Raw genomic sequence first — 72,089 nt, 5'->3', positions numbered from 1 at the left:
AGATCAGGGGTGCTGAAGAAAGAGACTTAAGCCTTCATTTTGGCTGCCCAAGAACAATCCCTGCAGTCCAATTCTATGAAAGCAAAAATTCAGCATGTTAGTAACAACTGCAAATGCCGCTTATACAATGAGAAAGATGAAACAGTGGATCATTTTATTAGTGGTGTAGCAAAATCTCACAAACTCATTATCTACAATGTCATAATTGAGTTGTCAAAATCATACATTTGAAGCTTTGCCAGAAGTTTGGGTTTGAATGTAGTAAAAATGACTGCGAACACCAAATTGACAAAGATTTTGAAAATAAACAGGTCAAGCTCTTGTGGGACTTTTGAATCCAAACAGACAGACATCTGGCTCACAAGACACCTGACATCACTATTGTTGAATAGAAAAAAGCCTGGTTCATTGATATTGCAATACCAGGTGATGCACAAAGAGTTCCCTAAATACATGAAAAATTTGAATGTATCAGACTTTGGGGGAAAAAAAACCCACCTTACTCGGAACTACCTATATACTCAGACATTATCCTAACAGCTCTTAGGTCCTTAGTTGGGACTTAAATTGTTAGGTTTTTAGCAGTCCCAAACTGAATTGAGTTGAAAATTGTATCAAGAATAACAAGAACAACAACAACCCAAGGTAGGGGTGGAGAGGTGGCAGTTGTGATTAGAGAAGGTCTACAGCCGAGAGAGTCCACTGTGCCTCAGATAGCCGGTTGTGAATCCCTCCTTGTGAAGTGGGGCCATAGGAATCAGATGGGTTTGTTGATCACGTACCTGGCTCCTTGCTGCGTGACTACAGCCCTACCTGAGCTACTGGAGGTGCTTGCTGGAGTGGCGGTTGAGATTCCCAGACTTTTGGTCATGGGGGATTTCAACTTGCCATCGGCCGGCTTGTCATCAACGGTGGTCCAGGAGTTCCAGGCTTCCATTACGGCCTTGGACCTGATTCAAGTAACTGATGGCCCTACACACATTGAAGGAGCCACACTGGACTTGATTTTTATCTCTGGACAGTGGATTAATGATCTGGTATTAGGAGATTTAGTGACGGAACCTGTGTCATGGTCAGATCATTTTCTCCTTCGCCTGGACTTTCAGACCACCGCTCACCACCGCAGGGAGAGGGAACCAATGCGTTGGTTCCATCCCAGGCACCTGATGGACCCCGAGAGGTTCCTGACGGAGCTTGGGCCATTCCCTGAGGATCTTGCCCATGGCACGGCTGAAGAACTAGTTATGGCCTGGGAACAGGCCATGGCTGGGGCTTTGGACCGTGTCGTGCCTTTGCGGCCTCTGACCCAGTGCAGATCTCAATTGGCCCCTTGGTTCTCTGAGGAGCTGAGAGAGATGAAACGCCGGAGAAGACGCCTAGAGAGTACCTGGAGGTCCAGCCATTCCGAGGCTGATCGGACACTAGTTAGGTCTTTTTCGAAGACCTACCTAGTGGCACTGAGGGAGGCGAAACGTTCTTACGTTTCCACCCTCATTGCGTCAGCAGATAACTGCCCGGCCGCCCTGTTTCGGGTGACCCGCTCTCTCCTTCATCAGGAGGGGCGGGATGACCCCTTGCAGGGACGTGCCGAGGAGTTTAGTGGTTATCTATACGATAAAATCGTTCAGCTTCGGGATAGTTTGGACCAAAATTGCGATGATCCAAGTGAGATGACGGAGACGTGTCTTGTTGATGTTGTTTGGGATGAGTTTGATTCTGTGGCTCTCAAGGACGTGGACAGGCTACTGGGGAGGTTACATGCCACTACATGTTTTTTTTTTTTATTGAAAGAGTTTTAAAAAAACAAAAAACATTTTTCCCCCTTTTTTCCCCCTCCCTCCCAAAAAAAAAAAAAACACCCCCCTCCCTCCCCCACCCCCCGGCTTCCCGGGTCAATCACAAGGTAAAGTTATACATAAACCAAACATAGAATAAAATTTTCCCTTCCAATCCAAATAACCACATCCAAAGCTTTTCGTCTCCCAACCCCCTCCCCATTACATAAAATAACTTTCTAATTATTCAAAGGCAATCTGATATTTCTTAATCTGATATCTGTTTTGTAGATAATCAATCCATTTTTTCCATTCAATTAAATATCTTTCCTGCGTATTGTCTTTTAAAACGCTGAGATTTTAGCCATCTCAGCCAAATTAATAACTTTCAATATCCATTCTTCTATTGTAGGTATCTCTTCTTTCTTCCAGTATTGTCCAATCAACAGTCTTGCTGCTGTTATTAAGTTCAGAATCAATTTAGTCTCAATCCCTGTACAATCCGTTATAATTCCCAAAAGGAAAAATTGTGGCAGGAACTTTATCTTCTTCTTCAGTACATTTTGAATAATCCACCAAATTCTTATCCAAAAGACCTTAATTTTCTTGCAAGTCCACCAAATATGAAAATATGTAGCATCATCACAATCACACCTCCAACATTTCGCTTGGATATTAGGATACATACATGATAATTTTTTGGGATCTAAGTGCCATCTATAAAACATCTTATAAAAATTTTCCTTAAATTCTGTGCTTGTGTAAACTTAACATTTCTAACCCAAATTTTCTCCCATGTTTCCAACATTATTGGTTCCTGAATATTCTGTGCCCATTTTATCATACAATCCTTTACCAAATCCTTTTCGAATCTATTTCAAGCAACACATTATACAATCTCTTTATATGCTCCTGGGTCTGATTTCTAATTTGCTTTATTAAATTTTCCTCCTTTGCATTATACCAATTTTTTGATCTTCTTTCCATCTAGCACTTATTTGCCCATATTGAAACCAAGTATAATTCCTCCCTTCTTCATTTAATACCTGTAATGATTTTAATTGCAATCTACCTCCTTCAGCATACAAAAGTTCTTTATATGTAATCATTTCCTGTTTCTGTTCTATATTTATATTCTCTATTGCATGTCTAGGGCTCACCCATATAGGAATCTTGTAATCTAATTTATAGGAATATTTTTCCAGACCATAAAGAGCACTTCTCAACACATGATTCTTAAAAGCCCTATCCACTTTTTCCATAAAATAAATCGCATGCCATCCATATAACAAGTCATAACCTTCTATATTCAAAATTCTTTCCTCTGTTAAGTTAAACCAGTCACTTATTACTGAAAGGGTTACTGCTTCATAATATAGTTTAAAGTTAGGCATTCTTAAACCACCTCTTTCCCGTGAGTCCTGTATTATTTTCATTTTAACCCTCGCCTTTTTACCCTGCCATATAAATTTATTAATCCCACTCTGCCAATCTTCCAAATTTTTATCCTTTTTAATTATAGGTATCATCTGGAACAGAAACAAAATCTAGGTAACACATTCATTTTAATAGCCGCAATCCTTCCCAATAGGGATAACTGCAATTTCTTCCAGCCACTCATATCATTCTGAACTTTTTGCCATAGCAAGTCATAATTATTCTTATAAAGTTTCTTGTTCAATGAGCTAATATAGACCCCTAAATATTTAACCTTTTTTACTACCTCAAATCCTGTCATTTCCTCTAGTTTTTGTTTCTGTTGTATAGACATATTTTTAATTATCACTTTTGTTTTATTCTGATTTATTTTAAATCCTGATACCTTTCCATATTTATCAATTACTTCCAACAAAATCTACTTGAATTTATAGGATTCATTAACGTAACCACTACATCATCTGCAAAAGCTCTAACTTTGTACTCATATTGTCTAATCTTAATTCCCTCTATTTTCATTAATTCTCGTATTTTATCTAATAATGGTTCCAGAGTCAAAACAAACAATAATGGTGATAAGGGACATCCCTGTCTTGTTCCTTTCGCAATCTTAATAACTTCTGTCAAACTACCATTTACTATAATCTGTGCTGTTTGCTCTCCATAAATCGCTTTAATTATTCTAATAAAACAGTCTCCAAATTGCATTTTCTCTATTAATTTAAATAAAAAATCCCAATGCAATCGATCAAAGGCTTTCTCTGCATCCAAAAAAATAAGTGCCGCTGAAGTATTCTTCTTTTCCAAATATTCCAATATATTAATAATCTGTCTAACATTATTCCTCATCTGCCTCCCTTTTATAAAACCAGATTGATCAGTATGAATTCTTTGTTGTAAAACTAACATTAATCTATTTGCTATTATTTTTACAAAAATCTTATAATCATTATTTAAAAGTGAAATCGGCCTGTAGTTACCAGGTTTAGAGCAGTCTTGCTCCTCTTTCGGTATCAGTGAAATAAAAGATGTTTTCCATGACGGGGGTATTCCCACTCCTAATTGTATCTGATTAAATAATTCTTTAAGTGGGCCTAATATTTCATCCTGTGTTTTTTTATAATAAGTTGCTGTAAGACCATCTGTACCAGGGGTTTTCCCCATTTTTAATTGTTTAATTGCCTCCACTATTTCTCCAGTAGCTATCGGCCGATTCAGCTCCTCCCTCTGTTCTAATGTTAGAATATTCACCTTATAATCTTTCAAATAATCATAAATGTCCCTATCCAATATTTTGTCTTTTGCATATAGTGCAATATAAAATTCTGAGAATGCCTTTTTAATTTTATCCTGTTGGTATATCTCTTTACCTTTATATTCTATTTTTTGTATGACACGTGCTTTCTGTTTCTTCCTTAAATTATATGCCAACCATCTCCCAGGTTTATTTGCATTACAAAAGGTATTATGTTTAGCATATTGTATATTCGTTGCCACCTGGTCTGCCATTAACATATTAAATTGACTCTGTAATATTTTTATAGCCTCTTTAAGTTTATGATCTTGTGGGTTTTGAATTAATAACTGTTGCTTCCTTTGAATTTCTTCTTCCAAATATCTACGCTGCCTTTGTTTATTATTCCTTTGCCTGTTATCCAAGTAAATCAATATCCCTCTAATAAATGCTTTGCTCGCTTCCCACACAGGTGTCCCTTTGTACATATTAAAATCAAAAAATTCTTTTAACTGTTTCTTACAATAAGTTACATTATCCTCATATCTAAACAGATTTTCATTCAACCTCCATGTTCTACCACCTTTTTTCCCTTGTAATAATTCCATCCATACTGGGCTATGGTCAGTTAAACACCTCGGAAATATCTTCGTTTTCTTCACCCTAGAAAGCAAGTCATTAGAAATTAAAATAAAATCAATGCGTGAAAAAGATTGATGCCTATCAGAAAAAAAAGTAAAATCTCTCTCATCTGGATTCCGTAACCTCCATATATCTCTAAACTCAAAGTCTTCCATCATTTCAAAAAAGGATTTTGGTAATTTTGCATGTATAGGTATCTTCTTGGAGGAGGTTCTCTTATCCCTTCTTGTATCAATTACTCCATTCCAGTCTCCTAATAAAATAAACGAACTATAATCCCAGAGGGTCAACCTCTCATGTAACATTTTGTAAAACTTTTCTTGTTGCTGATTAGGTGCATAAATACCTATCAACAAAGTCTTTTTTGCATCTATCACCAGTTCAATAGCAATAAATCTTCCTTGAATATCTGCCTCAATTAGCTTAGCTGGTATATCCTTCCTGATATATACAACAATTCCATGCTTCTTTTCCAAAGCTGATGCAACAAAATGGTTACCCAATTTTGAATTAATTAAATATTTTTGGTCTGATAATTTTATATGTGTCTCTTGCAAACAAATCACATCATTTTTAAATTGTTTCAAGTAGTGAAATATTTTCCTTCTTTTCTGAGCTGAATTCAAGCCATTAACATTCCATGACAAGATTCTATTTGCCATTACTGGCCTCCTGAAGCTTTGAAGCAGACAACGGAAGCTCCTCCTCCGGTATCTTCCGTCTAGCTCCTCCCACAGCTTCCATAATGGGATCCTGACTTTTACTTTGAGACTGTTGCTCTTCTTACGCTTAAGGGCTCCTCTTGTCACCCTTTGCTCTTGTGGTTCCTCTAATACTGGCAGCAATAAAGGCTCTTGGATCACCACGCCTTCTTGAGTCTCTTGAAGTTTTTCTATCACTTCTATTTCGACTTTCAAAACTGTAGAAAGAAAATCCTTTGCCTTTAAAACAGTGTCAATTCTATATCTCCTTCCTTGATAGAATAGTGTCAGTCCAACTGGCACCTCCCATCTGAATTGAATCTGATGTTTTTTAAGTTCTTGTGTAAAAAGCAAATTCCTTCCTGTCTCTTAACATCTTTGAAGGAATCTCTTTCAACACCTTCAACTCCTGTTCTCCAATTTTAAAGTTGTCTGATATGAAACTTGCAGAATTTGATTTCTCATAGTCCTTTTCACAAAATAAACCACAATGTCCCGAGGAAGCTTTCTCAGTCTTGCAATCCAAGAATTAACTCTATATATTTTATCAATTTGGTAAGCTACCTCTTGGGGTCCACTTCAATAAATTCAGCCAATGCTTCTGATATAATTTTTCTTAAGTCTTCCACGCTCTTCTTGCATACCACGAATTCTAAGAGCTCCTTCCATAAGTTTATATTGTAATATCACAACCTGATCTTCATTTTGATCCACTTTTTTCTGAACACCTTTCATTTCGTCTTCTAAATGCTTATTTGACTGAGAGATCTGTTGCATTTCCACTTCCAATCCTTCAATTTTTTTACTCAGTCCTTGAACTGCCATAAGAATATCTTCTCTTATTTTTGCATTAAAATTCTCCATCATCTCTTTCTGCCTATCTTCAGAAAGTTTTAATTGTTCTTTCAATATTTCCTCAAGACTTGGTTCAGATCCCCTTCTTCCAGAAGGCTTTAAAGGTTTAGCTGCCATTCTGTCTTCAAAAGAATCAGGAATTCAGACTTAATAACTCTCCTTCCCTCCTTTCAGTATAAAAAAACTCCGTTTGTAACAATCCACAAGTAACGCTGCTTCATCGTACTAAAAAATTTTTACTTTCACTTTTAGACGCCATTTTAAAAGTCAATTAATCAAAGACAAAGAAAGGTTTCAAGTTTCAAAAGGAGTCGGTACTTGCCGTGCTGATTCTGCATCAAAGATCGAACGCTTGTGAAATTCCCGTCTGCTTGGAATATCAATCAATTTAATAAGTCCTCTAGAGCAGAAGCGACATTCCTCTCCTTTTTCCTGATAAAAACAGGAGCGTGCTGAAGTTGGAGGGAGTGGAATTCGGTGGGGTCATAAATCCAGGAAAATTCGCTCTTGAGAGCAAACCCCCTGTCAGACCTGCCACTCTTCCACAACTCTGATAACCTCTTTCACCCAGAGATTATGCTAAGCTCAGTGAACAGTGATTTATTTTCTGTTTCACTGACTTTTACAATCTTCTAACACAGAGTGCTCTGTTAGAGCACCCAGCAGGAGGGTGACGTCACTGGAGCCTCCATGCCACTACATGTTTACTGGACCCGTGTCCCTCCTGGCTGGTGCTGGCCACTCAGGAGGTGACACGAGGCTGGCTGTGGGGAATTATAAATGCTTCATTGTTGGAAGGGGTTTTCCCCGCCACCTTGAAAGAGGCAGTGGTGAGACCCCTCCTCAAGAAGCCTTCCCTGGACCCAGCTATTTTGGGAAATTATCGTCCAGTCTCCAACCTTTGCTTTGTGGCGAAGGTTGTAGAGAGTGTGGTGGCATGGCAGTTCCCTGGTACCTGGATGAAGCTGTCTATCTAGACCCGTTCCAGTCCAGCTTCCGGTCCGGATATAGTACGGAGACAGCTTTGGTCGCGTTGGTGGATGACTTCTGGAGGGCCAGGGATAGGGGTTGTTCCTCTGCCCTGGTCCTATTAGATCTCTCAGCGGCTTTTGATACCATCGACCATGGTATCTTACTGCACCGGTTGGAGAGCTTGGGAGTGGGAGGCACCGTTTATTGGTGGTTCTCCTCCTATCTCTCTGACCAGTCGCAGACGTGTTGACAGGAGGGCAGAGATCAACCGCGAGGCGCCTTACTTGTGGGGTGCCTCAGGGGTCGATCCTCTTGCCTCTCCTGTTCAACATCTATATGAAGCCGTTGGGCGAGGTCATCAGTAGCTTTGGGGTGAGTTACCAGCTGTACGCTGACGATACGCAGTGTACTTTTCCACCCCGGGCCACCCCAACGAAGCTGTCGAAGTACTGTCCTGGTGCCTGGAAGCCGTACGGGTCTGGATGGGGAGAAACAGACTCAAGCTCAATCCCTCCAAGACGGAGTGGCTGTGGATGCCGGCACCCCGGTACAGTCAGCTGCAACCGCAGCTGACTGTTGGGGGCGAGTAATTGGCCCCAACGGAAAGGGTGCACAACTTGGGTGTTCTCCTGGATGGATGGCTGTCGTTTGAAGATCATCTAGTGGCCATCTCCAGGAGAGCTTTTTACCAGGTGCGCTTGGTCCGCCAGTTGCACCCCTTCCTTGACCGGGATGCCTTATGCACGGTCACTCATGCTCTTGTCACTTCTCATTTGGATTATTGCAATGCTCCCAACATGGGGCTACCCTTGAAGTGCACTCGGAGGCTTCAGTTAGTTCAGAATGCAGCTGCGCGGGTGATCGAGGGAGCCACACGCTGCTCCCGTGTAACACCGCTCCTGCGCAGTCTGCACTGGCTACCTGTGGTCTTTCGGGTGCGCTTTAAGGTTTTGGTTACCACCTTTAAAGCGCTCCATGGCTTAGGACCCGGGTACTTACGGGACCGCCTGCTGTTACCTTATGCCTCCCACCGACCCGTATGCTCACACAGAGAGGGCCTTCTCAGGGTGCCGTCCGCCAAGCAATGTCGGCTGGCGGCCCCCAGGGGAAGGGCCTTCTCTGTTGGAGCACCTACCCTCTGGAACGAACTTCCCCCTGGTTTGCGTCAACTACCTGATCTTCGGACCTTTCGCTGTGAATTGAAAACGCATTTATTTATTCAAGCGGGACTGGCCTAAATCTTTTAAACTTTTTTAAATTCTAAATAATTTTAATTGGGGTATTATTTATGAATTTTATGGGTTTTAAATTTGATGGTTTTAAATTTTCGGCCATTTATGGAATATGTTATTTTAAGTCTCTGTTTTAATTTGTATATTGTATTGTTTTATAATCTGGCTATACACCACCCTGAGTCCTTCGGGAGAAGGGCGGTATAAAAATCTAAATAAATAAATAAATAAATAAATAAATAAATAAATAAATAAATAAATAAACAATATAGTATAATATACTTAACAGCTCTTAGGTCCTTGGTTAGGACTTGAACTAAGTTAAGTTTTTATCAGTCCCAGACTGTAAATGGAACTGAAGATTAAATAATAATAATAATAATAATAATAATAATAATAATAATGATGATGATGATGATGATGATGATGATGATGATGATGATAATGATAATAAACCCCCCACTGGGTGCCGCCTTGATGTGGCGGGGGGCTTAACTGCTCCAGTGAAGCTGAGAGCTATGCTGGCGGTAGTGTAAACTACCAGCAGGTCCAACCATGCCAGAGAGGTTTAGGCTGAGGAGCAGAACTAAGTGCACCCAACAACCCATGCAATGATTCATGGTGAAACACAACCAAATGAAGCCTATACCGGCTCGATCGTCACCCAGGTTAACAAGGACTGCATCAGATGTTGGGGAACCTGGGCATCTGTCGACAAGTGGGCTACAGGCCATGGGTCCCATAGCTGAGCAACCAGGGCATGGGCCTGTAGAGCTACTGGAAGCAGAACAACCTCAGAAGCAGCAGAGATACACCATGTCAGAGAACCGCAATGTAATGAAATGCTCCTACAAAGCAGAACCAGAAAAATGAGGCTATCAAAAAAGGATGTACAAATTATGAAAACAAGAATACCCAGATTCAAGGATAACTGTATTACGATTAGCTGATCAGCGAAGATTCATCACTCGGAACAAAGTGCTCAGTGAAGTCAAACTGGAAGAAATATGGAAAAATTGTGAAATGGGAACACAGACTGAACAGCAGACTGTTGAAGTAGCAGCAGAAACTACTCCAATAACATCTGGAGCAACTGAACAGCCTGAATTCGAAGAAAATGCAGATATTTTGCAAGAACAGGATCAGCAAGGGCCTGAAGCCATCATTGAAACACCAGGAGTACTCAATGCCAGGCAGCAAGAACTGAAAGTTAAAATGTTGGCACATGCTGCAACAAATGCAGAAAGAAGAAGGCTTCCAACATTGAAAACTGTGCCTAGAAAACATTGGGCGCCATTGGTGATAGATGCGAACTATGCACTTGCAGCAGTCCAGATAACATCAATTGAACAAACAAATCAGCTTGCCTACAGTGCAGCAGCTATAGTAACGGAAGAACTGGGGATTCAACAGCTGCAGCCCCCTAAAAAATTGACTGGGAAACTGCAGTGGAAAATCAGGTTGGAGTTGAAAATCAAGAGCCTGCGAGCAGATGCAAGCAACTTGAAGAATTGGCAGGAGAAAAAGCTGAAGAATAGTAAGATCAAGAAACATCTGATAAAAAAATACGGGCTCAGCATAAGAAAAATTGACGAAGCACTGGAAATTGTGAAGCAGCAGATAACAGCAACAGCAAGAAAGCCAGAGTCATCCAGTACAAACAAAATCAATTGTTCCAATCAGACCAAAGTCAGTTCTATCAGAGTCTGAACCAGATGGGGGATATGAAAATTGAAAAACCTGAGAAAACGGCAACTACCCAGTTTTGTAAAGTCCTGTGGGAGACTGAGAAAGATTATAACAAAAATGCTGGGTGGATCAGAGACTTGGAAACGAAATTCTCCAAGAACAAAATGGACCAACTGAAAATAACTACTGAAATGATAAGCAACAGAGTGAAGAAAATCAAGAACTGGACATTGCCTGGCAAAGATCAGTTGCATGGCTTTTGGCTCAAATACCTGACCAGCCTACACAGAAAAATGGCCGAACAATTCAGACAGGAAACATCAATGAATGGTTAACAGCTGGGAAAACTTATTTGATACAGAAGGATCCAGCAAAAGGGGCAACACCTGCAAATTACAGGCCAATAACGTGTCTGCCAACCATGTTCAAGCTGTTGACCAGCATCATAGCTGATAGGATCCAGGACCACCTAGAAGCAAATAACATCTTGCCAGTAGAGCAGAAAGGAAACAAACGAGGAAGCAGAGGAACAAAAGATCAGCTCCTGATTGACAAAATGATTCTAGAAAACTGCAAAAGCCAAAAAACAAATCTGCATACAACTTGGATTGACTACAAGAAAGCATTTGATTCACTACCACACAGTTGAATCATCAAGTGCCTGGACGTTATCGGAATATGTAAGTGCATCGGTAATTTCATTGCAAATATGATGAAGCACTGGAAAACTGAACAGTTTATTGGAAATGAAAACTACGGACTGGTCAACATCAGAAGAGGGATTTTCCAGGGTGATTCTTTGTCACCTCTGCTGTTCATCATTGTTATGATCCCCCTGTCAACAATTTTACAGAAAACTAACCTGGGTTATCAAATTGCTAAAAATTCACAGAAAATCTCTCACCTGCTGTACATGGATGACCTGAAGCTATATGGAAAATCAGAAATTGAAATCCAGTCACTGACCAATACAGTTCGAGTTTTCAGCACTGACATCAGCATGGAGTTCGGCCTGGAGAAATGTGCCACAGTGGCACTGAAGAAAGGGAAGATCGTAGAAAGTGATGGAATTGAAATGCCCAATGGACAAACCATCAAGTGCAACCGACCCAAAGCCTACAAATACCTGGGCATACTGCAGCTGGACAATATCAAGCATGTGCAAGTGAAAAATGTGGTCAGCAAAGAATACACGCAAAGGGTCAGGAAACTTCTAAAAAGTAAACTGAATGGCAGTAACACTATCAAGGCTATAAACAGCTGGGCCATACCCGTTATCAGATTATACTGCTGGAATTGTAAACTGGACATAGGCAGAACTGGACAGCCTGGATAGGAAAACAAGAAAACTGATGACCATAGACTATGCGCTGCACCCACGTAGTGACGTTGACAGGCTATATTTGCCCAGAAAGGTAGAGGGCAGAGGACTTTTGCAAGTGAAGCAGACAGTTGAAGAAGAGAAACATGCTCTGGCAGATTATGTGAAAGACAGTGTTGAACCAGCTTTGATAGAGGTCAACAAGAGGAAGCTGCTAAAAGTACGGCAAACCAAGTATCAATATAGGAAAACACTGATGCAAGCTTGAGCTGACAGCTGGTATAACAAAGCACTGCATGGACAGTTCCTTGAAAAGATCCAAGGAAAAATAGATGAGGAAAAGACCTGGTTATGGCTGACCATTGAAGAAAGAAACAGAAGGCCTAATTCTTGCGGCCCAAGAACAAGCCATTAGAACAAATGTAATCAAAGCCAGAATAGAAAAATCTGCTGATGATCCCAAATGCAGACTCTGCAAAGAAGCAGATGAAACCATTGATCACATACTGAGCTGTTATAAGACAATAGCTCAGACCGACTACAAACAACGTCACAACACAGTTGCTCAGATGGTCCACTGGAACTTGTGTCACAACTACCATCTGCTGTAGCAAAGAATTGGTAGGATCATAAGCCTGCAAAAGTGATTGAAAATGAGCATGCAAAACTACTGTGGGATTTCCGAATACAGACTGATAAAGTTTTGGAACACAATACCCTGGATATCACGATTGTGGAAAAGAAAAAAGTGTGGATAGTCGACATTGCTATACCTGGTGACAGCAGAATTGATGAGAAACAACTTGAAAAAGTCACCAGATATCAAGATTTGAGAATCGAATTACAGAGACTCTGGCATAAACCAGTGCAGGTAGTTCCAGTGATATTCGGCACACTGGGAGCTGTGCCTAAAGACCTAGGCAAGCACTTAAAAGCAATTGGCGCTGACAAGATCACCATTGGTCAGCTGCAGAAGGCCACCTTACTGGGATCTGCTCACATAATTTACCGATACATCACGCAGTCCTAAACACTTGGGAAGTGTTTGACTAGTGATCTGTGATATGAAATCCAGCATAGTTAACTCATTTGCTGTGTATTCTGTCATTTTATGTAAATAAAATAATAATAATAAGCTATCTTAGTATAATATTTGTCAGAAGAATAATTTTGGGTTTCAACTTGAGCTAGGGTTGCGCAAGAATAAATAAAAATGACATGCAGACAGCTGTGAGGAAAGGAAAAATATTTATTTCCAAAAGCAAAGAAGTTTGGGGGCAACTGCAGATAAATGAGATACAGTGACATTGTTTTATAGGGGAGCTTGTCCTGGGTGTGGAAGTGTGCACATGCTGATTTTAGGGTAACACTTGAGAGGTGTAGAAAGTGTGTGTAGGTACACATCATCTATGATGTTTATTTTTGTGAATATGCAATTCTACCGGGAGATCATTTCAATTAACTCTATTTGTTTTTACAGACCTTCTCCTTTGATATGTTGTTTAGACTGGTTCTCTAAACTGGAGAGATTATAAATAATCTAGGAACCTGGAACTGGATAATAAACATTCATTATGGTTTTGTTGCATGTAAGTAATAAGATTACCTAAAGTTGTATTATCATAATATTTATGCCCTTTTTGAATAGTCAGTTTTCCTTTAGAGCAGCTGTCTAAGTATTAGCCACTTTATGGAAATATTCAATCCCTTTCTTGTTTTCTAAGACCCTGCTACTATCAGTCTGATTACAATAAACAACAAAACAAAACCAAAAAAACAACAACAACCCTACCAGCTCTTATATAATGTAAGGTGTCCTTTATTAACAAAACTTAATAAGTGTGTTGTAATTGATAGGACTGCAGTGAAGTGCAGTTTGATACATTTCAGACCAAATATAAGCCAAACTTCCTATAAATACTTCTAATTGTTATCTTGATTTAGGAATATTCCTCTTGTGTAAACATTTTAAATACTAAAGCCCTTTCATTCCAATAGCCCTTGCTATTGTGGTAAAGGAATTAAATAGGAAGCAAGAGACAAATGAGGAAAATTTTGCTTCTTGTTATAAAACATTATTATATTATTTACTGATACCTACAAACTGCATCAGTATATACTATCAATTATTCTTCCATACTACTATTTTTGATACTAATAAAATAGTACTTTAGATGTATGTAAACAAACATAAAAATATAAAGGAGACCCACTAATAATTGTGTTCAATTCACATGAAATTAAGTCAAGATGAAATATCTGGAATCCAAAGTCTATGGAAGAATCATTATTTAATATCTACTGTTATTTATCTTCATATTTCATTATTTTCAGCATGGAGAAATGCAGTATATTGATTATGGTTAAACAACTTTTTGTCTATTGTGGTGTTTGCTGCTATGTCATCACATCACAGCAATTACACGGCGGTATTTCCCAGGAGAGTTTCTCACCTGCTTGTTATATGAAATCAATAATGTCTCAACAGGAATTGGAAAGACATTTTAATGTCTGCTGAAGAACATGAGACCTCCAGTGTATCTGACCATTTTGAGGATTGCTCTGAAAAGCAAAAGCAAACACTTCGTAGTGAAAATGTCATATTATTTTCTAACATAATTTTTTATTGAGAAGATAAGAGTCTCCATTGATAGGGCTAATTCAGAATAACCTTTCTAAATGTGGTGCCTTCCACATAAGTTATAACTACAAATAACACAAGAGCTACCTGACATGTTTTTTTTTCTCTTTCATATAAAAAGTTATCTCAATTTTCCCCATTTTCCCCCGATGTGCATGCTTTTGGTGGGGCTGTTAAATGAATCTTGAATATTCTCTGCACGGGCACCCAATCTGGAAATTTTCTTAGCAGTAAAATATTCTAGGAGATTTGCTTAAGAGCTTAATTATTTATATAGATAAACTTGTCCTGCCGAAAATGGTTTTTTGTTCTTCAAGAAAATCTTGTGAGTATACTTAAATCAATTTTAGGTTGCCTTTTTTGATCTAGTGTTGCTCTGTGGAAAAAGTCTTTTTGGATTCTAATTAAGGCTCTGAAGCTTTATTCGTTATATTAAGGTTCTTAAATCTTTGAAATATGTTACGTATTTCAAGACTTATGAAACAAGGGTGTTAGATTCGGGCAATAACGAGGCAGGAGACCAGGGTAGTGACAACAGCTCTTTACTATAGGGTGAACCCAGCAACCGGGCTGGGGAAAAACCTCTCCTTATATACAGTTTAACCGGCGGCTTCAACCAATCAGCAACGTGCTTGTTTCCCGCCAAAATATTTAAAGATACATTACACTCCTTCCCTCCCAGAAAACACTTTACCTATATATTTACATTATATTTACATATTACTTTTCAACGTAATCACGTAATTAGACTGGGCGTCTCCTGACTCTTTCGGACCTGCGCAGTACAGTCTCTGGGAGCGGGTTGAGTTGACCGGAGGGGCTGTTTGCTCCTCTCGGCTCCTCCTCTAGGCCATCCGGCCCTGGATTACTTGCCGAGTCGTCCCTGCCGTTTTCTACAGGAACCTGTGGGCGTCGCTGGACCTCCGGGAATTCAGTTAAGTCTTGCGACTTTCCCGGGTTTGAGTCAGCTGTTGGTTCAAACATGGAATAGTCAGGGCCTGTTTCGTCTGACTCAGGTTGTCCGGCTAATCGTTTCCTCAATTGGTCTATATGTCGCCTCCACACTCGGCCATCCGTTAACTCTACCAAGTAGGATTTGGGACCTGTTATGTTTAGAATTTTTCCTGCTACCCAGGTCGGGCCCTCACCATAGTTGTGTGCCCATACCCGGTCGCCTATCCCCATTCCTCTTGTCTTTTCGAGTCCCCCCTTGTATCCCTCCGGTGTATAGTTGGGATTTAATCGGTCTAGTGGGCACCTGAGTTTTCGGCCCATTAGTAATTCGGCAGGGCTTCTGCCGGTGGTGGCACAGGGGGTTCGGTGTTGGACGGCTAGGAAAATATCTATTTTTGATTGCCAGTCGCCTGGCTTTAGTCTGGACAATGCCTCTTTCGCGCTTCGGACGAAACGCTCTGCAAGGCCATTCGTCGCAGGGTGGAAAGGCGCCGAGAGGGCATGTCGGATGCCCTCTTCTGCCAAGTATTCCTCAAACTGTGTTGCCGTGAATTGCGGGCCGTTATCGGAAACCAATGTGTCTGGCAACCCATGTGTTGCAAATAGGTGCCGTAGGACTGAGATCACGGCTTCGGCTGTCATGGATCTCATGAGAATGATTTCCAGCCATTTGGAGTAGGCATCGACTACTACCAGGAAGGTTTGGCCGTGGAAGGGGCCGGCAAAGTCAATGTGGATTCTCGACCAGGGCCCTTGGGGTCTTTCCCATTCCCGAACCGGGGCCGTTGGGGGTAGAGGTCTGGACTCTTGGCAGGCCTGGCATTTCCCTACCCTTTCAGCAATTTCTGAGTCCATTAAGGGCCACCACACATAGCTTCTCGCTAGACCCTTCATCCTAACGATCCCTGGGTGACCCTCGTGCAGGAGATCCAACACCCTTTTTCTTAATTTCTCTGGGATCACCACTCTATCCCCCCATAGCAGGCACCCCCCTTGAGCCGACAGTTCCCCACGTTTTTTTACAAATTCTTTAAAACGCTCGCCCGGCGCAGCGGGCCACCCTCTTTGTACCCAACCGAGTACAGTCCTCAAAATAATGTCCCGGTATGATGCCCGAGCCACCTCCTTAGATGTGACTGGGCCAGAGTCTAAAGAGTCAATTAGCAGGATGGGCGTCCCCGGAGTGGGGTCTTCGATCGCCCCTGGTAGTGGGCATCTGCTTAATGCGTCCGCATGCCCCAACTCTTTTCCGGGTCGATGCTGCAGCTTGTAGGAATAAGCGGCTAAGAAGATAGTCCATCGGGTCAATCGTGGCGAAAGTGCCACAGGCGTTGGGCGGTCGCCAGCCAGTATCCCTAACAGCGGTCTATGGTCAGTAACAATTTCAAAGTCTCTACCAAAAACGTATTCGTGAAACTTTTTTACCCCTGACACAATGGCTAGCGCTTCCTTATCCAACTGGCTATAGTTCCTCTCTGTCGAGGACATCGTTCTGGAGTAGAAGGCTATTGGGGCTTCTGTGCCGTTTGGAAGTCTGTGGCTGAGCACAGCCCTCACCCCGTAAGGGGAGGCATCGCAAACCAGTAATAATGGCAATGAGCTATGATACTGAATCAGTAAGCTATCGCTCGAGAGTAGGTTTTTTACTGCTTCGAAAGCCCTAGCTTCCGACTTTCCCCAAGACCAAACAGTATTCTTTCCCAGAAGCTTATGCAGCGGCTCAGCAACGGTTGCCTTGTTTTTTAAAAAGACCGCGTAAAAATTCACTAGCCCCAGGAATGCCTGTAGCTCTGTTTTATTTTTGGGCGCTGGAGCCTTTCTTATTGCCTTGACCTTGCTTTCAGTGGGGTGAATTCCCTTCTTGTCTATTCTGTAGCCCAAGAACTCTACGGATTCTACCCCTATCTGGCATTTGTTCACTTTAACCTTTAGACCGGCTGACCGGAAAATGCCCAGAACTTTTCTCAAACGCTCCCCCAATTCTTCTAAATTTTCGGCTGATATCAATACATCATCGAAGTAGGGGACTACCCCTGGGAGCCCTTGCAGAAGTCGTTCCATTAAATTTTGGAATAGCCCCGGTGCCACACTCACCCCAAATTGTAATCGGGTACACTTGAAAGCACCTCTGTGAGTCACAATCGTTTGGGCTTCGGCTGTGGTGGCGTCTACGGGCAGTTGTTGATAGGCTTGAGCCAAGTCTAACTTTGCAAAGACTTGCCCTTGCCCCAGCGAGTGCAGCAAGTGTTGCACCATGGGAACCGGGTAAGCGCTTTTCTGTAAGGCTTTGTTTAACGTCGCCTTGTAGTCAGCGCAGATTCTAACTGACCCATCTGGTTTCACTGGGGTGACGATTGGCGTCTCCCACTTTGCGTGATCGACTGGCACCAGAATCCCCTGATTTATGAGCTTGTCTATCTCCTTGTCAATCTTAGGTTTAAGGGCAAAAGGGACTCTCCTTGCCTTTAACCTAATGGGGGCTACCTGGGGGTCTAAGTTGAAGGAAATAGGGGTCCCCTTGTACTTGCCCAGGCAGTCCTTGAAGACATCTTCAAACTCGTTCATGAGTGTGTCTTTTAGGTTACAGTCACTTCTGTAGATGCCAGTCACTCCCATGCCCAATGCACGGAACCAGTCTAGTCCCAACAGACTTGGCAGGGTCCCTTCGACTATCGTGATGGGCAGGGTCTTCTTGTGTGGTCCGTACTCGACGCGGACGGAGGTGGTCCCTCGAACAGGGATGCGATTCCCTTGGTAGTCGTGCACTCGTAGCCGTTGTGTTTGCAGTTTGCGTTTGGCGGTTTTCGGCAAAGCTTTTGCAAAAGTGTCCCAGGACATGATTGTGATCGCTGACCCTGTGTCCACTTCTAGTCGGCACGGCACTCCTTCGATCTTCGGTCTGGTGAAGATTTTCTTCTCCACCGGGTTGCTGCGGCCTATTACACGGTCGTTCGATTTGAATTCGCGCCCTTTCTGTTTTGACCAATCGCGGGTCGCCTTGCCGATCCTGCGCTCTGATTGGTCGATTTGAATTTTCGGCGGGAAGGTTGGGGTGCTCGACAGACTTGAGCCAGGTGCCCCTTCTTCTCGCACCGCCGACATGTAGCGTCCTTGAACTTGCATCGTTGGCGCTGGTGTTGCCCTCCGCAACTTCCGCATTCATCCCGGTCTTCTTTGCCCCTTCTCTCGGTGAGGCAAACTCCCTCCTCATCCTCGCCGTCTGATTCGGTCTGGATTTCTTCGTTGTGCACCGGGGTTTCTTTTGCACTCGCCGTTGGCGTGAGTGGCTTTTGTAGGGTTTCCGCCGCTTGGGTGGACATCTCATGAGCTCTGGCTTCGTCCAGAGCGTTTGCCAGCGTTAGGTTGCTTTTTGATAGCAGCCGCCTCTGCAAACGCATGTCTCTGACCCCACGGATGAGTTGCTCTAGAAGCTCCTCATCCAAATCTCGGTACCCACAGTCTTTGGAGGCTTTCCTCAGGGCGGCCATGTACTCGCTGATGGATTCGCCCTCTTGCTGTCTGCGCTCTCCAAATTCAAAACGCCGTACGTACTTGGATGGTGTTGGCGCGAAATGGTTCTTTAGAAGATTTTGCAGAGTTTGCCACGATACCGATTGTACCGGCGTTGGCTCTGCCAGGGCTTCCGTGATGTCGATGACCTCGGGACCACAGTGGCTCAGAAAATATGCCCTTTTGCGGTTGTCTGGAACTCCTTGCAGCTCATTTGCCTCCAGGAAGCTCTCGAAACGGGTCATGTACGTTCCCCATTTCTCCCTGGATGGGTCAAACGGCGCGGGCGGAGTGTAGCTGGCCATCGCTGTGATTCTGCCCTGATCTTTGCTGGGTTCGGTTCTTTCGTGTGTTCAGCTCGTTCCTGGTGCTCTTAACCTCGAGATCCCACCTTCGTCGCCAGTGTTAGATTCGGGCAATAACGAGGCAGGAGACCAGGGTAGTGACAACAGCTCTTTACTATAGGGTGAACCCAGCAACCGGGCTGGGGAAAAACCTCTCCTTATATACAGTTTAACCGGCGGCTTCAACCAATCAGCAACGTGCTTGTTTCCCGCCAAAATATTTAAAGATACATTACAAAGGGATTCTATTGCCTTAAACATTCTGAAATTATGAATAAAAAAGTCAGAATAGAATTTTTCTATTGTTAATCAATGAAAAAAGGCAATGAAAAAAATGAGCCTCCATTACCAACCAGTATGTCATAATAGTCATTGCTTCCTCTTATAATCTTGGAACAAAATAAAATATGTATCAAATCCTTAATTCATTTCCTGCACATTGTCACATCAAACATAAATTATTCTCCTGATGCTTATTGCATCTGAATTATCTAACTCCCAAGCTGACAAGAATGATTTCTCCCAGACACCATTTTCCTCATCATTTTTGATCAGATGTAAGACTCTACAAAAGCTTCCTTAGTGAATATACAAATATGATTAGTAACAATGCCATTTGAATGTCAGGCACACAATGGATCATTTTGTGAAAATGTAATTTTAGAAAGTCATGAAGGACATTTCAACTTTAGGACATTTAATTGTAAACTAGTTAAACTGACAAACTGTATTAAAAGCCTAATTTCTTTATCTGAATGGTTTAAAGATCTATTATTTATGTCTTTATGGTTTGTAAAAGCCCATTAAAAACTGTGGCTGATGTAGCATTTGTTTGTTTGCTTGTTTAGGTTTAGGAATAACTTTATATGAACTATTGGAAGTAAAATCCAATCCAGTTCCAATCGGGAAAAAGACACAGGAGCCAATGAATTTGGAGGCAGGCTGCAGAAACAGAGGTCTCCATTTATTTAGGACTCAGAAGCAATGTGACTCAGCATTGGTTCTGTGACAGCTGACAGCCTGGCAAGGGTGAACAATAAACTTAAAGAAACAAGGTCCATCCCACCACTAAAAGAACCTAATGGCAAAGAATGTACTGATGAAACAGTTAAAGCAAACCTCTTTAACACATTCTTTGGCTCAATCTTTGTAAACAGCGATGGCTCATATCCAACATTCCTCAATCGTACCAAAAATGATAACAACGACTTAACTCTTACAGACTTCATAGAAGATAATGTTGAAAAAGCTCTTCGCAACCTGAAACCATCATTATCAATTGGTCCTGATGGGCTATGTGCATACTTTTTAAAAAAACTTTCAATAAATATAGCAGAACACCTAAGCATAATCTTTAATAAAGCTTTCACGACTAGTTCCCTTCCAAAACTCTGGTCTTTAACCACAGTCATCCCTATCTTCAAAAAAGGAGACCCCAGCCTAGTTGAAAATTACAGACTTATCTCTCTATGTTGTGTCTCATGTAAAGTAATGGAATCTATCATAAACCAATCCATTACACTCCACCTTGAAACTAATAACCTACTCTCTAATAAACAATTTGGTTTCAGAAAAAAATTATCTTGTAACTTACAACTACTCCACTGCAAAAACATATGGACTACCAACCTTGATCAAGGAAAAGCAATAGATACAATCTACATAGACTTCTGCAAAGCTTTTAACTCAGTAGTACATGACAAACTTCTCTTAAAACTAAAATCCTATGGCATTTCAGGACCTCTCCACAATTGGATAAATGCCTTCCTATCAAAAGACAACAAGTAGTCAAAATTGGCAACACTCTATCAAATCCTGTCCCTGTCAAAAGTGGCATTCCGCAAGGTAGCGTTCTTGGACCAACGCTCTTCATACTATACATAAATTATCTCTGTGACCTTATTTCAAGTTATTGTGTTCTCTTTGCTGACGACGTCAAACTATTCAATACCACTAATAATACTTCTACCCTTCAAAATGACCTTGACTTTGTTTCCGATTGGTCTAAAACTTGGCAACTTCAAATATCAACCAGCAAATGTTCAGTCTTACATATTGGTAAAAAGAACCCTAATATCAAGTACAAGCTTGATGGACATTACCTTACTGATGACCCCCTCCCTGTCAAAGACCTTGGAGTTTTCATATCAAATGACCTAAGTGCCAAAGCCCACTGCAACTACATAGCAAAAAAAGCTCTAAGAGTTGTAAACTTAATTTTACGTAGTTACTTTTCCAAAAACTCTACACTACTAACCAGAGCATACAAAACATTTGCCAGACCTATTCTTGAATACAGCTCATCTGTCTGGAACCCATACCACATCTCTGACATTAATACTATCGAACACGTCCAGAAATATTTTACTAGAAGAGTTCTTCGCTCCTCCGAAAACAACAAAATACCTTATACCACCAGACTTGAAATCCTGGGTTTAGAAAACTTAGAACTCCGCCGACTCCAACATGATTTGTGTTTAACACACAGAATCATCTATTGTAATATCCTTCCTGTAAAAGACTACTTCAGCTTCAATTGCAACAATACAAGAGCAAACAATAGATTCAAACTTAATGTCAACCGCTTCAAACTTGATTGCAGAAAATATGACTTTTGTAACAGAGTTGTTAACGCTTGGAACTCACTATCTGACTCTATAGTCTCTACTCAAAACCCCAAAATCTTCAACCAAAAACTGTCTACTATTGACCTCACCCCATTCCTAAGAGGACTATAAGGGACGTGCATAAAAGCACAAAAGTGCCTACCGTTCCTGTCCTATTGTTCTCTTCATTATAGTATTATATGCATACTTTTACTTATATATACTTTTTCTCTCATGATGGGTTATTGTTTATGTTGATGATTGTATATACTGTTGTGACAAAATAAAAAAAATAAAAAAGGGAAGTAGAGCAGTGATGGGATTCAAGTAATTTAACAACCGGTTCTCTGCCCTAATGATTTCTTTCAACAACCAGTTTGCCAAACTGCTCAGAAAGTTAACAACCGGTTCTCCCAAAGTGGTGCGAACTGGCTGAATCCCACCACTGAAGTAGAGTGATTTTTATACCCTTTTTTGATCTTTGAGATTGAGATACCTAGTGGGGTTATTTGATTTGTTTACATTCTGTATTCTAATTGTCCCTATTTGGTTTCCTGGGTGGTGGTCAGGGTCAAGGCTAGCCTTGTGGAAAGGTGGGGAATGTAAATTCTATGTAGCTTTGTGTCTGCTGATTTAATCCTTAATCCTGTCAATTCAGCCTGTTTCAGCCTTCTAATTGGGGTTACTTGAGGCCATTCTGGGATTGTTTTAGTTTCTATGGATGGTTTTTCTTTGCCTTCTCTGGGAACATAGAAATAAAGAAGGGGGTGTCTTATGATTTTTCCTACAGAACTAAGATTTATAATTCAGTTATTGATCTGTTTGATTTTAAGCTGTACATTTTTCACAGTTACATAAAGTCAAGCTTGCAGAATAGGGATTTTTCCTATTCTACAAGTTGGATAACGTGCTATTTGGAGCTTTGGTGTATACTGCCCTTGCTGTATTTTCTTGTATCTTTTCCTTTGTAGAGACCCCAGAATCCATTTAAAGCTTATGCAATATTCATACATCTGCCTAAAGTGGGGCAGATTTTTAAAACTAATCTAATCCAGTGCCAAGCAGACCAAGGACTTTCAGATCAGGAAGCAATAATATTTCAATTCATCCATAATAATTTTGAAATATCAACATAAATATTAACATCTCATCATGACAATAATAAAGACTTGAATTGAACCAAACAGAAAAGCAGAGCTGGAAGAAAGGTCTTGGAGGTCTGCTAGTTCAAGAAGATCTTACCATTCCAGACAAGTGATTGTCCAGTTGTTTCTTAAAAGCTTTCAGTGATGGAGAACACAGAACTTCTGAAGGCAAGCTATTCTACTGGTTAATTGTTCTCACTGTTCGGAAATTTCTTCTTGCTTTTCTCCTAGATTAGTTTCTGTTCATTGTTTATGCTTTTGCTTTCTGATGCTTTGGAAAATAGGTTGACCTTCTCTTTTTTGTGGCAATCCCTGAAATATTGGATCACTAATATCATGTCACCCCTAGTCCTTCTTTTCATTCAATAGATATATCCAATTCCTTCAACCGTTCTTCATATTTTAGCCTCCAGCTAATCATCCTTGTTGCTCTTTTTTGCACTCTTTTCAGAGTGTCTATATCTTTTTTATAACATGGGTGATCAAAACTCTAAGTATGGTTCCACTAAGTCTTTATAAAGTGGTGCTAATACTTCAGGTGCTTTTGATTTTATCCCTCTGTAAATGCAACCTAGCATTAGCTCTCTCTCTCTCTTTTTTGCTGCCACCCCAAAAATGCTTTGATAGTGAATCATCCACTATGGTTGGTTGATTATGATACAACTCTGGATTGTGACTTTCTAGGAGCTGATAATGGTACAGCTGGGTTTGTTTGGATGATAACCTACTCAGATGGTGATATTGATAAATGAAGCATTGTTTCAGAGGCAATTTTCTTGGCTAGGATAAGTGAAAAGGACTATTGTTCCAATGATAGTTTACGCAGATACTGATGCTGGTAAAAGGTTTCATTCAAAGGGTTCCTCAGATGATGATAAAGCATTGCTAGGATACAAAGGAATAGACAACACGTTCTATATATCCTTTCAAGCTTTGGCTTATTTTTCTAGTGAAGTGCCTCTTTCTTAATCACACATGATCTTGACAAACCTGATTTCTTCCAGCTAATATAGATTCAAATATGCCACTTATTCATTAAAAGGAATAGAAGAGCTGATCCAAACCAGCTATTTCTAAATGATACCCTGTCAATCCTAAAAAAAGGAATGGGATGTACTAAATAGTGTTCTCAGTGGAGTCATTCATCTGTAAGCTCCAATGAAAGTGCAAGACTTTTTCATATTATGGTGTTTGGCATTCCAGTCATTTACCAGCTGGAATGCCAAATTACACAATCATACTTTCATTTTAACTAATCATAACCAATAAAAGTAAATAAAAAAGGATTTCTGATGGTTTTAACATAAACACAGCTAAGAAAAAACTCAGACCTTTGAAAAAGGGCAAAAACATTGTTTATTAATGCAGAAACTTTGTCTATTTGAGTTCTTACAGTTCAGAGGAAATATGCCACTTGAAATTACATTTGCTGTGCCCTTGCGCTATTTACAAATGTCTATTTTATGTCGTTCAAGAACATAATGCGGCTGCGTGGGTGATAGAGGGAGCCCCTCGTGGCTCCCGTGTGACACCTATCCTGCGCAGACTGCACTGGCTACCTGTGGCCTTCCGGGTGCGCTTCAAGGTTTTGGTAACCACCTTTAAAGCGCTCCATGGCATAGGGCCGGGTTACTTACTGGACCGCCTACTGCTACCGAATACCTCTCACCAACCCGTGCGCTCTCACAGAGAGGGACTCCTCAGGGTGCCGTCAGCTAGGCAGTGTCGTCTGGCGACACCCAGGGGAAGGGCCTTCTCTGTGGGGGCTCCCACCCTCTGGAACGAACTCCCCCCAGGACTCCGTCAACTTCCGGACCTCCGAACCTTCCGTCGCGAGCTTAAAACACATTTATTCATCCGCGCAGGACTGGATTAGATTTTAAATTTATATTGGTTTTTAACGGGTTTTATTATTTATACTGCTTTTTAATAATTCGGCCTTTTAGAATAAGTTTTTTAATTGTTATTTTAATTTGTATTTATATGTTTTTACTTGCCTGTGAACCGCCCTGAGTCCTTCGGGAGATAGGGCGGTATATAAATGTGATTAATAAATAAATAAATAAATAAATATGAAAATGTTAATGACACTTGATGGATCTCAATTAACTTATTTCATTTCTTTCTGAAGTTCCTTAAAACCCCACAACCTGAAACTGGGTCACAGATGATTATGAATGCATTTGCTGTCATCTGAACTGTTAGAACAAATGGTGAAATAAATAAAATGATGACAGGAATTTATTTTAATATGAGAATAAAAGCAAATTCTTTTCCAATAATGGACACTAAAATGGCAGGATGCTACTATGACAATGGAAGATGCATTAGCTTATTGACAATCCTTCCATTAAAATTGGTTATGACAGTTTTGTATCAACAAGGCAGAACAAATATCCACATGTAGCATGGCTGTAGAGAGAAGAGATAGCAAGAGAATGTATTTGAAGTTCTAGGTTGTCACAAACTATGGAGAAACACATTTTAATAAGATTTCATTTCTTATTCTATAGCAGCTCTTAAAATAAATCAGAACTCCAGCATGTGCATACTCAGGAAGATTGCTTTTCCTCCTCCCTTTATTGAAAAAAAAAGATATATTTATCTATGAAACTATACTGGAAAAAAAACAGAACATGCTTTGATTACACATTATGTCCAATGTATCATTCATAGATTTGCTATTGAAGGTTGTTTCTTAGCTATTGTTTTAAAATCTGAAATATAGATTCACTATAAGATTACCAACATGTCTTCTGCATCTCTCTATAAGTTGCACTGCATTTAGTTTTGAAGCAAAGTGGAGGTTGATTAGATGAACCCGTGAAATGTGGACTGACTGATTTCATATGGGGCAAATAGTTATGTGAAGTAGAATGGAAAAAAGAGAGTAATGATTAATAAGTAAAGATAATAAGTAATAAGTAAAGGTATTGAAGCTATAGGAATCTTGGGGGCAAGTGATCACGCAATATTGGAATTCAACATTATGCAAACACAGGTAGTAGAACAAAGTCAAACTAGAGTCTTGGACTTCAAGAGAGCTAATTTCAACAAACTCAGAGAGTGCTTGAGAAGGATTCCATGGATGAGAATCCTCAAGGGGAAAACAACTCAAGAAGCTTGGGAAATTTTGAAAAGTGAGATTATAAATGCCCAGTCTAGCACAATACCAATGAAGAAGAAAAATAATAGATCTCAAAAGAAACCAGCATGGATGCATAAAGAACTATCTGACAAATTGAAAGACAAAAAGGACAAGCATAAAAAGTGGAAAGAGGGGCAAATAACTAAGGCAGAATATCAGCAAATAGCCTGAGCCTGTAAAGATGAAGTGAGGAAAGCTAAGGCTCACAACGAACGAAGGCTAGCAACAAAAGTAAAAAATAACAAAAAAAGCTTCTTCCAACATGTTAAAAACAAGAAAAAATCAAGGAAACAATTGGTCCATTGCTGGGAGAAAGTGGCAAGAAGGTGACAAGCAACAGGGAGAAAGCAGATCTACTTAACTCATTTTTTTGCATCTGTCTTTACACAAAAGGAAAAAACAATCCAACCTATCAAAAACAGCACCACAAAAAAACAGATTAGGAACACAAGTTAAAATAGGGGGAAAAAAGGTAAGTGAACATCTGTCTACCCTAGATGAGTTCAAATCACCAGGACCGGATGGATTATACCCCAGGGTTCTGAAGGAACTGGCAGACGAAATCTCAGAACCACTGAACTATATCAAAGATCCTGGAGCACAGGGGAACTGCCAGAGGACTGGAAAAGAGCTGATGTAGTTCCCATCTTCAAGAAACTACAGAGCTATCAGCCTGACCTCAATACCAGGGAAGATTCTGGAAAAGATAATCAAGCAACGAATCACCGAATACCTAGAAGCAAACAAAGTAATAACCAAAAGCCAACATGGGTTTGCCAAAAACAGATCATGCCAGACTAATCTTATTGCATTCTTTGGCAAAGTGACAAAATTAGTGGACCAGAGGAATGCTGTTGATACAATTTACTTGGACTTCAGTAAAGCATTCGATAAAGTAGACTATAACCTACTACTAGATAAAGTAGAAAAATGTGGGTTAGACAGCATCACCACCAGATGGATTCGTAACTGGCTGACCAACCACACTCAACGTGTAGTCCTCAATAGAACTACATTCACATGGAGGGAAGTATGCAGTGGAGTACCCCAAGGCTCTGTTTTAGGCCCAGTATTCTTCAACATCTTCATCAATGACTTGGACGAGGGGATAGATGGGGAACTCATCAAATTTGCTGATGACATCAAGCTGGCAGGAATAGCCAACACTCCAGAAGATAGGCTCAAGATACAAAAAGATCTTGACAGACTAGATAATTGGGCGCTATCTAACAAAATGAAATTCAACAGTGAAAAAAGTAAGGTTCTACATTTAGGCCAAAAAAACAAAATGCACAGGTACCGTATATGTGGTACCTTGCTCAATAGAAGTAACTGTGAGAGGGATCTTGGAGTCCTAGTGGACAACCATTTAGATATGAGCCAGCAGTGTGCAGCAGCTGCCAAAAAAGCCAACACAGTTCTCGGCTGCATAAACAGAGGGATAGACTCAAGATCACGTGAAGTGTTAATACCACTTTATAATGCCTTGGTAAGGCCACACTTGGAATATTGCATTCAGTTTTGGTCGCCACGATGTAAAAAAGATGTTGAGACTCTAGAAAGAGTGCAGAGAAGAGCAACAAAGATGAACAAAAATGATGACTGGAGGCTAAAACATATGAAGAACGGTTGCAGGAACTCGGTATGCCTAGTTTAATGAAAAGAAGGACTAGGGGAGACATGATAGCAGTGTTTCAATATCTCAGGGGTTGTCACAAAGAAGAGGGAGTCAAACTATTCTCCAAAGCACCTGAGGGTAGAACAAGAAGCAGTGGGTGGAAACTAATCAAGGAGAGAAGCAACTTAGAACTAAGGAGAAATTTCCTGACAGTTAGAACAAGTGGAACAACTTGCCTGCAGAAGTTGTGAATGCTCCAACACTGGAAATTTTTAAGAAAATGTTGGATGACCATTTGTCTGAAATCGGGTAGGGTTTCCTGCCTGGGCAGGGGGTTGGACTAGAAGACCTCCAAGGTCCCTTCCAACTCTGTTGTTGTTGTTGTTGTTGTTGTTGTTGTTATTATTATTAAGAACTGGAAAGGGATTTGAAAGGATCTAGTGGTAGAGTGCATACGTGAGGCAGGACAGTTTAGGAAGACAGTTAAGGGAGGAATTAAACTTTCTTGTAACACAAATAATGAAAGGAATGTTTCATTGATAATTACATCATTATAATTATTAGTACTTCTCGAATGCATGAAATTGCCAAGGAAGATCTTTAAATGTCTCTCCGTATGCATGTCATTATTTTGTTTACAAGCACAAGAAGCTTAGCTGTTTCCTTTCTTTTAAAAAGCTTATTGGTATAATGAAATTAAGTGACAGGTTTCTAAAATCATGTTCCTTGACTACTTTGTTAAGTACCTTCTTCTCATCTTCTTTACCTGGGGAAATTTACCATGTTTTTGACCTTTTATGCATTCTTTGTTTAAATTTAGGGTAAAGCACACCAACATCAATATCCTCAGATACATTCATTTCAATGTAGGTAGCAGGTTAATTCTGATGACATCCTGTAATAACTAGAAAATCCCAGAACAAGCAAAGAATGTTTGGAGTCCTGGAATATTCAAATGCCAAAGTGTGTCAAGGTCTACAGTTCTTACAAGTTGTGAATTGATATTTTATTAAGAAACTTTAACCCTTGCTAAATAATAACCAAATATATTGAAGTTGGAGAAAATTGTTTTGAGAGATTAACATCAGGAAAATATACTTGTAATATTCACATTTAACAAATATACTTTTATTTTTTTCTTACAGTTCTTCTGAAACAAGATTTCATATGTATTTTCATATGAAGTTCATGTCTCTAGATAATCTTTCACAACATTCTGCTGTATATATAAATGATTTGAATGATAAATTAAAGCTCAGAGAAAATTTCTATAACTATTCCTCAGTTTTATTTTCTGGAATTGGCTAAATAATATATACATAGTAATGCTACTCTTCCAAGTCCAGTTCAGCTAGTTTCCAAATAGAAAATCATGTTTGATGGGCTATATTTTCTGAGATATTCAAAAGACATAGAGGTTAGATTTATTTTTTATTTTTTATTTTATTTTATTTTGTCACAGCAATATACACAAGCAGCAACATAAAATAACTACATATCATATAAGCATATATATGAGTAAAAAGTATGCAATAACTATATTAATTTGATATAATGAAAGGAAACAATAGGACAGGAAAAGTAGGCACTTTTGTGCTCTTATGCATGCCCCTTTAGTCCTCTTAGGAATGGGGTGAGGTCAATAGTAGACAGTTTTTGGTTAAAGCTTTTGGGATTTTGAGAAGAGACCGCAGAGTCAGGTAGTGTGTTCCAAGTGTTAATAACTCTGTTGCAGAAGTCATATTTTCTGCAATCAAAATTGAAGTGGTTAACATTAAGTTTGAATCTATTGTTTGCTCTTGTATTATTGCGATTGAAGCGGAAGTAGTCTATTTACTCTATTTACTCTATTCCTCTCATCAAAAGTCAATTTATAATGATCAAGACAGTTTCTGATCTCAAAGTTGACCTAATAGGGAAAAAATATAATTTTATAATCATATGTAGATAATAATTTGTATTCAAATTTTCTTTAACTGGTTAGTATTTTGATTAGGAAGATTTTTCCCCCTTCTATTCAAGTCATGTCTAATTCAGCAAGGTTTTTCAGATCTGGTTTGCTATTGCCTCCATCCTAGGGTTGAGAGAAAGTGACTAGCCCAAGATCACCAAATGGCTTTTGGCCTAAGGAGGGACTAGAATTCACTAAACTGGCTTTCAGGAAGAATATATTACAATAGCAAACAATCTAGGATGTTAATATCTATTGGATTTAGGTTTCTTCAGGAATAGAATGACTGCCACTCTTCCTTTAAAGAGGCTAATGTAATTTGTTTCTTCAATCAGGAATTTACAATTTCTTGAACAAGCTCAATGTATTTTCCTTATTGAATGAAACAAGCTCTGAAAGGCAATAATGAGGCATGCAGATGATAATCTGTTTGGACTTTCTTGTCTATCCATATCCTCAGCTTCATCAGTTGACTATTGCTAGTAATGAAAATGATATTAAATGTAGAGCCCAAGTTAGAAAAAATAAGAATTTAACTGTTCTGGATTAGTCACCATATCTTTTTGAAGTTCCACATCTTTGGCCCAAACTGCCACTAGTTGTGAATGATGTGGGAAATTTCTGACAGAGAAGATAAAGTAATGGTAATGAATAAAAAATTAAGACCACAGAAAGTTCTATAAAGTATAGAACTATATAAAGTATTTGAAATAGGTGCTTTATAAAGCATATTAGCATGAAAAAAGCTTCTTCCTGGAGCATTAAATCTTTCAAATCATTTGGAAGGCTCAGGTTAACTACTAAAAGCTCCAATTGTGTATGTATAGAAAATAGTTGTACAGAATCACTGGGACTTCTAGAAAAATCAGTTGAAGACTGCCTTTTTAAAAGCACTGTTTCTTAAACATTGCAACTTTTAAAGGTACGGACACAGCTGAAGTCTTCCAAAAGACATAGCTTCTTTGAGGAGGATTGTTGTATTTTCTTAGTTTGTGACGCATCTTATTATAGTTCCTACAAAAAAGCATCTTGGATAAAATTACTATTAAATCAATGTAATTCATGGACTGAAAAATATTTGGCCTGGCAAATTTCTGTGACAGAGTAGAAAGTTCTTTTTCTAATCCTCATGATTTCCATTCATTCAAGGATATTGTGGAAGTGATTCTTGAGTCTGGAAGAGGTGGGGAAGAAAGTAAAATACCCAGAGAAACTCCATCTTGATTATACCAGGTATACATTGAGGGGAAGACTTATTTTATAATTTACTTATTTTAGTTTTTAGAATCCTGTTACATTTCCCTATTAGCAATAAGGACTATTCCAGAAATCCAAGTTGTTCTTCCTTTCGGAATTTGACAGCTTTGCAAACCTTGACATAAACATACAGTGCCAATGTGATATCCCAATGACCAGAGTAAAACTCATAGACTAGATTTGTGTACTATCACATTACATACTCAAAAATGGCTTGGTCTGAGAAGTCATACTGAAAATGGTTATAATTAGCAATTATAGAGATGTCATAAATTTACATTTTGATTAATAGCAAATTACTAATATGGCATTTCAGTGCATTCCACTTAATATTCCTATTTTCCAAAGGCACTCATATTAAACTACAGATAATAGCTCAACAATGGCAACTCTTTGCATTATCAGAGTCGCACACATAAGAACACATGCTTACTGTATTTTTGTGGTATCAGTGACAAATGATTTGTTACAAAATAATGGGTTAGTAACCACAGCATTTCAATTCAAGCACAATGTTGGTATTTTGAATTACAGTAATGGATAATGACTAGTGAAGATGCGGGGAAACCTCCATTTAACAAACTTATTTTAATGTATTTTAATTCATAGGATATAGATATTAATCCACATCCTTCAATTACTTGCTGTTGACATTAAATATACAAAACAGTTTCTATTTAAGTGTGTATATACACTACATAGTAAATGCACACACATACACACAGAGACAAAAATTAACTGAAGACACTTGACCCAAATTTAATACTGAATTGGGCACAGTGATGTATCATGGAAAAGATTTTAAAAAGTAGGGTATCAGTATCAGTCTTAATACCAATTGTAGACGGGCAATATTACTGATGTTTATATAAGTAACTATTATTATGAGAACTTCAAAATAAAATAACACAATATGCAAAAACATATGGGCTACTAATCTTGATCAAGGCAAAGCAATAGATGTAATCTACATAGACTTCTGCAAAGCTTTTGACTCAGTAGTACATGATAAACTTCTCCTAAAACTAAAATCCTACAGCATTTCAGGACCTCTTCACAATTGGATAACTGCTTTCCTATCAAACAGACAAGAAGTGGTCAAAATTGGCAATGCTCTATCAAATCCTGTTCCTGTCAAAAGTGGCATTCCTCAGGGCAGTGTTCTTGGACCAACGCTCTTCATACTATATATAAATGATCTAGGTGACCATATCTCAAGTTACTGTGTTCTCTTTGCTGACGATGTCAAACTATTTAACACCGCCAACAATGCATCTACCATTCAAAAAGACCTTGACTTTGTATCCGAATGGTCTAAAACTTGGCAACTCCAAATCTCAACCAGCAAATGCTTAGTCTTACATATTGGAAAAAAGAACCCAAACAATCTGACATTAATACAATTGAACGCGTCCAGAAATATTTTACAAGAAGAGATCTCTGCTCCTCTGAAAACAACAAAATACCGTATACCACCAGACTTGAAATCCTAGGATTAGAAAACTTAGAACTCTGCCGACTCTGACAAGACCTGTGTTTAACACACAGAATCATCTATTGCAATGTCTTTCCTGTTAAAGATTACTTAAGCTTCAATCACAATAATACAAGAGCAAACAATAGATTCAAACTTAATGTTATCCGCTTCAATCTTGATTGCAGAAAATATGACTTTTGTAACAGAGTTGTTAACTCTTGGAACACACTATCTGACTCTGTGGTCTCTTCTCAAATTCCCAAAAGCTTTAACCAAAAACTGTCTACCATTGACCTCACCCTATTCCTAAGAGGACTATAAAAAGTGCCTACCGTTCCTGTCCGATTGTTTCCTTTCATTATATATACGCTTATATGTTGTATAGTTGTTTCATGCTTATGCTTATATATACTATTGTGACAAAATAATAAAAAAAAACAATGGAAAAAAGCTAGACTCCTTTATATCAGGGGTTTCCCAGGGGTGGGTTCTAAATTTTTTTACTACCGGTTCTGTGGGCGTGGGTTATTTTGTGGGCGTGGCTTGGTGGTCATGTGACAGTGGGAGTGGCTTGGTCATGTGACTGGTTAGGCGTGGTTTGGTGGTCATGTGACTGGGTGGGCATAGCTGGGTAATCATGTGACTGGGTGGGTGTGGCCAACTTGATGTCACTCACGTCAAAGGTTAATGTCACTCATGTCAATTTCCCCGTCTATTTATTTACTACAACTGAACATCCAAAATATACTATTAAATCCTATGTATATATGCCATATGTGTACACACATATTACATAGTATAGCGTGTACAGGCACACAAAAAGATACATTATCTACTATATATATACTGTATGTACATACACACACACACACACACATACACACACCCCTTTTCTAAAACTATACACATTCAACCTCACTTACTACATTTGGAAAAACACATCTAGAGTCCACTTTCTGCCACACATTTAACTATAACTTCTGTACATTTAGAACATTACACACACTTCAGATGTTCTTTCCTAACTTGCACATGACTGTTAGAGCCAGGAGAGATCATGGATTGAGTAAAATGTGGTGAAACTGAATTAACAACACTCTTGCTTAGCAGCAAAAATTTTGGGCTCAATTCTGGTCATAAGACAAGGACTATCTCTGCCTTCCTCTGCAAGGATATTTTCTTTTTCTTAATTATGTCTTTCACCATTTTGCAATTATACTTTTAAAGATTTTTTTTAAAACTTGCATCATACTTGCTTTGCTCTAAGACACATACTGTATATTTTTTGATGTGGCTGGCTTACAGAGCTTAGTAGGCAGCAAAAGATCAGCACCAAACTACCCAATAACCGTATAAAGGTAGAGAAGAAATAATAGGGTTTTGAGTCTTTTAGAACACGGGTCTCCAAACTTGGCAACTTTAAGACTTGTGGACTTCAACTCCCAGAATTCTGGGAGTTGAAGTCCACAAGCCTTAAAGTTGCCAAGGTTGGAGACCCCTGTTTTAGAACATCTTCTTGGGATCAGATTGGTGGAGTCTTATATGTAGTTGCATTATGTATTTGTATAAGAGTATTTATGTGTAGGTCCATTTATATGTCTCCTTGTGTTTAGGTTTAAATTTCAAAGATAACTTTTTTAAAAATAGGAAAGAGTAGTGTGACTAGGGATACATGGTCAGTTTTTCTAGAGAGAAGATTGAAATCAGCATCTGCAGCAGAGATATGCAGTGTGGCTTGTTGTAAATAGTGCTATTGTATATCAATACTGTATCTACATACAACCCCCCCCCCCATAGAAACATTTAAGAAATGAATAACTGGGTGTTTATTATGTAAAATATAAATCTGGGGATCCATCTAGATATTCTTAATGCTCAAATTATAATTGCACTCCAGTATATAGCATTTTAAGAAATTCCTATAGCCAGTAATATAGCATGTTGACCAAAATTAGAGAGTCATGGTTTGGAAAGCAAATCTTTCAGAGTGGCTGCTATGGATCCAGCTAATGCAGATTATAATTTACTGCAAATCAATAAGTAGACATACTGTGTCAATGGATTACTTGAACAAAATAAAATAATGTTGTTGTTTTGATAAATATTTTTTAAATGGAAAATCTCTACAAAAGCTAAAAATTAGAATAACGAAATCGATTCTGCTAAGATTTTTATATGCTACAATTATTTAAATTTATGGTGAAATAGTGAGACAACCGAATCATTTTTTGCAAATCATTTTGCAAAATTCTCCGGAAAGGTGGGACCAGCAGTCAGAAATGGTTTAACTCAGTGGTGGGATTCAGCCAGTTCGCACCACTTCTGGAGAACCGGTTGTTAACTTTCTGAGCAGTTTGGCAAACTGGTTGTTGGAAGAAATCATTAGGGCAGAGAACCGGTTGTTAAATTGCTTGAATCCCACCACTGGTTTAACTCCATCTGTTATCCTATAGGACTGAGTCTGAAAGCTGTTAAGCTCCTCCTCTTCCTCTTCCTCTTGCTTCCCAGATTTTTGACTCAGTCTGACTGGACAGATGTGGGTTTTTTTTGAGCTGATCCATTCTGACTTCTTGATCCTGCTTCTACGATAGCCTTCTTACCATCCAGGCTGGCTTCCAGTCTTCTGGTTGAGCCAGCTTTTTGCCAGTATGAAGGGCACTCCAGCCCAACCCCACTGAAGGCTGCTCTGCAGCAATCCTTCATGGAGGGCTCTCAATTTGACCGGTGGAGCCCCTGCCATCCAGCATGAGGGGCTACTTTGTCTGATCCCACTGAAGGCCATTTGATGGCAAATTCATTGCAGACGGCTCCCAGCTCTGCTGGTTGAGTTTCCTGCTAGTCCAGCATGAACAGCACTTCAGCCGGAGCCCACTGAAGGCCGTTTGGCAGTGCAGATCTGTCAGCTGGCAGATCATCAGAGTGGCATTCCTGGGCATTGCCTACACACCTGGCCCTGATTGGGGGGTTTGGAGGCTTCCATATCCCCCTCCTTGTCCTCAGAAGAGCGGCAATAGGCAGTGGCACTCAAGGGCTTGGCCCAATGGCATTAGCCAGCCTGGGGCAGCGTGGCTTCCTTTACATTTAGCCACCTGTCATCCAGCCAGTACGAAGAGCCCAGCGAGGTTGGGTAAGACTGCACATCTCCCAAGGTGCGCCAGGGATTGACAAGCCTCTTACCATGTGGAAAGGCTTTCTGGCGGTCTTAACCTACCCCCTTAAGTTGTTGGAATGGAATTTTGCAGTGCGGGGGTTGGATCCACCAGGCCTCTGGCATTAGTTACTCACCTATTCAGTTGCCAGGTGCTACATTAGAGGCCTAGTTCTCTAGGCTTCTGTAGTTTTCAAAATGGCCACCGCTCCATCGAATCTGCTTTCCAAACGAGGCCTACAAAGCCCTCTTGGGACTGAGCAGGTAAAGGTGGGGCCCTCGCAACTGAGGCAACAAGAGACGGGAAGGACTACCCAATCCCCCACCTCCAAGCCTCCCAAAAAGGCCTCGAAGGCTTCAGAAAAGGAGGCTAGCAAGAGGCACAGGACGATTGAAAAGGCCATTGAAAAGGCCCTTAAGGAGGCTAACAAGAGGGATCAAGGCCCTTCCAGGCCAGGGCAGGCTATCCATTTGGTCCTCCCTGCTTTACATGAGGCAGTGCCTCTTCCTCCAGCCCAAGTACCCACAACAGCCTGGTCCCCGGACGGAGAAGGAGTCTCGGCTTCCATGCCTCCTGTTAATAGCAAATTGCTATTTGGACATCTAACAGAGTCAGATATAAGGGGTTCCCCCTGGGCTCAATCAAGCAGGCCAGGGGTGTGCCAGGCCGAGGCTACCTTTATGCCCCTGGCACCAGGCCTTTGGCCAGAACAGCAGGATGACCCACAGATTACTGCTAGTATGGCAGCCATCATTTCTAATGCAGTTCAGTGGGTCATTGCCAGATGACTGCAAGAAAGGGCTGGCTTTCCAGAGCTCAGGAATATCACTCTAAAATGTTAGGAGACCTCGGTCATCAGGATCAGGCCTATTCTGCAGTATCCCTCTGTCAGGACTCTCTTGCGGGGGAGGATATGCTACAGGATCAGCACTTGTCTGACGATGAAGGCCTGATCCCTGACCAACCTTCCTTCATGGGACTATTCAAGGCTCAGCCATTCTGATCACTACTCCACAAGGCCAAGACCACCACACGATTGGGCATGGCCAGGCCTCTCCCAGACCCCACACAGGGCAATTCGGACCCTTTGGTTCCCTTGTTTGAGGAGCTGGCCTTTGAGGCAGAGGAGGTGCCCGCCCCCAGATTATTCAGGGATGTGGTGCCAGCAACAAACTGTTCAGCAAATCCCTGGACCCTCTTCTTGTGGAATCCAGGGTTAAGCGTAAGGTCTTCCCCAGCATGTCCCATTGGGCAGACCCCAGACTGACTCCTTATTTTTGTCTCTTTTGGGGTTTGGATGTCAGCTTTGCAGGCCCACGTCGCAGAGATTTTTCCCCCAGGCAAGGGAGACCCCTTGGGGATAGACAGGGTGGTCAGGGACAGAGAGGGCCTCCCAAATGGCCCTTTCATGGCAGGAGGGGCCATGCTTTCCAGCACTCCCACTGACTGTATGTCCATCCCTCCCATTGGGGGATGTCTGGCTCTTTTCGCCAGCCAATGGGAAGACACCACCACAGACGCTTGGGTCAGGGATATGGTCAGGTCAACCTTCTCCCTGGAATTCTCTCCATCCTGAGTCAGTTCGTCCGTTGCCCTCTATCATAGGACCAGATGATTTTCCCTCCAGGCAAGGGAGACCCCAGGATAAACAGGGTGGTCAGGGACAGAGAGGGCCTCCCAAATGGCCCTTTCATGGCAGGAGGGGCCATGCTTTCCAGCACTCCCACTGACTGTATGTCCATCCCTCCCATTGGGGGATGTCTGGCTCTTTTCGCCAGCCAATGGGAAGACACCACCACAGACGCTTGGGTCAGGGATATGGTCAGGTCAACCTTCTCCCTGGAATTCTCTCCATCCTGAGTCAGTTCGTCCGTTGCCCTCTATCATAGGACCAGATGATTTTCCCTCCAGGCAAGGGAGACCCCAGGATAAACAGGGTGGTCAGGGACAGAGAGGGCCTCCCAAATGGCCCTTTCATGGCAGGAGGGGCCATCCCTTCCAGCAGTCCCACTGACTGAATATCCATCCCTCCCATTGGGGACCATCTGGCTCTTTTCGCCAGCCAGTGGGAAGTCACCACCACAGACGCTTGGGTCAGGGAGACGGTCAGGTCAACCTTCTCCCTGGAATTCCCTCCACCCCCTGAGTCAGTTCGTCTATTGCCCTCTATCATGGGACCAGACGAAAAGGGTCCTTGTGGAATCAGCCATAAAATACCTTTTGCACATTCAGGCCGTACAGCTGGTTCCACAGGAGCAGCTTGGACAGGGCTTTTATTCTCGCCTGTTTGTGATTCAGAAATCCTCAGGGGGATGGATTCTTTATCTCAAGTCTCTAAACCATCGGATTGTTTACCAACGGTTCAAGATGCAGTCTCTCCAGACCATCTTGGAGAGTGTCAGGGAGGGTGACTTCCTCACGTCAGTGGACCTGATGGAGGCTTACCTCCATGTCCCCATCCTTCCGACCAACAGACAATTTCTCCAATTCTGTCAGACAGGGAGGCATTATCAGTATTGTGTCTTGCCATTTGGTCTCTCTTTGGTTCCCAGAGTATTTACCAAATTGATGGCTGCACTAGCAGGCCACTTCAAACACTGCTGATAAGGATCCAATTCTATTTACATAATTTCCTCATCCATTCCAGTTCATAATCTCTGGCTTGAAAGGACCTGAATACCACACTTCAGGTTTTACGGAGACCACAGGTTTTCAATCAACACGGCCAAGAGTCAGCTTATTCCTACAACTTGCATACAACATTTAGAGGCCATCATTGATATGGTCAAGAACGAAGTATATCTTTCTCAGGAGTGTCTTTCCAGCCTGAAGGACCTGGTCAGGAGGGTCAGGGCAGGGAGGTCTGTGTCCCTGCTTCTGCTCCCCCAGCTCTTGGGAAAGATGGTGTCTTGCATTGGCATCATGCCTTAGGCATGACTCCATTGCAGAGCTCTGCAGTGGTTTCTTCTTCCATATCAGTGGACATGCCAGAGTACCACCTTGTCCAGGGTCCAGGTTTTCCCCAAGGCTCCACCTCTCCCTCAGGTGATGGACCTACCAGGCCGTCACCAGGGAGCAGGGGTTCAGAGAACTGCACCACATTGTCCTGACAATGGACCAGCCTTTATGGCTGGGGAGCTCATCTTGCATCGGACATGGCCCAGGGTCAGTGGATCCAGGAGGACCTGGGCCACAACATCAATTGGTTTGAGTTCCAGGACCATCTTGCTCTGACAACGGACACCAGCCTTTACGGCTGGGGAGCTCACCTTGCATCGGACATGGCCCAATTGGTTGGAGCTCCAGGCAATTGGTTGGAGCTCCAGGCAATCCACCTAGCCCTCAGGTCATTTCAGGACATGGTGGAGGATTAAGACATTCTGATTCTGACAGACAATGTGGCCACCAAGGTGCACATCAACTGCCTTGGAGGGACCCACTCTCAGCACTTCATGCAGGAAGCTGAGCAGTTGGGCCTCTGGGTGGAGACACATCTGCGCCCAGAGAAACATATTTCGGGGGGTGGCAAACATGTAGGCAGACTGGCTCAGCTGGGCTTCAGTTGACCACACAGAGTAGCACCTGCATCCGGTCCTGTTTCGGGAACTGATGGACTGCTTTGGCATCCCGACAATCAACCTGTTTGCCACCCAGGATAACCACCAGATTCTGCGGTTCTTTGCAAGATTTCCATTGCCAGGAGCGGAGGGAGTGGACGTCCTATGCAGCCCATGGCCCCTGGGGCTACTCGACACCTTCCCCCTCCCTTTGATCCCTAAGGTCATCAGAAAACTGCAGGAGGAGAAGGCGGAGCTGCTCCTGCTGGCTCCTCATTGGCCCAGGAAGTTCTGTTTCATGGATCTGGTGGCCCTTTTGGTGGCTCGGCCCTGGAGGCTCCCTGAGGAAAGGATCTCCCTCAGCCAGGGGACACTGGTCCATCCAGACACTCAGTGGTTCCAGCTGACCACCTGGCTCTTGAGTGGAGCCTGTTGAGGAGGGACAAACTGTCTTCCAGGGTCATCAACATGATTCAGGCTTCACGACGGGGTTCTACCAATTGCATCTATAACACTACTTGGCGGCCATTCAGCGGCTGGTGTGCCAAGCATTTATTTATTTTTTATTGAATTTTTATAGCATGACCTGGCCCCTATGGCGGTGTCCACATTTCACATCTTGGACTTCCAGCCTTGAGGACAGTTTGGCACCGAACACTCTTTGAAGACAGGTAGCAGCCCTTTTGTCGTGTCCCACTCCTCCGCTGACGGCCAGGTCAGGGAAGTCCATATCAGGCGTGCCTCTGCAGCTCTGCCAAAGTCCTAGCAAAGTTCTCAAGGCAGGCAGGAGACCAGGAAGTGACTTCAGCACTTTGCCTGACTTCAGCACTTTGCCTGACTCAGAGAATGCCAGAAAGTAGATCTTTTATATAGGCCATGGGGTGTGGCTCCATGACTCAGCACTTATCCAGCCTGCCCCTCCCTTCCTTTTGCTGATGCCGCCTATCAATTCTCTTGAAGCCAGGATCTCTCCAGGCTCCAGCTGTTGGCAATTCACATTCCTCAGGCTCACATGCTGTGGGGGAGGGGGAGGGGTCTAGTTGCTCCATTTGCCTGGGCATGGAGCCAGGGCTGGGGGCTGGAGGCACGTCAGGCCCTTTGTCTTGCTCGGCCTGTCTGGGCATGGTGCCAGGGCTGGGGCCTGGAGGCATGCCAGGACATTCCTCAGCGTTCGGCAGGAGATAAGAGGGACCCGGCTGCGGGGAAAGCGAGCGAGACACAACACCTTTCTTCCATTCTATCGTGTGGGTCCACGAGCTCCCTCTCTCAGCTCCCACTAATTCAGCAGTTCCTTAGAGTGGCCACTAACTTTTGCCCTCCCGTGGTCCACCATTATCCCACTTGGGATCTTACAAAGGTCTTAAATTCCCTTACCAGGGGTCCCTTCGAACCCCTGAGGGAGGTCAGCTTCCAATTTCTATCATATAAGGTGGCATTTCTGGTGGCCATAACTTCGGCACACCAAATTTCAGAGTTAGCAGCCCTCTCAATTAGGCACAACCTGTGTGTCTTCCATGCCAAAAGGGTCATCTTGCATCTGGACCATACATTCATTCCTAAGATTAACCCTGCATTCCACAGGTCTCAGGAATTGGTATTGCCCAATTTCTGCCTTGACCCCTCCCACCACCTGGAGCATAAGTGGCATACCTTAGATGTTTGGAGAGTTCTATGAATATACTTGAAGAGAACCTCCTCCATAAGGAGGAAAAAATCTCTTTTTGTGTCATTCCAACCTGCCACCCTGGGTCACAGGGTTATGTCCTCTACCTTGGGGCGCTGGGTTCGGGTGTGTATTGCTAAGGCCTATGAGGCACAGGCCTTGCCAGCCGCTAGGCATATCACTACCCACTCAACCAGGAGCGCTGCTACTTCGGCTATGCAAGCCTCCTTAGAGGAGGTCTGTAGGGCTGCCACTTGGTTATACCCTTTGCCATTTATCCACCATTATAAAATAGATCTTTATGCCTCAGTAGAGGCAGCCTTTGGCCGCAGGGTGCTCCAATGGGTCCATATAGGACAGGGCACACTGGACCAGGCGGCTCCCACCTTTTAGGACATACTGCTTTGGTATGTCCCATTTCTGACTGCTGGTCCCACCTTTCCGGAGAATGTGCCTTGTCCTTGCCTGAACACCCCTTCTCAGAGGCATGGGACCAGCAGCCAACCCTACCCTGGTGCCTTCTGGTCCCAGCCTTTGGGTTGGGGCATAACCTTGTCTTTACAGCTCAGCACATCAATCTGCGGCATCATCCTCGTCAAAAAGCTGGGAAGCAAGAGGAGGAGGAGGAGCTTAACAGCTTGCAGACTCAGTCCTAGAGGATAACAGATGGAGTTAACTTATTCCTGACTGCTGGTCCCATGCCTCCGAGAAGGCATGGGACCAGCAGTTCAGGTGAGGCCAATGCCCATTCTCTGCATGCTAATTTAGTACACTTGATAATATTTTGTCCCTATTTGTTTCAAATAAAACCAGCTTGCCAAATAGAGGATTGCAGAGCATCTGCTTTCATTGTTTATTTCAGAAGTTAGAACATGTCAGAAATAGATACTGAAAAGCTGTTGCTTTTTATAATCTGAGTCTTTGTCTTTCTTTGCTGCTCCAGAATATATTGCTGTATATTGTATTAAGAGAAGCAAAACAACATTTGAGGTAAGAAATATTACTTCTATCTTACAGACTAAACTAAAGGCTTACAGCCAATGTTTTACCTGATTACTTCAAATCCATCTGATTTCTCATTTTTATCTGCCAGCCAATGCAGGCTTCTTTCTTTTAATTTCCCATTTTTCATTCTGGTTTTCTTTTTCTGGAGTTCTTTCCTTGACAACAGCTTCTTACATTTTTCTGTTTCAGTTTCCATTTTCTAAAGCAGCATTTCCTGGCTTGCTGGATTCCATTTTTGGCAGAGCTCTTGAAAGAGGCATTTCAGAGATTCAATCACCAGAATCTGGTTCTTCTGAATTGATACAAGAATGTGATATTTCTTTGTCCACATGCATGAAGGCTTGTATTTTTTTCAGACCAAATTCAATCGTCTCTGCTTCCGTCCCTCTTTCCTTAGGCCATTTTGCCTGCCTGTTTTTTTCAACTGTGTTATCTGAAGAGCTTAGCCAATGAAAGTAGGAAAATTCTTCTGCTTTTCACTTATCTCTTTCTAACACTGGCAGAATTTTCATCAATCCAGAAATATTACATTACAATAATTAATAAATTTATTACATTTATTACATTTATGTAATAAATTTATTACAATAATGTAATAAAAATATTACATTACAATAATACAATATTGGTTTCCAGTGACATCACCGCTCCTGTTGGGCGCTCGAACAGGGCGCTCTGCGTTAGAAGATCGTAAAAGCCGGCAAAACAGCAGAAATCAGCTGTTTGCCGGCCTCAGCATACCCCCTGGGCGAAAGGGGGTTTGCAGATCTGTAGGGGAGTGGTAGATCTCCCCAGGGGCTTTGCTCTGAGGAGCGAAATTCCTGGGTTTGAGGCCCCATCGAGCCCTGCTGTGCCCCAACTTCAAATGCGCTCCTGCTTTGTCAGGAAAAGCACTTCTGCTCAAAAGGACTTGTCAAATGGACTGACTTCTTAAGCAGATGGGGAAAATCACAAGCGTTCGATCTTTGAAGTAGAAACAGCACGCAAGTATCCTGACTTTTCCCCCTTTGAAATTGGAAACCCTTTTTTGTCTCTGCTTAATTGACTCTTTAAAATGGCATCTGAAAGCGAAAGTATGAAGTTCTCAGTCTAACAAAGTAGGGCTATTTGTGGATTGCTATAAACGGAGCTCTCCTATACTGAAGGGGGCAAAGATAAGCTTTTAAGTTTAAATTCTTGACTTTATTGAATTTTTAAGATTGAAATGGCTGCTAAGCCAACAAAACCCTCTGGAAGAAGGGGATCTGAAGCAAATCTTGAGGATATACTTAAAGAACAATTAAAACTCTCTGAAGAGAGGCAAAAGGAGATGATGGAAAAACTTAATAGAGAAATAAGGGAAGAAATGAAGGAGAATAATGAAAAAAAAAGAGAAGATATTATGTTGGCATTTCAATGCTTGTCTAAAAAAGTTGAGGGAATGGAAGAAGAGATGCAACAGATTTCTCAGTCAAATAAGCATTTAGAAGATAAAATGGAAGGTATTCAGACAAAAGTGGATGAAAACAAAGATCAGGTTGTGATATTGCAGTACAAGCTTATGGAAGGAGCTCTTAGAATTCGTGGTTTACAGGAAGAGAGAGGAGAGGACCTAAGAAAAATCATATCAGAAGCATTGGCTGAATTTATTGAAGTGGAACCCAAGAGGTAGCTTATCAAATTGATAAAATATATAGAGTTAATTCTTGGATCGCAGGACAGAGAAAGCTACCTCAGGTTTATTTTGTGGTTTATTTTGTGAAAAGAACTATGAGAAATCAGATTTTGCAAGTTGCATATCAGAAAACTTTGAAAATTGGAGAACAGGAGTTGAAGATCCTGAAAGAGATTCCTTCCAAGATGTTAAGAGACAGGAAGGATTTTGTTTTTTTCACACAAGAACTTAAAAAACACCAGATTCAATTTAGATAGGAGGTGCCAGTTGGTCTGACAGTATTTTATCAAGGAAGAAGATAGCGGATTGACACTGTGTTAAAGGCAAAGGATTTTCTCTCTACAGTCTTGAAAGTTGAAATAGAAGTGATAGAAAAACTTCAAGAGACTCAAGAGGGTGTGGTGACCCAAGAGGCCTCATTGCTGCCAGCACCAGAGGAGCCACAAGAGCAAAGCATGACAAGAGGAGCTCTTAAGCATAAAGAAGAGCAACAGCTTCAAAGTAAAAATCAGGACCCCAGAATGGAAGCTGTGGGAGGAGTTAGACGGAAGATACCGGAGGAGGATCTTCTGTTGTCTGCTTCAAAGCTTCAGGAGGCCAGTAATGTTAAATAGAATTTTGTCATGGAATGTTAATGGCTTGAATTCAGCTCAGAAAAGAAGGAAAATATTTCACTATTTGAAAAAAATTAAAAATTATGTGATTTGCCTGCAAGAGACACATATAAAATTATCAGACCAAAAATACTTAATAAATTCAAAATTAGGTAAACATTTTATTTCATCAGCTTTGGACAAGAAAAATGGTATACTTGTATATATCAGGAAGGATATACCAGCTAAGTTAATTGAGGCAGATACTCAAGGAAGATTTGCTATTGAACTGGTGATAGAAGCAAAAAAGACATTACTGATAGGTATATATGTACCAAATCAGCAACAAGAAAAGTTTTATAAAATGTTGCACGAGAGGTTGACCCTCTGGGATTACAGTTCATTTATTTTATTAGGAGACTGGAATGGAGTAATTGATACAAGAAATGATAAGAGAACCTCTTCTAAGAAGATACCTATACATGCAAAACTACCAAAATCCTTCTTTCAAATGATGGAAGACTTTGAGTTTAGAGATATATGGAGGTTGCGGAATCCAGATGAAAGAGATTTTACTTTTTTTTCTGATAGGCATCAATCTTTTTCACGTATTGATTTTATCTTAATTTCTAATGACTTGCTTTCTAGGGTGAAGAAAATGAAGATATTTCCGAGGCGTTTAACTGACCACAGCCAGTTTGGATGGAATTACTACAAGGGAAAAAAGGAGGTAGAACATGGAGGCTAAATGAAAATTTGTTTAGATATGAGGATAATGTAAATCAATGTAAGAAACAGATGAAGGAATTTTTTGATTTTAATATGAACAAGGGGACACCGATAGGAACTGTTTGGGATGCGAGTAAAGCTTTTATTAGAGGTATATTAATATATTTGGACAATAGGCAGAGGACTAATAAAGGCAGCGTTGGTACTTGGAAGAAGAAATTCAAAAGAAACAACAATTATTAATGCAAAACCCACTAGACCAGAAACTTAAAGAGGCTATAAGGATATTACAGAGTCAATTTAATATGTTAATGGCAAACCAGGTGGCAACAAATATATAATATGCTAAACATAATACCTTTTGTAATGCAAATAAACCTGGGAGGTGGCTGGCATATAACTTAAGGAAAAAACAGAAAGCACGTATCATAGAAAAAATAGAATATAAAGGTAAAGAGATATATCAAAAGGACAAAATTAAAAAGGCCTTCTCAGAATTTTACACTACTTTATATGCGAAAGATAAAATACTGAATAGGGACATTTGTGATTATTTGAAAGATTATAAGGTTAATACTCTAACATTAGAACAAAGGGAAGAGTTGAATCGGCCAATAGTTACTGGAGAAATAGTGGAGGCAATTAAACAATTAAAAATGGGGAAAACCCCCAGTACAGATGGACTTACAGCAAGTTATTACAAAAAGTTACAGGATGAAATACTAGGTCCACTTAAAGAATTATTTAATCAGATACAATTAGGTGGGGGAATACCCCCGTCGTGGAAAACATCCTTTATTTCACTGATACCAAAAGAGGAACAAGATTGCTCTAAACCCGGGAATTATAGGCCGGTCTCACTTTTAAATAATGACTACAAGATTTTTGTTAAAATAATAGCGAATAGATTGTTAGTTTTACAACAAAGAATTCATACTGATCAATCTGGATTTATAAAAGGGAGAAAGATGAGGAATAATGTTAGACAGATTATTAATATATTGGAATATTTGGAAAAGAAGAATAGTTCAGCAGCACTTATTTTTTTGGATGCAGAGAAGGCCTTTGATTGATTGCATTGGGATTTTTTATTTAAATTAATAGAGAAAATGCAATTTGGAGACTGCTTTGTTAGAATTATTAAAGCGATTTATGGAGAGCAAACAGCTCAGATTATAATAAATGGTAGTTTGACAGAAGTTATTAACATTGCGAAAGGAACGAGACAGGGATGTCCTTTATCACAACTACTGTTTGTTTTAACTTTGGAACCATTATTGGATAAAATACGAGAGTTAAAGAAGATAGAGGGAATTAAAATAGACAATATGAGTATAAAGTTAGAGCTTTTGCAGACGACTTAGTGGTTACTTTAACAAATCCTATAAATTCAAGTAGATTTTTGTTGGAAGTAATTGATAAATATGGAAAGGTATCAGGATTTAAAATAAATCAGAATAAAACAAAAGTGATAATTAAAAATATGTCTATACAACAGAAACAAAAATTAGAGGAGATAACAGGATTTGAGGTGGTAAAAAAGGTTAAATATTTAGGGGTTTATATTAGCTCATCGAACAAGAAACTTTATAAGAATAATTATGACTTGCTATGGCAAAAAGTTCAGAATGATATGAGTGTTTGGAAAAAATTGCAGTTATCGCTATTGGGAAGGATTGCGGCTATTAAAATGAATGTGTTACCTAGATTTTGTTAAAATAATAGCGAATAGATTGTTAGTTTTACAACAAAGAATTCATACTGATCAATCTGGTTTTATAAAAGGGAGGCAGATGAGGAATAATGTTAGACAGATTATTAATATATTTGGACAATAGGCAGAGGAATAATGTTAGACAGATTATTAATATATTTGGACAATAGGCAGAGGAATAATGTTAGACAGATTATTAATATATTTGGACAATAGGCAGAGGAATAATGTTAGACAGATTATTAATATATTGGAATATTTGGAAAAGAAGCATGGAATTGTTGTATATATCAGGAAGGATATACCAGCTAAGTTAATTGAGGCAGATATTCAAGGAAGATATATTGCTATTGAACTGGTGATAGATGCAAAAAAGACTTTGCTGATAGGTATTTATGCACCTAATCAGCAACAAGAAAAGTTTTATAAAAGGGAGGCAGATGAGGAATAATGTTAGACAGATTATTAATATATTTGGACAATAGGCAGAGGAATAATAAACAAAGGCAGCGTAGGTACTTGGAAGAAGAAATTCAAGGAAGCAACAGTTATTAATTCAAAACCCACAAGATCACAAACTTAAAGAGGCTATAAAATATTACAGAGTCAATTTAATATGTTAATGGCAGACCAGGTGGCAACAAATATACAATATGCTAAACATAATACCTTTTGTAATGCAAATAAACCTGGGAGATGGTTGGCATATAACTTAAGGAAAAACAGAAAGCACGTGTCATACAAAAATAGAATATAAAGGTAAAGAGATATATCAACAGGATAAAATTAAAAGGCCTTCTCAGAATTTTACACTACTTTATATGCAAAAGATAAAATATTGAATAGGGACATTTGTGATTATTTGAAAGATTATAAGGTTAATACTCTAACATTAGAACAAAGGGAAGAGTTGAATCGGCCAATAGTTACTGGAGAAATAGTGGAGGCAATTAAACAATTAAAATGAAAATAATTCAGGACTCACGGGAAAGAGGAGGCCTAAAATGCCTAATCTTAAACTATATTATGAAGCAGTAGCCCTTTCAGTAATAAGTGACTGGTTTAATTTAACGGAGGAAAGAATTTTGAATATAGAAGGTTATGACTTTTTATATGGATGGCATGCGTATTTATTTTATGAAAAACAGTGGATAGAGCTTTTAAGAATCATGTGTTGAGAAGTGCTCTTTTGGGTGTCTGGAAAAATTGCAGTTATCGTTATTGGTGAGGATAGCGGCTATTAAAATGAATGTGTTACCTAGATTTTTGTTAAAATAATAGCGAATAGATTGTTAGTTTTACAACAAAGAATTCATACTGATCAATCTGGATTTATAAAAGGGAGAAAGATGAGGAATAATGTTAGACAGATTATTAATATATTGGAATATTTGGAAAAGAAGATCAAAAATTGGTATAATGCAAAGGAGGAAAATTTAATAAAGCAAATTAGAAATCAGACCCAGGAGCATATAAAGAGATTGTATAATGTGTTGCTTGAAATAGATTCGGAAAAGGATTTGGTAAAGGACTGTATGATAAAATGGGCACAGAATATTCAGGAACCAATAATGTTGGAAACAATTGATAAATATGGAAAGGTATCAGGATTTAAAATAAATCAGAATAAAACAAAAGTGATAATTAAAAATATGTCTAAACAACAGATAAAATTAGACAATATGAGTATAAAGTTAGAGCTTTTGCAGACGACTTAGTGGTTACTTTAACAAATCCTATAAATTCAAGTATATCTCTGTTGGAAACAATTGATAAATACAGAAAGGTATCAGGATTTAAAATAAATCAGGATAAAACAAAAGTGATAATTAAAAATATGTCTAAACAACAGAAACAAAAATTAGAGGAAATAACAGGATTTGAGGTGGTAAAAAAGGTTAAATATTTAGGGGTTTATATTAGTTCATCGAACAGGAAACTGTTTAAGAATAATTATGAGTTGCTATGGCAAAAAACTCAGAAAGACATGAATGCTTGGAAAAAACTGCAGTTATCGTTATTGGTGAGGATAGCGGCTATTAAAATGAATGTGTTACCTAGATTTTTGTTTCTGTTTCAGATGATACCAATAATCAAGAAAGATAAAAATTTGGAGGAATGGCAGATTGGGATTAATAAATTTATATGGCAAGGTAAAAAGGCGAGGGTTAAAATGAAAATAATTCAGGACTCACGGGAAAGAGGAGGCCTAAAAATGCCTAATCTTAAACTATATTATGAAGCAGTAGCCCTTTCAGTAATAAGTGACTGGTTTAATTTAACGGAGGAAAGAATTTTGAATATAGAAGGTTATGACTTATTATATGTATGGCATGCGTATTTATTTTATGAAAAAACAGTGGATAGAGCTTTTAAGAATCATGTATTGAGAAGTGCTCTTTTGGGTGTCTGGAAAAAATATTCCTACAAGATTCCTATATGGGCAAGCCCCAGACACGCAATAGAGAATATAAATATAGAACAGAAACAGGAAATGATTACTTATAAAGAACTCTTGTATGCTGAAAGAGGTAGCTTGCAATTAAAATCTTTACAGGTATTAAATGAAGAAGGGAGGAAATATACTTGGTTTCAATATGGGCAACTAAGCGCTATATGGAAAGAAGATCAAAAAATTGGCATAATGCAAAGAGAGGAAAATTTAATAAAGCAAATTAGAAATCAGATACAAGAGCATATAAAGAGATTGTATAATGTGTTGCTTGAAATAGATTCGGAAAAGGATTTGGTAAAGGACTGTATGATAAAATGGGCACAGAATATTCAGGAACCAATAATGTTGGCAACATGGGAGAAAATCTGGGTTAGAAATGTTAAGTTTACACAAGCACAGAATGTAAGGGAAAATTTTTATAAGATATTTTATAAATGGCATTTAGATCCCAAAAAGTTATGATGTATGTATCCTGATATCCAAGCGAAATGTTGGAGATGTGAGTGTGATGATGCTACATATTTTCATATTTGGTGGACTTGCAAGAAAATTAAGGCCTTTTGGATAAGAATTTGGTGGATTATTCAAAATGTCTTGAAGAAGAAGATAAAGTTCCTGCCGCAATTTTTCCTTTTGGGAATTATAACGGATTGAACAGTGACTGAGACTAAATTGATCTTGAACTTAATAACAGCAGCAAGGCTGCTGATTGGACAATATTGAAAGAAAAAAGAATTACCTACAATAGAAGAATGGATATTGAAAGTTATCAACTTGGCTGAGATGGCAAAAATCTCAGCCTTTTTGAAAGACAATATGCAGGAAAGATATTTAATTGAATGAAAAAAATGACTTGATTATATACAAAATAGATATCAGATTAAGAGATATCAGATTGCCTTTGAATAATTAGGATGTATTATTTTAGAATGTTATGGGGGAGGTTAGGAAATGAAAAGACTCGGATGAGGTTAATTGGATTAGAAAGGAAAATCTTACTCTATGTTTGGTTTATGTTTGGTTTGGTTATGTTTGGTTATGTTTGGTTTTATCTTTTATCAATTTTTAAAAGGGGTTTTTAGTATGGAAATGTCTAATTTTAAACTATATTATGAAGGAGTAGCCCTTTCAGTAATAAGTGACTGGTTTAATTTAACGGAGGAAAGAATTTTGAATATAGAAGGTTATGACTTATTATATGGATGGCATGCGTATTTATTTTATGAAAAAACAGTGGATAGAGCTTTTAAGAATCATGTATTGAGAAGTGCTCTTTTGGGTGTCTGGAAAAAATATTCCTACAAGATTCCTATATGGGCAAGCCCCAGACACGCAATAGAGAATATAAATATAGAACAGAAACAGGAAATGATTACTTATAAAGAACTCTTGTATGCTGAAAGAGGTAGCTTGCAATTAAAATCTTTACAGGTATTAAATGAAGAAGGGAGGAAATATACTTGGTTTCAATATGGGCAACTAAGCGCTATATGGAAAGAAGATCAAAAAATTGGCATAATGCAAAGAGAGGAAAATTTAATAAAGCAAATTAGAAATCAGATACAGGAGCATATAAAGAGATTGTATAATGTGTTGCTTGAAATAGATTCAGAAAAGGATTTGGTAAAGGACTGTATGATAAAATGGGCACAGAATATTCAGGAACCAATAATGTTGGCAACATGGGAGAAAATCTGGGTTAGAAATGTTAAGTTTACACAAGCACAGAATGTAAGGGAAAATTTTTATAAGATATTTTATAAATGGCATTTAGATCCCAAAAAGTTATGATGTATGTATCCTGATATCCAAGCGAAATGTTGGAGATGTGAGTGTGATGATGCTACATATTTTCATATTTGGTGGACTTGCAAGAAAATTAAGGCCTTTTGGATAAGAATTTGGTGGATTATTCAAAATGTCTTGAAGAAGAAGATAAAGTTCCTGCCGCAATTTTTCCTTTTGGGAATTATAACGGATTGAACAGTGACTGAGACTAAATTGATCTTGAACTTAATAACAGCAGCAAGGCTGCTGATTGGACAATATTGAAAGAAAAAAGAATTACCTACAATAGAAGAATGGATATTGAAAGTTATCAACTTGGCTGAGATGGCAAAAATCTCAGCCTTTTTGAAAGACAATATGCAGGAAAGATATTTAATTGAATGAAAAAAATGACTTGATTATATACAAAATAGATATCAGATTAAGAGATATCAGATTGCCTTTGAATAATTAGGATGTATTATTTTAGAATGTTATGGGGGAGGTTAGGAAATGAAAAGACTCGGATGAGGTTAATTGGATTAGAAAGGAAAATCTTACTCTATGTTTGGTTTATGTTTGGTTTGGTTATGTTTGGTTATGTTTGGTTTTATCTTTTATCAATTTTTAAAAGGGGTTTTTAGTATGGAAATTTTTTAATTTTAGGCTAATTTCAATAAGTTTTTTAAATGGTATTTTAATCTGTATATTGTATTGTTTTATCTTGCCTGTACACCGCCCTGAGTCCTTCGGGAGAAGGGCGGTATAAAAATCAAATAAATAAATAAATAAATAAATAAATTGTAACAATACCTTGTGATTGACTTGGGAAGCCAGGGGGGAGGTGAAGGGAGGGGGGAAGGGGGTTTTGAGGGGGGAGGGGGGGAAAAAGGGGAAAAATGTTTGTTTGTTTTTTAAAACATTTTCAATAAAAAAATAAATAAATAATACAATATCAAAACATTATTTGGATTTTCAGATATATCTTTTCCAGGTTTACCTGTAAGATTGATCAGGATGGCTTTACAAACCTCTTTGGGGAGGTTTTGTTCTGAATTGTTTAAATTATTTGGGGGGCTTATTTCCATTGAGATCCTCTCCCCCGCAATGCTCAGATTGTTAAACGTGATTTTGACAGGCAATCAATAAAAGGTATGAATGTGCTTGGTAAGAATAATTGCACTAATACTGGTTTATAGCATGCTGAGTCAGAAAAGATTTCAATTTCTTATACCATAAGTAGAAAGAATGAAAATCTGCACTGAGCTGATTATGCAGTTAAAGGCCTATCCTTGAATGTTCAAAACTTGAAAATCCAAGGATCCTTAAAAGTAATTAGGCAACATCTAGATCACTATTTCTCATTATCCAGATAGATGGCTTTTGAACATTAATGCATTTTCAATCACTTTTTCCAAATAACATAACAGGTTCTCCCACAATCAATGTTTTCCTTGCAAGAAATAGGCCATCAATAGCAAAGTAAGAGGTTTTTCTTCTTTCTTTGTAATTAAAACATGGGCTTGCAGCTTAATTCTATCTGTGTTTTCTCAGATCCATTTATTTCAGAGTGGAAAGATGCTGAATAATCTAGCATAGATATCAAAAGGTGTTCTATAAATTTATATAAAATCATCCTGGAGACACAATTATTTTCTACAAAGAGAAGAGAAATTCCCACTTTATACTCCAAATTCTTTATAGAAAGCAAAATGGCAAGATTAGGTTACTCCTTCTTTTCCAAGCCCCAAGCTCCATAGTTGAACATTTTGTTTGAAAATCAAAAGCAGTGTTTGAATTGTAATTGATGCATATTAATTAATTATAAAATCTGGAAAATCTTATTCTTGTATATTTATTTATTTATTTGTAAAATTTATTGGCTGCCCATCTTACCACAGGGTAACTCCATTTATTTCAGAGAGGAAAGATGTTGAATAATCTAGCATAGATTAGTCCTTAGAGGGTAACTCTAAGGAAATATTATGCAGAAGGAATAAATAACCATGGGCATATAGGAAGTCAGTACTGTTGGAAGGGATGCTACTTCACTAATTCTTTGTGGCCTCTTATTGTCTTTACCAATTACTCACAATGGGAATGGATCTTTCTGGGAATGGATTTGGGTTTTTGATTTTTTTTCTTCCAATAATTTCACAGGGAAATCACAGACATTAACAGGGATGAAGTTCTGTTGGAATTTGCTTATTTTCAGGAAAATGTCTTTTGAAAGTAGACAAGTTGTTGTTGTTGTTGTTGTCATTATTATTATTAATTAGATTTTTATACCGCCCTTCTCCTAAAGGACTCAGAGCGGTTTACAGCCGATAAAAACACATATAACAAATATATAACAAAACTATAACAAAAGTTAAAAATCATTTAAAAAACTAATTCAATGTATGGCAAAAATTTAAAATAAATAAAACCCCATTAAAAATTTTAAATTATATTCAAACTATATTGAAGCTAGCCCTGCACGATGGAATAAAAGAGTCTTCAGCATGCAGCGAAAGGTCTGGAGGTTGGGGAGTTGACGAAGCCCCGGAGGCAGCTCGTTCCAGAGGGCAGGAGCCCCCACAGAGAAGGCCCTCCCCCTGGGGGTCACCAGCCGACATTGCTTAACCGATGGCACCCTGAGAAAGCCCTCCCTGTGGGAGCACACAGGTTGATGGGAGGCTACCGGTGGTAGTAGGCAGTCCCATAAGTAACCCGGTCCTCGGCCATGGAGCGCTTTAAAGGTGGTAACCAGCACCTTGAATTGCACCCGAAAGACCACCGGAAGCCAGTGCAGACCGCGCATGGGAGCTACGAGATGCTCCCTCTATCACCCGCGCAGCCGCATTCTGGACCAGTTGGAGCTTCCGGGTGCTCTTCAAGGGGAGTCCCATGTAGAGAGCATTGCAGTAGTCTAGGCGGGATGTAACGAGGGCATGAGTGACTGTGCAGAGGGAAGACCGGTCTAGAAAGGGATGCAACTGGTGTATCAGGCGAATCTGATAAAAAGCTCCCCTGGCGACGGACATCAAATGATTTTCAAACGACAGCCGTGCATCCAGGAGGACGCCCAGATTGCGAACCCTCTCCATGGGGGCCAACGACTGACCCCCAACAGTCAGTGATGGAGTCAGCTGGCTGTACCAGGATGCCGGCACCCACAGCCACTCGGTCTTGGAACGGTTGAGTTGGAGCCTGTTTCTCCCCATCCAGACCCGTACGGCCTCCAGAGACTGGGACATCACTTCAATGGCCTCGTTGGGGTGGTTGGGGTGGAGATGTACAGCTGGGTGTCGTCAGCGTACAGATGACACCCCACCCCAAAACCACGGATGATCTCGGCCAGCAGCTTCATATAGATGTTGAACAGAAGAGGCGAGAGAACCAACCCTTGTGGCACCCCACACAGGAGGCACCTCGGGGCTGACCTCTGGCCCCCCTGCCAACACCGTCTGCGAATGGCCAGCGGCTTCATATAGATGTTGAACAGAAGAGGCGAGAGAACCGACCCCTGTGGCACCCCACACAGGAGGCGCCTCGGGGCTGACCGCTGCCCCCCCTGCCAACACTGTCTGCAAATGGTCCGAGAGGTAGGAGAAGAACCACTGAAAATGGTGCCCCCCACTCCAAGCCCCCCGAGCCGCCGCAGCAAGATACCATGGTCGATGGTATCAAAAGCCGCTGAAAGATCTAGAAGGACCAGGACAGAGGAACAACCTCTGTCCCGGGCCCTCCAGAGATCATCTACCAACGCGACCAAGGCCGTCTCTGTGCTGTGACCAGGCCGGAAGCCGGACTGGAACATGTCAAGATAGACAGTTTCATCCAGGTACCGGGGGAACTGTTGTGCTACCACACTTTCAACAACCTTCGCCACAAAGCGAAGGTTGGAGACAGGACGATAATTTGCTAAAATTACTGGATCCAGGGAGGGCTTTTTGAGGAGGGGCCTCACCACTGCCTCTTTCAGAGCGGTAGGGAAGGTTATTCAAGGTTCTTAGTGTTTCTCCTTCTCCTTTATAGTACTTTATAATAACTGTTTGACCACATTGCAGTCATTCCAGAAAGTGTCCACCATTCCCAGGGCAAACAATATCTGCCGTGATTGTCAGGAGCTTTACCAACATTAAATGGAAAAATAAATGTATATATGAGCTTTTATTTAAAAAATTGTGCTACATATGCTAAAGCATAAATCTGGGCAACAAAATTATTTACAGTGGATTTACACTGGTCCACACATTTGAAATTTTCAACACAGATGGTTGCGTTGTTGATAAATGGAAGTAGGGGAAAATTTGCTTACTTTTCACCTTCCAGAGATTGGTAGCTGTGACATCTGTTCATCCAGTTCCCAAGTACCTGAGCTATTTAACAACAATAACAATATGATACCAAAGTGATCTTAACAGGAACCCCACAGCTAAAAGTTATTCAATTTCTACGGATAGCATTGGTAGTTAGCAGTAATATAAATCAGACATGCACTAAGGTCATAAGATTGTATTATATTGTCTTCTGTATGAAATCCAGGAAGATACATACATGTATATGTTCCCAGAGTTTCTTGTTTGTTTCTATCTTTGGTTTTTCTTTCTTTCTCTTTCTCTTTCTTCCTTCCTTTCTTTCTCTCTTCCTTTCTTTTCCTTCCTCCTTTTTAACTTTCCTTTTTCTTTTCTTTTTCCTTTAATCAAGTTGCTTTTGTTCACTAACTTTTGATTATTGATTTTGGCTCTTTGTCCTCCTTTTTGCTTCTCAGGATTGTACATTTTAAGCTGTTTCTAGAAGGCACTTCTCTTGGTCATTTATCATCTGCAAATTGTGTGAGTATCAACTCCATATTTTATTTCCTAAGTTGCTAATGAACATATTAAATTACATTGATCCCAACAGAGAATCCTGTGGAGTTCTAATCATTGGCACTTGGTTCCATTTTTGACAAATTCTCATTTATAATTACTCTGTGGGATTTTTTTTCCTTAATGATGTTTCCTAATGTTAATCTTCCCAGACTGTGGAAAAAAATTCTGGTATTCAGCAGTAATATAGGTTTTTCTCTTCCTATCTATTTGAAATTTTACAGAATATTGTTAGCTATTCCTCATATTTTTTTCCCTATGAGTACAGATGTTGATTTCTAAGTGCAATTGTTAATTCTTAGCTACTATAACATCAAATGGCATACCTTTTTGGAAATGAAAATAGATTATTGCCATTGCTCTCCTGTTTTTAACATTCCAACAGATTTATAGAGTTTAGTGAGTATATTTCTTCAGTCTATATTTTTCTCTAGGTGCTTTGTGATCATGTCATTGATTAATGACTCTGAATGTTTGAACTTCTCCAGACAGGCTCACAAACTGACAGGCGTTCTCTCCTAATAAAATGTATACTGAAGGTCTTTGAAAATGGAATCCCTAGAGAAAACAATTGAGGTAACTGGTCTGATTTCTTCATAAAATCATTCAAGGCCCTGCTGTATTTCAATTTTAAATCTGGGCTACCTGAAGATAGCATTTAAAAAACAAAAACCAAAGACAATCACAAAGAGAGAGAGAGAGAGAGAGAAAACAGGATTGTTTTTATAAAAAAATGTGATAAATAGGAGATAGAACAAAGACTACTTGAAATAAGGAAAGTGGTGGGCTAATAAACTGTTTCTATTTTTTCTTTCTATTCTATTTTCTAAATTGATGCATTATAAATGTAATTTATAAATTATTTATTTCATTTTATTTAAAACATTTATATGTTGTTGTTAGTTGCGAAGTCGTGTCTGACCCATCGCCACCCCATGGACAATGTTCCTCCAGGCCCTCCTGTCCTCTACCATCCTCTGGAGTCCATTTAAGCTCACGCCTACTGCTTAAGTGACTCCATCCAGCCACCTCGTTCTCTGTCGTCCCTTTCTTCTTTTGCCCTCTTCTCCAGTGAGTCCTTCCTTCTCATTAGGTGGCCAAAAGTATTTCAGTTTCATCTTCAGGATCTGGCCTTCTAAAGAGCAGTCAGGGTTGATCTCCTCTAGGACTGACTTGTTTGTTCACCTTGCAGTCCAAGGGACTTGCAGGAGTCTTCTCCAGCACCAGAGTTCAAAGGCCTCAATTCTTTGGCGTTCAGCCTTTCTTATGGTCCAACCTTCATAGCTATACATTACAACTGGGAAAACCATAGCCTTGACTGTACGCACTTTTGTTGGCATGGTGATGTCTCTGCTTTTTAGTACACTGTCTAGATTTGCCATAGCTTTCCTCCCCAGGAGCAAGCGTCTTTTAATTTCTTGGCTGTAGTCCCCATCTGCGGTGATCTTGGAGCCCAGGAAAATAAAATCTGTCACTACCTCCATTTCTTTACCATCTATCTGCCAGGAATTGAGAGGGCCAGATGCCATGATTTTAGTTTTCTTAATGTTGAGTTTCAAGCCAACTTTTGCACTCTCCTCCTTCACCCGCATCAAGAGGCTCTTTAGTTCCTCTTCACTTTCTGCCATTAGAGTGGTATCATCTGCATATCTGAGGTTGTTGGTATTTCTTCCGGCTATCTTAATTCCAATTTTTGATTCATCTAGCCCTGCCTTTCTCATGATGTGTTCTGCATATAAGTTAAATAGGCAGGGTGATAGTATACAGCCTTACCGGCTCCTTTTCCAATTTTGAACCAATCAGCGGTTCCATGTCCAATTCTCACTGTTGCTTCTTGACCCGCATACAGGTTTCTCAAGAGACAAATAAGATGGTCTGGTACTCCCATCTCTTTAAGAACTTTCCACAGTTTGTTGTGATCCACACAATCAAAGGCTTTAGCATAGTCAATGAAGCAGAAGTAGATGTTTTTCTGGAACTCCCTAGCTTTCTCCATGATCCAGCATATGTTGGCAATTTGATCTCTAGTTCCTCTGCCTCTACAAAATCCTGCCTGTACTTCTGGTAGTTCTCGATTCACATACTGCTGGAGGCTAGCTTGTAGGATTTTAAGCATAACCTTACTAACATGTGAAATGAGTGCAATGGTGCGATAGTTTGAACATTCTTTGGCATTGCCTTTCGTTGGAATTGGAATGTAAACTGACCTTTTCCAATCCTGTGGCCATTATTGAGTTTTCCAAATTTGCTGACAAATTGGGTGTAGCACTTTTACTGCATTGTCTTTTAAGATTTTGAATAGCTCAGCTGGAATACTGTCTCCTCCACTAACTTTGTTGTTGCTCAGATTTCCTAAGGCCCATTTGACTTCATATTTTAGGATGTCTGGCTCAATGCCAGTGACCACCCCATCGTGGTTATCAGGAATGTTAAGCTCATTCTTGTACAGTTCTTCTGTGTAATTTTCCCACCTCTTCTTAATCTCTTCTGCCTCTGTTAGATCCCTGCCATTTTGGTCCTTTATCATGCCCATCTTTGCATGAAATGTTCCCTTCATATCTCCAATTTTCTTGAAGAGATCTCTGGTCCTCCCTATTCTATTGTTTTCTTCTATTTCTTTGCACTGTTCATTTAAGAATGCATTCTTATCTCTTCTAGCTATTCTCTGGAATTCTGCATTCAACTGGGTGTATCTTTCTCTTTCTCCTTTGCCTTTCGCTTCCCTTCTTTCCTCAGCTATTTGCAGATTTTCCTCAGACAGCCATTTTGGTTTCTTGCATTTCTTTTTCTTTGGAATGGTTTTAGTTGCTACCTCTTGTAGAATGTTGCGACCCTCCATCCATAGTTCATCAGGCACTCTGTCTATCAGATCTAATTCCTTAAATCTATTTGTCACCTCTACTGTATATTCATCAGGGATATGATTTAATTCATACCTGAGTGGCCTTGTGCTTTTCCCTACTTTCTTTAGTTTAAGCCTAAATTTTGCAAGAAGAAGCTCATGATCTGAGCCACAGTCAGCTCCTGGTCTTGTTTTTACTGTCTGTATAGAGCTTCTCCATCTTTGGCTGCAGAGCACATAGTCAATCTGATTTCTGTGTTGACCATCTGGTGATGTCCATATGTAGAGTCATCTCTTAGGTTGTTGGAAAAGAATGTTTGCTATGACAATTGTATTATCTTGACAGAATTCTATCAGCCTGTGCCCTGCTTCATTTTGTACTCCAAGGCCATACTTGCCTGTTATTTATATAGCCTTCGATAATTAGATTTCAATAATTCTACAATCCAAATTCTCTGCAAATGTAACAAAATTTTTATACATTCAAATACAAAGTAAAAACTGTATAAAGTAATAAAATGCAAAAAATGCAAAGCAAGGAAAGAAATAAAACATATCAAAACCACCATGACAATATATTATAGAGAATTAATTGAAATAATTTTTAGATATGTTTTTGCAGTATGGCAGCCCATACTGGGGGTTGGATGCGTTATTGTGAGGTTGGGGATGTTACTTGGAACCCTGACATAATATTTGTGAATTTAAATATATCTCTGGACTATTGTCCTACAATATTATCCCTCAAACTCTCCTTTACTCTTAATATTTTTATTTAATAGTACAAGACCTGCTTTTCTTTCTCTGAACAGTAATAATCTTTTGAGATGAGTTGGGCTGAAAGATAGCGACTGGCCCAAAGTTTTTAGTAAATTTCCATGTCTGAGCATAGACTAGATTCTGGTTTCCATGTTCTTAGCCCAACCTCTTTACACAATAACTCTTGTGCAGTGTGATTTCTGTTGCATTAGTGTTCTTTTGTGCCTCCCTCTATCATCTTTGGACAACCATTCAGATCACAATAGCCAACTACTTCTTGGGGTATGATCTACAAACCATGTTAATTAAGCTAGCATATAATCATTTGACTACAAACTTATGATAGTCATTTTTGGGACTTTTTTATAGGCTAGAAATTATTTTCACAGAATTCACTTGGAAAGCACTTCAAATGTCATTAGTCCGGCTAATACAGAAGATTAGTTCTACAGTAATTTGGCAGTTTTAAGAAGTTTTGTTTTAAGACAGGCTGCTTCACTACTAAAGTGCTTAAACTCACATGTGATTCGTTCTTATTTCATTAATATCCTCTCCCCCGTTTCCCTTACCTTGGAAAGCAAGGTAATAGGTGAGGTCATATCTTATTTATATCTTTATTTAAAACATTTAAACAATGTACTGGCTGGGGAATTCTAGAAGTTAAAGTCCACTCATCTTAAAGATGCTGAGGTTGAGAAACACTGTTTTAGAGCAATCAAAAGCTCTATCCACTATCATAGCCCTTCAAATACCTTAACTATTATATGTTGTATTAACAATATTTAATTATTCAGTTTCTATAGCTGCCCATCTCAACCAGACTGTTTGATATAATCATCAAACTAAACATTTCCAAGTATTTTTACCACTCATCTTTGTATTCAGATTTTGGCATTTATTGTTTTACATTTATCTATCCCTCTGTATGTCTCTCACCTTTCTTTCTTTCTTTCTTTCTTTCTTTCTTTCTTTCTTTCTTTCTTTCTTTCTTTCTTTCTTTCTTTCTTTCTTTCTTTCTTTTACTTGTAAAAGCTATAGTAGTCTATTTGTTAATGCCTGTTAATGCCTGAAGACCTGGCTCTGCCGGTTGGCATGGGGACTAAATGAGGAATTACACATTGAAGGTGGCTGCTAGATTGATGGCAAACTCCACCTGGTCCCCCTTGTTCTCTGCTGTCCACCTCTCCATCTTTTTAGTGATCATATTGATGTGTTTATTCTTGTTGTGTTCTTTTGTAATTGTTTATTTTATTGTTCTAGTATTTCACTTCTGTTTACCTTCTTCATTTTTCTTCATTTTTATTATCATAAACCACCTAGAGTACCCCATGGCAAGGTAGGTGGCAAATAAATTTAGCACATAAATAAATAATAAATGAATACATTCAAACCATGATTCCTCTGATCTTCATTCTGTTGACTTCGGATAAAATTGATAAATTTTATTTTCCTAAATCATTGTAATTAATCAATGTAAGTTATGTCATTGAGATTCATTTACTTCATGTATGTAATTATGCAAAATAGGTGACATAAATAATAATAACAACAACAACAACAACAACAGAGTTGGAATGGACCTTGGAGTTCTTCTAGTCCAACCCCCTGCCCAGGCAGGAAACCCTACACCGTTTCAGATAAATGGTTATTGTTGTGTATTTGAATTCTTGGAGGGAAATTTGGGCGGGAAAACGCACGTTGCTAATTGGCTGGTGCCTCAGCCTGAACAGTATATAAGGAGGACTGTTCTCCTGATTTCTTTGCTGGGTTCTCACAATAAAGTTAAAAGCTGTTGTCACCAATGACTTGTCTCCTGCCTCCTCATTTTGCAAACTCAACATTGGCGATGAGGATGGGATTGAGGCTGGCAGAGAGACCCGGAAAAAGAGCTGATTAGGAATCAGCTTCGAACCCAGCCAGTTCTAGGGTGGCTACGATAGGAAGATACCTGACTCTGTGGTCTCTTCCCCAAATCCCCAAAGCTTTAATCAAAACTATCTACTATTGACCTCACCCCAATCCTAAGAGGTCTGTAAGGGGTGTGCATAAGAGCACCAATGTGCCTACCATTCCTGTCCTAATGTTCCCCTTGATTGTATCCAACTCGTATAATTATTTCATGCTTATGCTTATATATATGCTTATATGTCGTATAGTTATTTCACGCTTATGCTTATGCTTATGCTTATGAGTTTTTAGGGAGAAGGGCGGTATAGAAATTAAATTATAAATAATTATAAATTAAATATATACCGTTGTGACAAAATAAATAAATAAAATAAATAAAATAAAAATAAATAAATAAATAAGAAGCCAAAAATGTCTAACTACATGCCGCCAGTGCCATTTGACCCAGCCAGAGAGAAATGGAGGTCATACATGACTTGATTCGAGTGTTTCCTCAAGGCCAACGATTTCCAGGGCCTCTCAGATAATAGGAAACGGGCATACTTTCTGAGCCACTGTGGGCCGGAGGTTTTTGACATTGCTGAGTCGCTATCAGAGCCGACACCCATCCAGTCAGTGCCCTGGCAAGTTCTGCAAGCAACTCTCCAAGCACACTATGCCCCAGTGCCATCAAAGTTTGTGCAGAGATATGAGTTTCGCCAGAGGATCCAATGCGAAGGCGAGCCGATCTGTGTTTACATAGCTGCCTGCGAAAATCAGCCACACACTGTGAGTACTGAGACCTCGATGATACGCTCCTAGAGCAACTAATTTGTGGAGTGAGACACTTTCGTTTATAGAGGCGACTACTCACCAAAGCAAATTTATTATTATTATTATTATTATTATTATTATTATTATTATTATTATTATTATTATTATTATTATTATTATTATTATTATTATTATTATTATTTCAATTTTTATACCGCCCTTCTCCCGAAGGACTCAGGGCGGTGTACAGCCAGGTAAAACAAACAATGTAATATACAATTAAAATATGAATTAAAAAACTTATTACATAATTGGCCTAAAACTTTGGAACATGAAACTAAAACCCACTAAAAATTACTAGTAAAAAATTTTAAAACCAATAAAATGTAAAACCAATAAAATTTAAGCCAGCCCCGCGTGAATAAATAAGTGTGTTTTTAATTCGTGGCGGAAGGTCTGAAGGTCAGGTATTTGGCGTAAGCCTGGGGGAAACTCGTTCCAGAGGGTAGGAGCCCCCACAGAGAAGGATCTACCCCTGGGGGCCGCCAGCCGACATTGCTTGAAATTTAACACTCCATGTTGCTCTGGACGAAGCTCAGGCTCACGAACTATCCACCAAAGCTGCTGAGACACTACAGAGACTGACGTCGACCAACAACCTGTCGAAAACAATGCCAGTCCACAGCAAGGAAGCTCTGCCTGAGAATGACAGCAAGGTCGAGGAAGAAGTTTTCCGAACTGAAAAGCCAGAACAAAATGACAGAGATGGCTGTGCCAATTGCAGGGGCGCCCATCAGAGACAATTTTGCCATTTTAAAGATGTCATCTGTCATTGGTGTGATAAAAAGGGGCATCTGGCACGTGTATGCCAAGCCATTCAGCCATGCCGCCAAAAGTCCAGAATAGACTTCAAACCGCCCAATCAGCAGCCATTCCTCCCTAGATGAGCTCCCATTGGTCAAGCCCAAAAGAGTGAGAAGTCAAACCACATCATCGTAAGAATTGGTCAAGCCACGGCCAGCCCAGAAAGAAAGATCTTCACAATTGCCTACATCGAAGGCATACTGTGTAAGATGGAAGTCAATACCAGATCATTGATCACCATCATGTCCTGGGATAAGATAACCACTGTTGTGACTCGTCCTCCCTCCTCTCCTCAGCCGGCCCCTCCCATCTCCAACCGGGCCTATTATCAGACTCCAAGTCTGATAATGAAGATGAATTGCCTGTCATGCCTCCAGCCCCTGGCCCTGGCCCTATGCCTGGAGACGGTTCCAGGAGTGGAAGGACAAGCCCGATAAATCTCACTCATACAGCGTGTGTTCCTTTGGCTCAGCCAACAGAGCAGGAAAACAGCCAGGTATTGGAATTGCTCAGGCCTACTCCTTCTGACCCCTCCCTTTCCCAGAAGCTGCCAGCAGATCCAGCTGAAGACAATTCAGGGTGGGAGGACCCTCGCTTCCGGAGTTCTGAGAGGCGACACCAGCAGAAGGAAGGGAGGGGCAGGCCTGGATAAATGCTGAGTCATGGAGCCACACCCCACAGCCTATATAAAGGACCTGCTTTTGGCATTCCAACCTTGAGTCAAGCAAAGTCTTATCGACTATTGACTATCGCTGAAGTCACAACTTGGACTCCTGCCTGCCCTGAGAAACCTCGGAGGAACTTGGCAAGCTGCAGAGGCTTCGTTGCCAAATTGGTTACAGACTTCCTTGACTCATTCGTCAGAGTGTGGGGTGGGACACGACAACCACTGCCATCCGGCAAATTGCAAAGAGTCAGCTTTAGCCACAGAAATTACGAGTCCAGGACTACCAGGGGAACAGAATCCTGGTGAAAGACATTGAAATGGTCCAGGTCACCTACGGCCAACATAAGAAGACCCTTCCAATCACCATTGTGAAGGGACACCTTCCTAGCTTCCTGGGTCTCGATTGGTTCTGGGCCCTTTGAATGGGAGTCTCTGGAGTCCACATCATCTGGTGCGACTTAAGAGAGGAGCTGCTCCAAGAATTCCAAGACGTGTTCAGAGACAGCCTAGGCAAGTATGTGGGGACCCCTATTTCATTTAATTTAGACCCTGCCATTGCCCCAATATGACTAAAGGCCAGGAGGGTTTTGTTTGCACTAAAACCTAAGATTGACAAAGAGCTAGACAAGTTAGTGCAAAAACCCATACTGGTCCCAGTCGACCACGCAAAATGGGAGACACCCATTGTGACTCCAGTTAAGCCAGATGGATCTGTCCGCATCTATGCTGATTACAAGGTAACGTTGAACAAAGCCTTACAAAAGAGTACTTACCCTGTCCCAATAGTTCAGCACCTGGTTGGGACCAGGGCAAATATTTGCAAAATTGGATTTGGCACAAGTGTATCAGGAGCTGCCTGTAGACAATGCCACAGCTGAAACGCAAACAATAGTCACGCACAGAGGTGCCTTTAATTGCACCAGGCTCCAATTCAGAGTCAGTGTAGCCCCAGGGCTGTTCCAAAATCTCATGAAACAATTGTTGCAGGGTCTACCGGGGGTAATACCCTATTTTGATGATGTATTAGTGTCAGCAAAGGATACCCAACAGCTGCAAGAAAAACTGCGAAAGGTGCTGACTATTTTTAGGGCTGCTGGGCTTAAGGTTAAACTCAACAAGTGTCAAAGTGGGCTGCCCTCAGTCGAATTTTTGGATATCAAATCGATGCAGCAGGGATACATCCCACAGAAAGCAAGGTTCGAGCAATCCAGAAAGCTCCCCCTCCACAAAACAAGATGGAACTCCAAGCCTTTTTAGGACTTTTGAACTTTTATTCCATACTCTTAAAAGACAAGGTGACTATGGCCGAGTCTTTGCACAGGCTGCTTGTTAAAAAGACCCCTTGGATTTGGGGCAAAGCTGAGGCCACAACATTCAAAGCCATCAAACAACTATTGTCTGGGGACAGTCTCTTGATACAGTATAATGGAACCTTGCCCTTAGTTCTTGTGTCCGATGCCTCCCCGTTTGGAGTAGGGGCTGTGCTGAGCCACAAACTGCCAAACGAAGCTGAGGCTCCCATTGCTTATTTTTCCTGCACTTTATCAGGAGCTAAACGGAACTATAGCCAGTTAGATAGAGAAGCCCTGGAGTCGAGCTGGTAGGAGGGACTCCCTGTTCCTCCCAGCTCCTCCAATTGGCCTTCCTGGCCAGGATTATGGGTGGATTTTTCTTCGCTGGCTTCTGGTTGGACCGGAGGGCATTGCTGGACTTTGCAACTCCCAGATAAGTCCTCCTGTTCTGTCCCCCCCCTCCCAACCACAACCAAGAAGACACACGAGCTGACTATAAATGCCAGAAATTTATTCCTATGACAGATATCAGTTCTAGCAACGAACCTTCTCATATCTTTAATATCACTTACATAAATCAAATAACATTGCTAATATTAATATTTCTTCAATTTACCTTACATCTGTCAAATAACATTATTAAAATTATAACTTATATCCAAAATATATCAGTTATAACAATTAAATTCTATTTAACCAAATACCAACATTACATCCATAAATTTTTCTATCTGTCCTCCAAAAGTTAAACAATATTCCATCTTCCCATTCCTTTATACCTCACATATATCAAATAGTAACACCTTATACCCAAAATAAGTCAGTTGTAAAAATTAAACCCTATATATATATATATTTTTAAATACCATCAAAATCACATCTTAAGCATTCTCCTTCCCCTTGTCTTCTATCTTACACATTTTCCACCATCTGCTCATCAATCAGCTTAACATCTAACAATAAAGGATTTCCAATTTCCAATCTTTAATATATTGGTGTAAAAATCTCTTGTTTAAAAACTTATTAAGAAAAGATAAGCCTCCAAAAGTTCCTATAAAAAAAAATTCCATATTTGAAGTGAAGAAGTTTCCAAGATTTTAGTGTTAGTTCTGTTTGCTTAAGAGCCATTCTTAAACTGTAAAATCTACCAAAAAGAGAAAAAAAAATCAATAAACTTTTCTTCTTAAACATTGTGATAAAGAAAAAGGTAAAAAGAAAAAAAAATCATTAACAGTTCTTATTCATTCCATTTAAAAAGTAGCTTGTTATGTTCTTCTCTTCCTTTGTCCTTTTATAGTTTCACTTTCCTTTGTATATTGCAAAGCCATTTTAAATCCACTCAAGTTGAAAGTTAGTTCAAAGGAAAGCTATTTAAGAGCTGAAGTTAAGATTTATTACTTGCAAATTCTTGCTAGTCCTCCTACTTTGTTCTGTCTGTGTTGAGTTCTCTTTAAAAATAAATCTTGGCACAGAGATGGTTGCGGCTTCTCGTTCTGTATAAAGAGAAGCACCCTGGGCACGGAGCTTCGTCAGGCTAAAGGGGAGCTCTCACCCTTCGATCCCCTGGTTAAATTCCAGGGGCTCCTGGGGAGCTCTACCCAAACCTGACCACTCTTCCCTCCCCCTTCTCCCATGGGAGAGAATTCCAAACCGTTTGACAGCCCATTTACGCTGTCAGGGACAGTTTGATGAAACCCAGGGCAGATGATCCCAAAGGAATGTCCACGAAGCCTGCGTTGCCAGCGGAAGTCTCGTCAGCAGCTGGGTCTTGAAGTGTTGCCTGGGAGGGAGAAGGTGCGGGAGAAAGAGGCCTTGTCATCCCCTCCACCTGGCCTGCCTCTGGAACCTGGAGCGGAGCCAGAGAGGAAAGTACTGCAGAGGGAAGCCCTGTCGACTCTACCCCCTCACTCTCTGAGTCACTCTCTGCCAAGAGGCCAGGCTCGGGAGCTAAAGACACAACACCTCCAGCCAATTCGGGCTTGAGTTAGTTGTTGGTGTAAACAGCGGGTAGTCAGTGCCTGGTTGTTTTGGTTGTTGCATTTCTATTTTGGCTTGTAACCGGTTCCGAATTTGGTCAACGTGTCTTTTCCAGACTCTCCCATCGCCCATATCAACTAAGTATGATTTTGGGCCTGTGATTTCTAGTATTGTCCCTGCCAACCATAGGGGACCCTCCCCATAATTTCTGGCGAATACTGGGGAACCTATTGAGAATTCCCTCATCCTATTTCCCCTTGCCTGAAACCCATCGGGGGAGTAGCTGGGGTTTAGCCGGTCCAGTGGGCATCGTAGCCTTCTCCCCATCAATAACTCTGCAGGGCTGCGGCCAGAAGCTGTACAAGGGGTCCCATGTTGACTGCCAAGAACATGTCAATCTTGGCTTGCCAGTCCCCCGGGCTTATTCTTGGCACTTCTAACAAAACGTTCTGCAAGGCCATTACTGGCCAGGTGGAACGGCACCAAGAGGGCATGGTGGATGCGCAGCTTGGCCAGGTAACTCTTGAATTGGGTGGCTGTAAATTGTGTACCGTTGTCTGAAACAATGATATCAGGCAATCCGTGGGTCACAAATAGCCGTCTGAGTACCCTAATTACTGCCTCAGCAGTTGTGGATTACATTAGTATTACCTCTAACCATTTGGAAAAGCCATCCACTATAATTAAAAATGTCTGTCCATGAAATGGACCAGCAAAATCTATGTGGAGCCTGGACCACGGTCCCTGGGGCTTTCCCATTCTCTCATAGGTGCTGTTGGGGGTAGTGGTTTAGAGTCTTGGCATGGTTGGCAGCGCTCCACCCAATCACCAATGTCCTTGCCCATCTGAGGCCACCAAACATAACTTAGCAGGTTATTTTGGAGGAGCTGTGATTAAAAAAAACCTCTTTCACCTCAAAGAACATCAAAAAGGGGGAAAATCCTAGTATACCCATAATTTGTTTAAAAAAGTGGGGGGAAGGAAATGAGATATTGCTTCCAACACTATGATTCCATGGTTTTATGGGATTAGGAATGCATTGCACAAAAGGTATTGGTGGGTATGCTATCAATTAATCATCTAGTTAAAACAAAAATGGAAAAATAATAAACCTGTCAAAACTGGAGGAAAATAGAACTGAATTATTTAGGTGGAATCAGTATCCATGGCACTAATTTATGTCATGCAGCCTATAATCTATTTTGTACCAACTGAAAGGGGCTTCACTCCTGACCAGTATACAGTGTAAGTATATTGCTTCTATAAGTTTGCAGACTTTGTGCAATTTTCTCTTCCTGAAATGATTATCTGCAGTTAGGAAAACTGCAGAAAGAGCAAAAGAAATTCATATTTGGAAGACCTGAAAGCAAAGTGAAGTGCGGGATAAATGATGATAATTACAATAAAAATGAAATAAGTTTTGGTTGTCAGTTTTACCTAAACTGTGTCTTTCAATTATTCCCTCTGAGGCATATTCAGCAATATCAACACTGAACATAAATTGCTGATTATATTCATGTTAGGGCTATGAGTAGAGTTGTGCATGCAATGATTTTCAAAATGGTGCAAATTTTGTTCTAGTTTAAAAAATGCAATATAATATACAACTACTCTAAAGTAAGCTTTATGACACTTGAGGGGGTAAAGTAAAGGGCTAGCAGATGCATTCATAAACATACTAAGCCTGTATAATTTGTAACCTTAATTACATTTTGTAATTCAGTTTTGTGGCTTGAGACCCAATTCATTTGATTAGTTTAATGTTAATTGTACACAATCCCAGAAAAAGGGTTCATTCAATTACATTGCATTATTGGAACATATCCGCTAAGTAATTCAATATATAGGTAAGAGTGTTAGGACTGTGGTTTGAATGAAAACTCAAATAAAAAACTGAATATACACCTTCTCAAAAGTTCTAATGAGTTGTTTAGTTTAATTTTTTTGAAAACGTGTATAAGATTGCAACTTTAACTTTCTTTTATAACTTAAATAATTATCAGTCATGACCTATATGATGGTGGCAGGAGGGCATAGATAAAATTAGTCAAAATAATTATGTTTAATCTTAATATAAATAATAATTTAATTTTAATATAATTTTGTTTGATAAATAAAAATGCATTTAAAAATGTTCTGCATTTTTGAAGATAGAACAATAACCTACAAATAATCTCATACTCAAGAATATAACAGGAAGATGCATTTCTTTGCCACTTATATATGAACTACAGAGAAATGTTTGGTCTCTTTAACCTTCTTTCCTCTCCAAGCAAACTCATGGAGAGAAAGAAGAGTGAGGAATAGTTACTACAAGCCCTGGGACTCTTAAGGGGAAAAAGACTCTGAAGAGCAATTCATTTCCTATATCCTTGTAACGGTTTTTTTAAAATTAATTAATTAATCTAATTTTTATATCCACCCATCTCACTATAAAAAATGTTAAGAACAATGAATAAATATATAAAACCAATATATTTATATGTTTTTATTGCTTGGAATGTAATCTGTCTAAAATCTGTATGTAAATCTTCTTCCTAGCGTATTCCTGCAGGTGCAGGGTTCGCCTTTTGGATCATTGAACACCACTTTGCATGATCAACCTGTTGTTGGTGCCCAGCATTCAATACCATACAGTGCAACAAAACGGATAGTTGTCTTGTAAATTTTAGATTTAAGACAGGTTGGCATTCATCTGTCACATTCACATAACACACAAGTGAGTTCTCACCAATGCATCCAGGCTGCATTCACCCTTGCTTGCACCTCGCTATTGATGTTACCTGATAAAGCGGGGTCCAAAATGATTGAGGCGAACATTCCATGTTTGAACTTGCTGTTGCAGTTTGCCCCTGGTGGTAGAAGCAAGCATAACATCATTAATATAGAGCATAGTCCAGGATGCATTCTGCTGCAGGTCATGTGTGATGGTATCATGACCTGTCACTGGGAATCCGTTGGAGAGGCCATTATGGGGATCACACTTGGCTGCCAGTGTTCTTTTATAGTATTTTGACCCAGTCAATGAGTGGCTCAGGTACTCCATGATCCTGGAGGGCACACCAGATCAATTGGTGTGTTACACAATTAAATGCCTTCCCCAGGTCTAGGAATGCCATCTGTAGTGGTTGTCTCTTTTCATGGTGTTTCTCATTGAGCTGACAGGGTGCAAAGATGGCATCAGTTGTTCCACATCCTTTAATGAAGCCACATTGGTTGATGGTGAGTTGGGAGATGCTGCGAATGTGTTGATCAAGCAGAATCTGTATGTAAATATTAAAGGAAATTAATTAAATCAATTCAATCTAATGGTCTCTCTTTCTCTCTGTCTTCTCTCTCTCTCTTTGATGTTATGATGTACATCTGGACAGTGGTGGGATTCAAATAATTTAACAACAGGTTCTGTGGGTGTGGCTAGGTGGTCATGTGACTGGGTGGGTGTGGCCAACTCAATGTCACACAAGTCAAAGGGTGCCTCGCCTGGCCCCTTCCCTCCCAGCCATTCCTTGTCACACTCAGCCTCAATAATTTAACAACAGGTTCTGTGGGTATGGCTAGGTGGGTGTGGCTAGGTGGGCATGTGACTGGATGGGTGTAGCTAGGTGGGCATGTGACTAGGTGGACATGGAAGACCTCATGCTGTTCACAGGCATCCCTGCTTTGGCTGCAAGAACTGCAGGCAGACTTCCTGGCCACACACTTCCTTAGCCTGCCACCTCATGTGAGGCGGGAGGCCCAAGAGAAAGCACCTAGTCTGGGCACACAGCCCTTCACGATGGAGCCTTTCCTGAGGAGCAAAGCATGGATTGGACGAACTGATCTGTCCTGAAGGTGAGCTCCAGAGCAGCGATGGCGATGGCAGAAGGAAGAAAGCGAGCTCCAGAGTGGCGGCAGTGGTGAAAGCTGAGCTCCAGAATGGTTGCAGCAGCGGAGGAAGGCAGAAGGTGAGTTCCAGAGTGGCAGCAGTGGCAGTGCTCCAGGATGGTGGGCTGATGTCCTGGGGTTGCACATGCACACTGCAGCAGAGCAGCAGTCTTGGCCCCATCACAGCATCTCCACCAAGGGCCACCCATCCACTTCCAGCCCAGAAGTGTCATATCCCCTGTTACAGGCTGGATGCGAGACCCGAGGCGGACGGGAAGGCAACTGGGCAGAGGCCCTGTGGAAGCTGAGCATGCCAGGCCTAAAAGGTGAGCAATCCTCGCTGTATCCCACCGAGGCAGTTCTTGTTGTGATCCGCCAGCAGCCTGCGGAGCTGGCAATGAAGTCAGACAGTGATGAGGCTGAGGAAGAGTGTGGGCCAGTCCTGGAAGCTGGGGAAGGCCTGGATGAGGTCTCTGCATCAGAGGCTGAGGTGGGGGCTGGGCCATTGAGGAGTGCAGACTCCAGAGCCTCCAGAGACTGACAGTAGTAAGGCAGAGGAACAGGAGGAGCCTGTTCCTAATGCACGCATGAGAAGAGCTGCCAGAAGGCAAGAGCAGCTCAAGCAAAGAGGATGACTTGGGAGTAGGACTTAATCCCTTAAGTCCATAAGACTTAAAGGAGCAGCAACAGCATTTGGGCTTTGCCAGAAAACAATGCTGATAGCTTTGCCTTCTTACATTTATTTTGTATGGGGGTCTTCTGAACTTTTGCCAAGAAAGGCCTTTGGCAGTTTGCCTAATTGGACCAAGGTTGGTGATAGGACTGAGGAATTTGTGTTGGGAGGAATTTGCTTTAATTTAGTTGAACGAAATAATTCTCAGCTGTTCAAATAACACATGGTGCACGTGTACAGTCCCAGGACATCTGCCTGCCCTCCTGGAGCACTGCCGCCGCTGACCCCATTGGGATCTGAAAGGCAGGGCACTTGGTCTGGCAGAGGTATGTGGAAAGTCTGCAGCTCCTTGACGCCTTTGGAACAGATCAGATTGTCCAAAGCTTTGCTTCCCAGGAAGAGCTCCATCATGTAGGGCTGTTCTCGAGGCTTCTTGGGCCTTGAGAAGCGGCAGGAGGCTGTGGGAGAGGAACGGATTGAGGTGGACAGAAGTGTAGGAGGTGGAGGGTGAGACAAAAGAGGGGCTTTGGAGATGAGCACCTTTCCTAATCCCACTTCCCCGAGGGGGCATCTGGCCAGGCTTCTGCTGCTGGAGCGGGTGGGAGCAGGCCACTGAACTGGCCTGAACAAACTGAATCCCACCACTGCATCTGGATGAAAAAGCAAAGATGTTTCCAACAACACTGGTACATTACATAATGCTGATGTTTACCTGAAATGCAGTGATGTAAGCTGGGTATTTTGGTATGATTATCAAAATATTAACTGCACATATCTATTGGGATAAATTATATATTTATAAGTAGCAAGAGTGACTGAAAAAGTATTGTAAAGCTTTA

At 40.4% G+C, this 72,089-nt stretch overlaps 1 protein-coding gene across 1 annotated transcript; it reads right to left on the bottom strand.

Annotated features, from left to right (window-relative positions):
- Positions 1 to 15,735: 15,735 nt before the first annotated feature.
- On the bottom strand, positions 15,736 to 35,212 carry LOC131202540 (uncharacterized protein K02A2.6-like; the record flags this gene model as incomplete). Its single annotated transcript, XM_058191646.1, has 2 exons — positions 35,110 to 35,212; positions 15,736 to 16,397 (listed from the first exon to the last, which is right to left on the bottom strand). Coding segments are annotated over exons 1-2 (765 nt in total), but the record flags the coding sequence as incomplete, so codon positions are not given.
- Between the last annotated feature and the right edge of the window lie 36,877 nt (positions 35,213 to 72,089).

Source organism: Ahaetulla prasina, chromosome 7 (assembly GCF_028640845.1).
Source record: "Ahaetulla prasina isolate Xishuangbanna chromosome 7, ASM2864084v1, whole genome shotgun sequence".
In the NCBI taxonomy this organism is placed as follows: Eukaryota; Metazoa; Chordata; class Lepidosauria; order Squamata; family Colubridae; genus Ahaetulla; species Ahaetulla prasina.
The sequence above is the reverse complement of the archived record's forward strand: the minus strand, read 5'-3'. Positions and strand labels throughout refer to the sequence as shown.